Source organism: Tauraco erythrolophus, chromosome W, assembly GCF_009769465.1.
Source record: "Tauraco erythrolophus isolate bTauEry1 chromosome W, bTauEry1.pri, whole genome shotgun sequence".
NCBI lineage: Eukaryota > Metazoa > Chordata > Aves > Musophagiformes > Musophagidae > Tauraco > Tauraco erythrolophus.
In genome coordinates this window covers 14847618-14917652 of record NC_141497.1, presented here as the reverse complement: position 1 = coordinate 14917652, position 70035 = coordinate 14847618, and the positions used below count along the sequence as shown (strand labels likewise).

General features: G+C 42.8%; 1 protein-coding gene and 1 pseudogene across 1 annotated transcript; both read left to right on the top strand.

Annotated features, from left to right (window-relative positions):
* The first annotated feature begins 18563 nt into the window (after positions 1-18563).
* On the top strand, positions 18564-63387 carry LOC147526231 (erbin-like). Its single transcript, XM_086630104.1, has 16 exons — positions 18564-18623; positions 20932-21006; positions 22313-22382; positions 22903-22975; positions 24076-24205; positions 26882-26981; positions 33131-33252; positions 36395-36559; positions 38481-38663; positions 41911-42025; positions 43744-43924; positions 45980-47501; positions 59066-59209; positions 60050-60172; positions 61918-62127; positions 63277-63387. The coding sequence occupies exons 1-16, from the start codon at positions 18564-18566 to the stop codon at positions 63385-63387; spliced, it is 3384 nt and encodes a 1127-aa protein (XP_086486230.1).
* A 6062-nt stretch (positions 63388-69449) lies between these two features.
* Positions 69450-70035, top strand: part of LOC147526230 (uncharacterized) — a 1335-nt pseudogene continuing 749 nt past the window's right edge.

The following is a 70035-nucleotide window of genomic DNA, read 5'->3' as shown; positions in this document are numbered from 1 at the left end:
ACTCGCTCTGACAGAATGCTGATAGCAAGCTGATGTTTGTGGTTGGACGTGAGACTCCAAGGACTTTTCAGTGTGCCGGAGTGCAGAAGCACGGCAGGATAAGGGGGGAGCATAGCTGGGACAAGGGGGCCACCATTCCCCTTGTGATTTGTGGTGGAACTTAAGATTGAGGGCCAAACTGGCCAATTAGTATTCCATATCATGCAGCGTAATGCCCAGTATAAAAGTGAGGGTCAGCCGGAAAGAAGGACTTTTGCGCTTTGGCTCTTTCGCCGCTTTTGCTCTTTTGCGCTTGCTGCGCTTTCGCTCTATTGCCTTTTTTTCCTCTCTCTCCCAGTACTCCCACTCTTGGAGTACTATCTCTCTCTCTGCCCCTCTCTATTTCGGGGCCTTGCGTTCATCCGGGATTTGCAGTTTCGGGACGAGACGGGCTGCAGATAAGAGGGGGTGGTGAGCATCTACACTGTGTATTAAATCATCTGTATTAAATTGTTCTTATCTCAACCCACGGGTTTCCCGTTTCTCCTTTAATTCTCTTCCTCATTCCTGGGGGTGGGGGAGGGTGAGTGACTGGCTGTGTGTGGGGTACGGCCTAACCCACGACAGTCTTAATTGGCGCCCAACGTGGGGCCCGAAGGGGTTGAGATAACGATGTTGCTGGCTGGAATGCTGCTTGTTATGCTTGCATACATGTTACCGGACATTTATAATTTCTTGCCTTCTTTACCCTATATGATGTTAGGCGGAATGTTTATGTGGTTGTTATGGTTTGAAGTGGGGGGGGAGGTCCGGGTGGCAGAAGCTGCCCATCACACCGGACTCCCATCCCCCTCGGGGATTGAGCCAATCGGCGCCTCTGCGAATTGCCCTATTTACGTCGGACAAAGGAACCGGAAAGGTGTGCCTTTGCCCAGAAGCAAGGAGAAGGGAGAGGGGGGCACGGCCCCCGCTCCCGGCCAGGCCGGCAGCCTGGGCCGGGCCGGGCCTGTGCCCGCTCCGTGCCGGTGCCCGCCCCGTCGAGGATGGCGGCGGCGGAGCCGCTTGGGGAACTCGGGGAGAGCCCCGCTGCCGGGGCGCCCACCGGTCCGAGTTCACCCAGAAAGGACTGAAATCTAAGAGAAACGGCCACACAGATAAGAGGTCAGTGAAGATGGAAAGGAACAACGTGTGCCGCGGCTGAGTTCCCCTTGCAAGCGGCCCCTTGTAACCAGTCCTCGGTGGAGCAAGCAGAGACCCACTCGCAGCCCGTGGAGGACCCACGTCGAGAAGAGATGCCAGAGCCTGAGTACGGTACGCATCTAGAGTCCGTGGGATGACCCCCGCCGACAGGAAGGTGCTTTGTTAAAGGAGATGCCTGAGCCTGAGACTATTGTGAATCATGGGCACAGGTCGAGGCGCATTTACGCATTTTGCATTTACGCATCTAAGTCTGTTCGGAGGCGCATTTAAGGTCGATATGACGACCCACGCCGGAGCACATTTAAAGTCTGTATGATGACCCACGCCAGAGCAAGTGGCTACAGCTCCTTAAAAGTCCAGGACTGGTAAAGCCCGCACTTGGGGCAAATCCGATGGGGTAAGGATTTGCCCCCCAGCGGGCAGGATTCACGCTTTCGCCGTGAGTAGGGGATCCGCTGGAGCAAGGGACAATGGTGTAAGGACGCCTTTTCCTTTACGAGAAGCGGCAGTAACAACTTGGAATGAACTGACCTGCACTCCCCCATTCCCTGCCCCCATGCGCCGCTGGGGGGAGGAGGCAGAGCCGGGAAGAAGAGGCAAAGGGGGGGGAGTGGTGTTGTTTTTAAGACCTGGCCTTGTTTTCTTTTTATTCTCTTAAGTAACCGTTTTTGTTTGCTTTTCTCTTTGTAGGTAGCTGTTAATAAATAGTTTTGCATTAAGAAAAAAGCCTCTTTTTTGCCCGGGACCGTGGTTGGTGGGTGCTCCTCTGTTCCTGTCTCGATCCTCAGCTCTTTTATTACGTTTTTCTCCTCTCCATTTTACTGGGGTGGGAGAGCTGCATGGGGTTTAGTTGCTGGATCAGCCTAACCCACGACAGTGCTTTTCTGGCTCTGGGTGTTGGACCGGCATGAAAAGTATGTTATCGGAAATTAAGGGTTTTGATATACTGTACGGTGTAACACTGATAAGATCATCAGTGCTGGGACCAGCTCAGTCTTTGTATTCAGCGGTGCAGAGGGGGATGGTGATGTGGAGCTCGTTTATTAATTTTGAGTGTCACCTGGTGGATATCATCACCAATTATACCGGTGACTTTTCATTTACAAAAGCTTACGTTGATTTTGATAATGCTGAACATCATTGGAATAATTTAACGGGTTTGATTGTCCTGCAAGGCCTCCTGAATATATGTTTAATTATCTATATATTCAAAGTCAATCGGCCATTTAGGGGTGTATATAGAATCATAGAATCATAGAATGGTTAGGGCTGGAAGGGACCTTCAAAGGTCATCTAGTCCAACCCCCCTGCAAGGAACAGGGATATCTCCAACTAGATCAGGTTGCTCAGGGCCTCATCCAACCTGGCCTTGAACGTCTCCAGGGATGGAGCATCCACCACCCCTCTGGGCAACCTGTTCCAGTGTTCTACAACTCTCATGGTAAAAAACTTTTTCCTAATATCCAACCTGAATCTACCTCCCTCTATTTTAAAACCATTACCCCTTGTCCTATCACAACAGGCCCTCCTGAACAGCCTCTCCCCATCTTTCCTGTAGGCCCCCTTGAGGTACTGGAAGACCGCTATAAGGTCACCCCGGAGCCTCCTCTTCTCCAGGCTGAACAGCCCCAACTCTTTCAGCCTGTCCTCATAGGAAAGGTGCTCCAGCCCTCTTATCATCTTCGTGGCCCTCCTCTGGACCCTCTCCAACTGGTCCATGTCCTTCTTATGTTGGGGGCTCCAGAACTGGACGCAGTACTCCAGGTGAGGTCTCACAAGGGCAGAGTAGAGGGGAAGAATCACCTCTCTTGACCTGCTGGCCACACTCCTCTTGATGCAGCCCAGGATGCGGTTGGCCTTCTGGGCCGCAAGAGCACATTGCCGGCTCATATTGAGCTTCTCGTCCACCAGTACTCCCAAGTCCTTCTCCTCAGGGCTGCTCTCGATCCATTCACCACTCAGTCTGTATTTGTGCCTGGGATTGCCACGACCCAGATGTAGGACCTTGCATTTGGCCTGGTTGAACTTCATGAGGTTGACACGGGCCCACCTCTCCAGCCTGTCGAGGTCCCTCTGGATGGCATCCCTCCCTTCCAGCGTGTCGACAGCACCACACAGCTTGGTGTCATCAGCAAACTTGCTGAGGGTGCACTCCATGTCACTGTCCACGTCACCGAGAAAGATGTTGAAGAGGGCCGGGCCCAACACGGACCCCTGAGGGACACCACTCGTGACCGGTCTCCACTTGGACATCGAGCCGTTGACCACTACTCTCTGAGTGCGGCCATTGAGCCAATTCCTTATCCACCGAGTGGTCCATCCATCAAACCCATGCCTCTCTAGTTTAGAGAGAAGAATGTCGTGCGGGACAGTGTCAAAAGCTTTGCACAAGTCCAGATAGATGATATCCATTGGTCGACCCTTGTCCACCGATGCTGTCACCCCATCATAAAAGGCCACCAAGTTGGTCAGGCACGATCTGCCTTTGGTGAAGCCATGTTGGCTGTCACCCACCACCTCCTTGCTCTCCATGTGCCTTAGCATGGTTCCCAGGAGAATCTGCTCCATGACCTTGCCAGGCACAGAGGTGAGGCTGACCGGCCTGTAATTGCCCGGGTCCTCCTTGTTCCCCTTTTTAAAAATGGGGGTTATGTTCCCTCTCTTCCAGTCATCAGGGACCTCGCCAGACCGCCACGACTTCTCAAATACAATGGCCAGTGGCTTGGCAACTTCATCCGCCAGTTCCTTCAGGACCCGCAGATGGATCTCATCAGGTCCCATGGACTTGTGCACCTTCAAGTTCCTCAGATGTTCTCGAACCTGCTCTTCAAGTACAGTGGGCGGTGGTTCATCCTCACAGTTCCTGCTAGTTCTTTCCACAGCTTGGGTGGTAAGACAAGAGGCTTTATCAGTGAAGACTGAGGCAAAAAAGTCATTGAGTAACAGCCTTCTCTATGTCCCGGGTAACCAGAGCACCAGTATCCTTCCGGAGGGGGCCTACGTTCTCCTTGGACTTCCTTTTGTCCCCTACATACCTATAGAAGCTTTTCTTATTGCTTTTTATATCCCTTGCCAAATTTAATTCCTTCAGGGCTTTAGCCTTCCTCACCTGATCCCTGGTCACTCGTACAGCTTCTCTGTATTCCTCCCAGGCTATCTGTCTCCGCTTCCACCCTCTATAGGCTAACCTCTTCATTTTCAGTTGGTCCAGGAGCTCCTTGCTCATCCACGCAGGCTTCCTGGTCTTTTTGCCCGACTTGTTCTTCATCGGGATGCACCTCTGCTGAGCTTGGAGGAGGTGCTCCTTGAATGTGGACCAACTTTCCTGGGCCCCTCGTCCCTCCAGGGCCGCCTCCCACGGCACTTTGCCCATCAGGTCCTTGAAGAGGCCGAAGTCCGCCTTCTTGAAGTCTAGGGCACAGAGTTTGCTGTATAGTTTCCTTGCTGCCCCATGGATCTTGAACTCCACCGTGTCGTGGTCACTGCAGCCAAGGCTGTCCTTAAGTTTCACATCACCCACCAGTCCCTCCCTGTTGGTGAGCACAAGGTCGAGCATGGCACCCGTCCTTGTCGGCTCCTCTATCACCTGCAGGAGGAAGTTGTCATCCATGCATTCCAGGAACCTCCTGGACTGCCTGTGCCCTGCCGTATTGTCTCTCCAACAGATGTCAGGGTGGTTGAAGTCCCCCATGAGGACCAGGCTTGAAATTGATAAATATCAATTTATTTCTCAGGTTATTGTGCTTGCCGTCTCGACTCCCATGACAAGCACTATAGCTACTCAGACTACAACGGTATCAGTTGCCCCCGTAAGGAAAAGAAAATATATACAAAAGTTAGAAGATGAAGAAGAGCAATCAGGGCCATCACAACAACCAAATGAAGAAGAGGAACCAGAGTCATCAGAACAACCAGACAAAGAAGAGCAACCAGGGCCATCACAACGATTGGAGGAAGAGCAACCGAGGAAATGTGTGCAAAAGTCAGAACGCAGAGGAGAGGATGATGATGATGAAGAGCAACCAGGGCCATCACGAGAGATGAAGCGGGAACGTTCTGTTTCGCCCCAGAGAAAATCTCAATGGAGGAGAAGTGACATCATAGATGAGACAATAACCACCCGATCTCTAAAAATGAGCGAGCTGCGAGATATTCGAAAAGATTATGGCCGTCTTAGAGGTGAGCCCATTGTCACTTGGTTGCTCAGATGCTGGGACATGGGAGCCAATAGTCTGGAGTTAGATGGTAATGAAGCCAGGCAGCTAGGAGCCCTTGCTATGGATGGAGGCATTGATAAAGCAATTGGAAGACAGACACAAGTTCGCAGCCTCTGGAGACGGCTCCTGGCAGCTATAAAGGAAAGGTATCCCTACAAGGACGAGGTGCCATGTAATGTAAGCAAGTGGACCAACAATAGAAAAGCTATTCAGTATCTGAGAGAACTGGCTGTGCGAGAGTTGATTTATCTTGACTCAAGAAGCGGACCAAGATTCGAAGATCCAGATGACGTCCGGTGCACACGACCAATGTGGCAGAAGATTCTACGGAGTGCACCATCAGCATATTCCACCTCATTGGCAATAATGGACTTCGGAGAAGATGATACACCACTATCCGTAGGTAATCTGGTCACCTACCTCCGACAATATGATAATACTTCTATACGAACCTGTGTTGCGGCTGTGGAAAAGCTGTCTGAGGAGTTTCGAGAATTAAGAGAAAAAGTAGATTTCCCACCACCTGAACGTTCTAGAATTTCAGCTGTTAGAACCAGGCATTACCCTCCTCGAGAGAGACAAGAGAGACGGTACAGATCACGAGGTGAGCTGTGGTTCTACCTGCGTGATCATGGAGAAGAGATGAGAAGGTGGGAAGGAAAATCCACCTCTGCTTTAGAGGCAAGGGTACGCCAGTTGGGAGGAAGAACCAACAGAAATAGAATTTTCTCCAGTTCCTCCAGGACAGCTGTTGCCCCAGTCTACAGTGAGCAGTCCACTAGTCAAAATGGGAGGGCTGATCCTCCTAGCCACCCTGACTCTAATCCTGCTGATTCCTCTGATGAATATGATAACAGGCACTAGAGGGGCCCTGCCTCCAGCCAGGTGGAGGAAAGGGACAATCGAGTTTACTGGACTGTGTGGATTCGGTGGCCTGGCACATCATACCCCAAAAAGTATAAGGCTCTAGTGGACACTGGTGCCCAATGCACCTTGATACCGTCGAACTTTAGAGGGGCAGAATCCATCTGTATTTCTGGAGTGACAGGGGGGTCTCAACAACTGACTGTGTTAGAGGCTGAAGTGAGCCTAACTGGAGAGCAGTGGCAAAAACACCCTATTGTAACTGGCCCAGAAGCACCGTGCATCCTTGGCATAGATTATCTTAAGAGAGGGCATTTCAAAGACCCAAAAGGGTATCGGTGGGCTTTTGGCATAGCTGCAGTAGAGACAGAAGAAGGCAGACAGCTGTCTACTTTGCCTGGTCTCTCAACGGACCCTTCTGCTGTGGGATTACTGAGGGTCGAAGAACAATCGGTGCCAATTGCTACTACAACAGTGCACTGACGGCAATATCGTACCAACCGAGACTCTCTAATTCCTATCCATAAGTTGATTCATCAACTGGAGAGTCAAGGAGTCATCACAAAGACCCGCTCACCTTTTAACAGCCCCATATGGCCTGTGCATAAGTCCAATGGCAAGTGGAGGCTGACAGTAGACTATCGTGGCTTGAATGAAGTTACACTACCATTGAGTGCTGCCGTGCCAGATATGCTGGAACTTCAGTATGAACTGGAGTCAAAGGCAGCCAAGTGGTACGCTACAATTGATATCGCTAATGCGTTTTTCTCAATTCCTTTGGCACCGGAATGCAGGCCACAGTTTGCTTTCACTTGGAGGGGCATCCAGTATACCTGGAATCGACTGCCCCAGGGGTGGAAACACAGCCCCACTATTTGCCATGGACTGATCCAGACCGCACTGGAACAGGGTGAAGCCCCAGAACATTTGCAATACATTGATGACATCATTGTATGGGGCAACACAGCAGAAGAAGTTTTTGAGAAAGGTGAAAAAGATAATCCAAATCCTTCTGAAAGCAGGCTTTGCCATAAAACAGAGTAAGGTCAAGGGACCTGCCCAGGAGATTCAGTTTTTGGGAATAAAATGGCAAGATGGGCGTCGTCAGATTCCGATGGACGTGATTAATAAAATAACAGCTATGTCCCCACCAACCAACAAAAAGGAAGCACAAGCTTTCTTAGGTATTGTGGGTTTCTGGCGAATGCATATTCCAGATTACAGCCAGATTGTAAAACTCCTCTATCAAGTAACCCGAAAGAAGAAAAATTTTGAATGGGGCCCTGAGCAAAAACAAGCCTTTGAACAAATTAAACAAGAAATAGTCCATGCGGTAGCCCTGGGACCAGTCCGGACAGGACAAGATGTCAAAAACGTGCTCTACACTGCAGCCGGGGAGAATGGTCCTACCTGGAGACTCTGGCAAAAAGCACCAGGGGAGACGCGAGGTCGACCTCTTGGGTTTTGGAGTCGAGGATAGAAAGGATCCGAAGCCTGCTATACTCCAACTGAAAAAGAGATACTGGCAGCATATGAAGGAGCCCGTGCTGCTTCTGAAGTGATTGGTACGGAAGCACAGTTGCTCCTGGCACCCCGATTGCCAGTGCTCGGCTGGATGTTCAAAGGGAGCGTCCCGTCTACACATCACGCAACTGATGCCACATGGAGCAAGTGGATCGCACTGATCACACAAAGAGCTCGGATAGGAAACCCCAATCGCCCAGGAATTTTGGAAGTGTTTATTAACTGGACTGAAGGTAAAGACTTTGGACTGTCACCAGAGGAGGAGGAGGTGACACGTGCTGAGGAGGCTCCACCTTATAATGAACTATCAGACAATGAGAAGAAATACGCTCTGTTTACAGACGGATCCTGTCGCCTTGTAGGAAAACATCGAAAATGGAAAGCTGCTGTATGGAGTCCTACTCGACGGGTCGCAGAAGCTACCGAAGGAGAAGGCGAATCAAGTCAGTTTGCAGAGGTGAAAGCCATCCAACTGGCTTTAGACATCGCTGAACGAGAAAAGTGGCCAATGCTCTATCTCTATACCGACTCTTGGATGGTAGCAAATGCCCTGTGGGGATGGCTATGGCACTGGAAGCAGCGCAACTGGCAACGCAGAAGTAAACCCATCTGGGTTGCCCCATTTGGAAAGACATTGCTGCTCGAGTAGAGAAGCTGATTGTAAAAGTACGTCATGTAGATGCCCATGTACCCAAGAGTCAGGCCACAGAAGAACATGAAAACAATCAACAGGTGGATCAGGCCGCCAAGATTAAAGTGGCTCAGGTAGATCTGGACTGGCAACATAAAGGTGAAAAATTTCTAGCTCGTTGGGCCCATGATGCCTCAGGCCATCAAGGAAGGGATGCCACATACAAATGGGCTCGTGATCAAGGGGTGGACCTAACTATGGACACTATTGCAGAGGTGATCCATGAATGTGAAACGTGCTGAGATCAAGCAAGCCAAGCGGTTAAAACCTCTTTGAATGGAGGATGTTGGTTGAAATATCAGTATGGAGAGGCTTGGCAAATATATCACACTTCCACAAACTCGTAGTGGCAAGCGTTATGTGCTCACAATGGTGGAAGCAACCACTGGATGGCTGGAAACCTATGCTGTGCCCCATGCCACCGCCCGGAACACTATCTTGGGCCTTGAAAAGCAAGTCTTGTGGCGGCATGGCACCCCAGAAAGAATTGAGTCAGACAACGGGACTGTCGTGAGTTAGGTTGAAAACTTCCCCCCCACACACAGCCGGTCACTCCCCCTCCCCCACCCCCAGGAATGAGGGAGAGAATTAAAGGATAAACAGGAAACCTGTGGGTTGAGATAAGAATGATTTAATACAGATGATTTAATACACAGTGTAGGTGCTCACCACCCCCTCGTATGCGAAGCCCGTCTCGTCCCGAAGCTGCAATCCCAGACGAATGCGAGGCCCCGAAATAGAGAGGGGCAGAGAGAGAGAGAGAGAAAAGAAAGAAAAAAACCAGCAGAGCAACAGTGCAGCAAGCGCAAAAGAGCAAAAGTGCAAAAGAGCCAAAGCGCAAAAGCCCTTCTTCCCGGCTGCCCCTCGCTTTTATACTGGGCATGACGCTGCATGATATGGAATACTAATTGGCCAGTTTGGCCCTCAATCTTAAGTTCCACCACAAATCACAAGGGGAATCATGTCCCCCTTGTCCCACCATGTTCCTACACTCCGGCACACTGAAAAGTCCTTGGAGTTTCACTTCCAACCACAAACATCAGCTTGCTATCAACATTCTTCTCAGAGTGAGCCTCTGAGTAAAACCAAAACACGGAGCTCTTCTGGCTGTTAAAAAAACTCTGTCCCAGCTAAAACTAGGACAGAGACTCATTTCCGTAACAATCTTATAGACACCTGGGACAAAGAGCATGGCATCAAGTGGGTATATCACATCCCCTATCATGCACCTGCTTCTGGGAAGATCGAACGATATAACGGACTGCTAAAAGCCACACTGAAAGCAATGGGTGGTGGAGCCTTCAAACATTGGGATACACATTTAGCAAAAGCCACCTGGTTAGTCAACACTAGAGGATCTGCCAATCGAGCTGGTCCTGCCCAATCAGAACTTCTACGTACTATAGAAGGAGATAAAGTCCCTGTAGTGCACATGAGGAATATACTTAGGAAGACAGTCTGTGTTATTCCTGCCTCGGGTAAAGGTAAACCCATTCGTGGGATTGCTTTTGCTCAAGGATCTGGGTGCACTTGGTGGGTGATGCAGAAGGACGGGGAAGTCCGATGTGTACCTCAAGGGGATTTGATGTTGGGTGAAAATAGATAGAATCATAGAATCATAGAATGGTTAGGGCTGGAAGGGACCTTCAAAGGTCATCTAGTCCAACCCCCCTGCAAGGAACAGGGATATCTCCAACTAGATCAGGTTGCTCAGGGCCTCGTCCAACCTGGCCTTGAACATCTCCAGGGATGGAGCATCCACCACCTCTCTGGGCAACCTGTTCCAGTGTTCTACAACTCTCATGGTAAAAAATTTTTTCCTAATATCCAATCTGAATCTACCTCCCTCTATTTTAAAACCATTACCCCTTGTCCTATCACAACAGGCCCTCCTGAATAGCCTCTCCCCATCTTTCCTGTAGGCCCCCTTGAGGTACTGGAAGACCGCTATAAGGTCACCCCGGAGCCTCCTCTTCTCCAGGCTGAACAGCCCCAACTCTTTCAGCCTGTCCTCATAGGAAAGGTGCTCCAGCCCTCTTATCATCTTCGTGGCCCTCCTCTGGACCCTCTCCAACTGGTCCATGTCCTTCTTATGTTGGGGGCTCCAGAACTGGACGCAGTACTCCAGGTGAGGTCTCACGAGGGCAGAGTAGAGGGGAAGAATCACCTCCCTCGACCTGCTGGCCACGCTCCTCTTGATGCAGCCCAGGACGCGGTTGGCCTTCTGGGCCGCAAGAGCACATTGCCGGCTCATATTGAGCTTCTCGTCCACCAGTACAGATGATAAAATTAATTGAATTGTGTGATATTAATTGCTGAATAACCCTTTCCCTGCATACCATCATTGCTATGGTTGTCACATTGTACTAATGCCATTATATTAAGAATCATCCAGGTTAATGAAGAATGAACTTTGGCAGAACCAGAACTGATTCCAAACACCCAGCAACTTCTTCGAGATCAACATCTTCAACCTGCAGACAGCGGCCGGATACACCAACTACAAGCTCCAGATGCCACACACAACAAAGACTACGTCATCTGTTCTACCGACAGCAAATTCCACATCATCTTTCCTGCCCTGAGAGACTACTATAACAGATGAAGACACATTTTGGAGGGATGACCCATGACTAAGGGAATAGTATATATGTAAGGTTTGAGCATGACGTGCATGATATGGAATAAGGGGTGGATACTGTCCTGGTTTTAGCTGGGACAGTGTTAGCTATTTTTTTTAGCAGCTGGAAGAGCTCCGTGTTTTGGTTTTACTCAGAGGCTCACTCTGAGAAGAATGCTGATAGCAAGTTGATGTTTGTGGTTGGACGTGAGACTCCAAGGACTTTCAGTGTGCCGGAGTGCAGAAGCACGGTGGGATAAGGAGGGAGCATAGTCGGGACAAGGGGGACACAATTCCCCTTGTGATTTGTGGTGGAACTTAAGATTGAGGGCCAAACTGGCCAATTAGTATTCCATATCATGCAGCATCATGCCCAGTATAAAAGTGAGGGTCAGCCGGAAAGAAGGGCTTTTGTGCTTTGGCTCTTTCGCCGCTTTTGCTCTTTTGCGCTTGCTGCACTTTCGCTCTATTGCCTTTTTTCCTCTCTCTCCCAGTACTCCCACTCTCGGAGTACTCTCTCTCTCTCTGCCCCTCTCTATTTCGGGGCCTTGCGTTCATCCGGGATTTGCAGTTTCGGGACGAGACGGGCTGCGGATAAGAGGGGGTGGTGAGCATCTACACTGTGTATTAAATCATCTGTATTAAATTGTTCTTATCTCAACCCATGGGTTTCCCGTTTCTCCTTTAATTCTCTCCCTCATTCCTGGGGGTGGGGGAGGGTGAGTGACTGGCTGTGTGTGGGGTGCGGCCTAACCCACGACAGTCTGCTCAAGGATCTTAGGATGCCAGGTAGCTTGAGCATCAGGATTGGAGAAGGTATTAGCTCCCATAAGAGCATCTGCTGGAACTCCATATCTAGGATCAGTTGGAGGCAATTGCATATTTCCAGCCGCAGCTCTTTCAGCCATCCTTTTCCAATTGGCTTCAAAAACTGTATATTGTACAGGTTGAAATAATACCTGACCTAAATGCTTAATATCAAATGGAGAGAGCAGCTCAGTATTCAGCACTCTAATAATCTGCATGACTTCAGGAGAACCCAGCCCATATTGTGCCACTTTGGATTTTAAATCTTGGACCGCTCTCCAAGCGATAACTTCACGTGTGTCAAACTGACCTGAGTTAGTAAGAGCTTTCTGCACAGGAAAGGCTTGGATAATACCCTCTGTGGGTTCACTACCACCTTGATCCACTGTTACATTGCCTTGATCTACCTGCACAGCACTTAGAGGCATTGTAACAACCTGTTCAGGTCCCTTTTCATCTTCAGGCATCCTGACTTCCTCTATTAAATCCCAGTCCCCAGCCTCCAGGGCCCGCCTCCTAACTGCTTCCCAAAACCGTTTTGAATTCTTGGCTCACTGGGGAAGTTCCGCTGGACTGGAGGCTGGCGGATGTTACCCCCATTTACAAAAAAGGGCGGAAGGAGGATCCGGGGAACTACAGGCCTGTCAGTTTGACCTCGGTGACGGGCAAAGTCATGGAACAGGTTATCTTGAGTGCTATTAATGAGCACATACAGGTTAACCGGGTGATCAGGCCCAGTCAACATGGGTTTATGAAAGGCAGGTCTTACCAATCAAACCTGATCACCTTCTATGACAGGGTGACCCGCCTGGTTGACGAGGGAAGGGCTGTGGATGTAGTTTTCTTAGACCTCAGTAAAGCCTTTGATACAGTTTCTCATAGTGTTCTGGTGGAGAAACTGATAACTGCTGGCCTGGATAGGCACACCCTCCTTTGGGTTAAAAACTGGCTGGACGGCCGGGCCCAAAGAGTGGTGGTAAATGGGGCTAAATCCGGCTGGAGGCCGGTCACCAGTGGGGTTCCCCAGGGCTCAGTGCTGGGTCCAGTTCTGTTTAACATCTTTATCAATGACCTGGATGAGGGGATTGAATGTACCCTCAGTAACTTTGCGGACGACACCAAGCTGGGAGGCTGTGTCGATCTGCTCGAGGGTAGGGAGGCCCTTCAGAGGGATTTGAACAGACTGGATCGTTGGGCTGAGGCCAATGGCATGAGCTTTAATAAGGCCAAGTGCAGAGTCCTTCACTTGGGGTATAAAAACCCCAAGCATCGCTATAGGCTCGGGGAAGAGTGGCTGGAGAGCTGCCTGGCGGAGAAGGACCTGGGGGTGTTGGTTGACTACCGGCTTGATATGAGCCAGCAGTGTGCCCAGGTGGCCAAAAAGGCCAATGGGATACTGGCGTGTATCAAGAATAGTGTGACCAGCAGGAGCAGGGAAGTGATCCTGCCCCTGTACTCGGCACTGGTGAGGCCACACCTGGAATATTGTGTCCAGTTTTGGGCCCCTCGCTTTAAGAGAGATATTGAGCTCCTGGAGCGAGTCCAAAGAAGGGCGACTAAACTGGTCAAGGGGCTGGAAAATAAAACTTATGAGGAGCGGCTGAGGGAGTTGGGGCTGTTTAGCCTGGAGAAGAGGAGGCTGAGGGGAGACCTGATTACAGCCTACAAATACTTGAGAAAAGATGGTGGGGAGGTAGGGGAAGGGCTCTTTACATTAGTGTTGGGTGACAGAACAAGAGGAAATGGGTATAAGCTTAGTCAGGGGAGATTCAGGTTGGATGTTAGGAAGTATTTCTTCTCTGAAAGGGTTGTCAGCCACTGGAATAGGCTGCCCAGGGAGGTGGTTGAGTCCCCATCCCTGGATGTGTTTAAGAATAGGGTGGATGATCTACTTGAGGATATGGTTTAATGGGGATTAGGGATGGTTGGACTCGATGATCTCTAAGGTCTTTTCCAACCTAGAAATCTATGAATCTATGAATCTATGAATCTATGAATTTTTTGGATGCACAGTCACCTTACATTCGGGAAGCGTCCAAGGCCAGTTGTGGGCCAGCTGTGTTACTGGTTGCCGATGTCTGACCACCGCCACAGTTTCCCGCAGAGTAGTAAGCGAGTCCGCAGTAACACTGCTTGCATCGTCGGGCCGCACGGATGAGGCAGGCTGGCAGGGCACAGGTGCCGGCCCAGCGGGCGGTGTAGCGGCGGAGGCTGTGGACGGTTGCGGAGCTACGCACGGCAATGCAGCTTGCGGGGCTGCGGCTTGCGGCGGCATCACTGTCCGTGCAGGCGCCGCCGTCGGGGCTGCCAGCGCCGCGTTCGGTGCCGCATCCGGGGCGACCACCGCGCCGGTTGGCGCAGCCAGCCCACGTCGTCCCGGCGCGGGTCCAGCAGCAGTAGCCTGCCGCAACACCTCCGGCAGCGCCGTTAGTTGCTGTGATACCTCCCGCAAAGCTGCCGGAAGCTGGTGTGCCAAGGAATTCGCCATCGGCGGCTGCGTCGTCTGCGCCGGATAGTCGAGCGCTATGGGCGACGGCGCGGGACACGAAGGCGCCGGAAATGGAGCCGCGGAGGAGCAGGGCGCTATGGCCGCGCCCGGGAGCAGTGCGGACGGTCCTTGCGGCGCCGCCAGGGCCGATTGCAGAGCAGCAGGCGGCGGCGCCTGGCCTGGTTGCGGAGCGAACGGCGCCGGGGCCGGCTGCGGGGTGGCAGAGCAGGCAAGTGGCGCCTGGCCCGGCTGTGGAGCGAACGGCGGCTGTAGCACGGAGGAGGAAGGGGGGGCCACGAGGGGTGAGGGACGCTCCACTGGTGAGGGGTAGGACCCCTGCACAGTCCCCACGACTTTCTCAGTCTCTGAGGGCAGCGGAGACGCGGCGGGTATGCTGCCCGTGCTGTCTGGGGTCAGTGTTTCCTCAAATAACTCATTGTCCCCTTCAGAGCCTTCACCCGCAGATTCGTCAGAGTCCGGTAGTTCTTTCCCTTCTCTTCCTGCTGTCCCCTTCGGCATTATGTCATATAGGGACCCCCATGTACATAGCAGGTCGGTTAGGTTCTTATGTCCAAACATGGTCTCATGAATTAACTTATCCCCTAACAGTTCCCAAGCTTCTGGGCTGAGGGCAACGTTAGGATCAGCTACAAACTCATGTTTGGCTGCCCAATTTAGCAATTCACAGAGAGCTTCATCACTTATGTCAGCTCCCGCGACCGTTGTCACATTTTTGAAGGCAGAAAATATCGTGCTTTCTTTCACGGAGCTTTGCCCCATCTTTTCAGTCTAGAGTTTTGTCCCCGGAGCCTCGGGGGAAGCACGTACCTTCTAAATTCAGTTGCAGTTGTATCACGTCGGGGTCACCAAATGTCGCTGTCGTGCCGGGGACGGAGAGAAGAACGACACAGAATTCAGGTCCAGGAGAAAATGCCAAAATGCCAATTCTTTAATTAATTACAAATCCGTATGTATAACATGGTTCACAAGGATGGCCAGGACTATTAGTCACTTGACCATCCACCTCCCAGAGTGATTGGCTAAATGCTATGACACCCACTTCAAAACAACTTTCCCAATGTGCCATAAACAAGACTGCATAACAAGCTACAGGTGCAAGATAAAGTCTTAGTTTACAAAAACCTCAAACTGTTTCTCAGCTAGCCTGCGTGGGAGAAGGAACTTTCCCAGGATGCTGCAGCAGCTGGAAAATTTCTCTGCTTCTAGCTTTTTAGTATCCACAATCCCTTCCCTCCAGCATGTCCACAACACAACACAACTTGGTGTCATCTGCAAACTTGCTGAGGGTGCACTCGATCCCACTGTCCATGTCTCCAACAAAGATGTTAAATAGCACTGGCCCCAGTACTGACCCCTGAGGAACACCACTCGTCACTGGCCTCCACTTGGACATTGAACCGTTGACCACAACTCTTTGAGTGCGACCATCCAGCCAATTCCTTATCCACCGAGTGGTCCATCCGTCAAATCCATGTCTCTCCAATTTAGAGCCAAGGATGTGTTGCTGTATGTCGCTGTTGAGACAGACACGACATACACAGGTTCAAGCAGTATTGATTTATTATATAATTAATTAATTCCATCCTTGCAAGTTCCAGCACGCCTTTATACTAATTCTAGCAGCGCACGCGACATAAGCAATTAGGTGGTTGGTTCACTACAGCTGTTCACACGCCTTAGCCTAATACATGATTGGTGATCACGCGCTCTACATAAGCCAAATTCATTACATCAGACAATTAGTGCAAAAACACAGTCCAGTCTCTTATCATACAGTTCCTCCTTATCTTACGGTTCCCTGGCTCTCCCAGGCACCTGCAAGTTGTTTTCCACTTCTGTTCAGGGAGTTTTCAGATCTGCAGGGGTACACAGCAATTTCTTCAAGGCCAGTTTCTTCATCTTCTGTCCTGGGATCTGCGGACCAGCCGTAGTTCCCACAAGGATGTAATGCGGGACAGTGTCAGATGCTTTGGACAAGTCCAGGTAGACGATGTCAGTTGCTCTTCCCCTATCCACCAATGCTATAACCCCATCACAGAAGGCCACCAAGTTAGTCAGGCAGGATTTGCCCTTAGTGAAGCCATGTTGGCTGTCGCCAATCGCCTCCTTATTTTCCATGTGCCTTAGCATAGTCGCCAGGAGGATCTGCTCCATGATCTTGCCGGGCGCAAACGTGAGACTGACTGGCCTGTAGTTCCCTGGATCTTCTTTTTTTCCCTTTTTAAAGATGGGGGCTATGTTTCCCGTTTTCCAGTCGGTGGGAACTTCACCAGACTTCTCAAATATGATGGATAGTGTCTTAGCAACTTCATCTGCCAGTTCCCTCAGGACCCGTGGATGCACCTCATCAGGTCCCATGGACTTGTGCAGCTTCAGGTTCTTTAGATGGTCTCGAACCTGATCTTCTCCTACAGTGGGCGGTTCTTCATTCTTCCAGTCTCTGCCTTTGCCTTCTGGGACTTGGGCTGTGCATGATACATTACTACATGATCCTTTCAGTGAGTCTTCAGCTGCGCTTCAGGGAGATGTATTGGGGTGAATTTATTCACAGCATATGACACTAAAATTGGTATTGGCACAGTCTCATAAAGCTTTGAGAAATTCAGCTTATGCAGTATTTAAAATTAATTAATTTGTTAGAATTTGGAAAATTAATTTTAGCAATTGGCTTATTGTTCATCCTGTTTATGAGCTTCAAGAAATGAGGGAAAATATTTCCCTGATTCTTCTGGAGGTAGCCTTCTCATGGTTTCTTTTCCTTCTTTTTCGAGACAGTGGGAATGAGTTAAAGGCTTTCCCCTAAGGCCTGTGTATCCTGTGTGTGCAGTGCAATAAAAATGGCTTCTGCTCTTGTCTTGATCACATCTTTACTTATTTATGCTGAATTCCTAGTTTGTCCCTAGCATGATTACTATAACGTAATGAAAATCAAGTTTTTAGACACATGTTGAGTGTAATCCTTTTTGGAGATTATTTCACGAATGATATTACTAATCACTTAAACTTACTTTCAGTAAATAAGGCATTTTTTAGTAGAATATAATTTTTGAACCATGTTTTCAGAATAACTGTAATACTTAGTGTAAGGTCTTTGAAGAACAACTGGAACTTTGAATATCTACATAGAGCATCTTGTGCTCATGCAGATGTTTTTTAAAGATATTACTGTTCATGCTTATATTCTGATAATATAGAAGACTCTCCAGTTAGAAGCTCTTATTTAGTTTTTCCAGAATGTTATGGTATGTACACACTTATGGTTTCATATTTGAAAGTTTTTGATGTATTAATTGTTCTACTGAAAGCTATTATTAAATAAACATAGAACATAATGTCATATGAGGGATTCACATCCCCTGTGAAAATATTTTTAGGTAATACTGCTGTTGACTGATTGGTGTAATAGATAGATAGCAGTGGTAGATATTCTCTATGGGGTCCTCAAAGTAAACTTAAATGGAGGAAAGATTTTGCCAAAACATAGCTTGAAAGAATGGATTTTACTTTATTTCAGTCATTGATTTAATCTTTGCCCTAAGTTGGCTTGAAGAGTATTGATGTATCATGAAATCCAATTTAGTAATCTGATTTGTTGTAGGATTAGAGGAATAATTAGGATTCCAGACCTTATCATATGAAAGCAACTTTGTCAGCAGCCTGGAGAGGGAGAAAGGTGTTGGTGGTTACTGTGATTCAACAGTGGTCTTTTTTGTTTTATCTAATCATTAGGCAGGGGTTTTTCTTTGGGAGGAAAATGTAGTTGACTAGCCTGTGGCTACTGAGAACACATTATGACTGGAGGTGAAAAGCATTCAAAGGACCGTAGGTGAAAGGCACTCAAAAGAAGAGTAACTTCAGAGTTACTCTTTATCATAAGGATGACTCTAGTGGTCTTTAGTTTTTGTAAACTAATCTGTAGATGAGTTGCAGTATACTCTTTGTGTGGCAGTCACAGCCTGCATGATCATTCATGTGTGCCTAGTTGAACAGTGTGTGAAAATTTGATCTTATTTAGATATCAGTCCAGCAACAGAACATCATCACTACTTAATACTGATTAAAATAATATATTTGTATGAGTACAGGAAGATTGGATGTAACTGGTATTTTCTTAAATCTAATTCCTTATTAATCCCCTTCCTGTGCAGAACCATGTCCAGACTGACTCAGCTGGAGAGACTGGACTTAGGAAGTAATGAATTCACAGAAGTGGTGAGTTTTGCCTAAGTAACAGGGCTTTGTATCTTTTATAAATTTCTTTATCCTTTAATCTATTTTTAATCAATATGAAAATGTAAAAATCAGCTTTAAGAGTTTTGCTACTGAGCAAATATTATGTATACCTTATACTACTTTACAGAGCCTGTTATAAAAATTATGTGCATATTCTTGTGAATATGAGTATGTGGTGTTCTTCAATTTGAAAATAAAACACTGGTATAGTGTGTAAAAAGTTAATGGTAATATGTGTTAGAATTATAAACATAATCATTTGACTTATAATAAATTCTAAACACTTATTGGTCATCATGTATTTAATGCTGTAAGTTCTGTGTAAGCTGTGCATAAACTACTTTTATTACTGTGTACAAACTATTTAGTTTCAAAGGAAACTATATTAATAATATGTTCAAATATTATTCAAAATAGTATTTACAGTTGAGGTGCTCAGATTTTTCCTTCAACATGGATCAGCTTGTTTCCTGTTCATGATGTCAGACAAATACATCTTCCATTTACAATCACTTAACATCCCTCTGCTTCTACAAGTACTTTCCTGTATAAGGAAATTGAAATAGAAGTATTGTGGAACATACTGACCTGCTGTATAACAAAGTCAAGCCTCTGTGTGCCACCAATAGGGTACTTCATTAGCCACAGATCATACAGAGCTGAACACTTGCCTAGCTGTATGGTTTGGCAGATAGGGAAGTGTATTTAAGGAATTGTTCTTTAGTATTACACTTCTAGTCGTTACCGTTACTGCCATATTCTCATTACACTGTAGATATTCATGTGGGAGCCTTAAACTAACATGCTCAGGTCTACATTAAGCCATAATGTAGCATAAGCATAACTGCATCCAGTTCTGGAGTCCCCAACATAAGAAGGACATGGACCAGTTGGAGAGGGTCCAGAGGAGGGCCACGAAGATGATAAGAGGGCTGGAGCACCTTTCCTATGAGGACAGGCTGAAAGAGTTGGGGCTGTTCAGCCTGGAGAAGAGGAGGCTCCGGGGTGACCTTATAGCGGTCTTCCAGTACCTCAAGGGGGCCTACAAGAAAGATGGGGAGAGGCTGTTCAGGAGGGCCTGTTGTGATAGGACAAGGGGTAATGGTTTTAAAATAGAGGGAGGTAGATTCAGATTGGATATTAGGAAAAAATTTTTTACCATGAGAGTTGTAGAACACTGGAACAGGTTGCCCGGAGAGGTGGTGGATGCTCCATCCCTGGAGACGTTCAAGGCCAGGTTGGATGAGGCCCTGAGCAACCTGATCTAGTTGGAGATATCCCTGTTCCTTGCAGGGGGGTTGGACTAGATGACCTTTGAAGGTCCCTTCCAGCCCTAACCATTCTATGATTCTATGATTCTATAATGGCCAGGAACTAAGTATAGGCTGTAAAATTACCTGTTTGGGTATATTTTTGGCAGATTGCTTCATCTCTACCAGCCTTTTATCTAGAAGAGTCAACTACTGGTAACTTATTTCATTAAGATCTTTTGGTAAAAGCACAGAAAGGTTTGAAACTGCTTTTTGGGTAAAGATATGTCTGAAAGGTAGTCTTCAGTTAAGATTTTCTCTTGGAAAATTAATTATTTGGAGCCAAGACTGCAATTTATGCAGGAATACTGTATACTTACAATATAACAAAAGTGAGTTCTGCATTTAACTGAACTTGGTTTTAGTTGTTAAGGTGCAGTAGCACCTGTTTTGCATTACTTTCTCAGGAGGGAAGTTTAAATAGAAAAACATATGCAACATGGATGTTTACCAAGATGCGGTCTTTCTCTGATATGTAAGATACTTCTAACATTAAGTTGTAGTGGGAGCATATCCTGCACTTGACTTTATGGATAGAGTGATTTGCTTGTATCAGATAGGTGCACCCTTTGTTTGCTGCTAGAAAATTAAAATTTATATCCCAAAACCCACAAAAAAATAGTGTTTTTTGAAAAAAGCTCTTAGGAGTTGATGGAATTTAAGGGGTTTTAGACCTCCGTGAGAGGGGGAATTATGTACATAAGATTTGTTTATTGTGTGCTCCAGTTGAAAAATAATACTTTATGTATACAGAAAAAAATTAACACTTTCTGTAAAAATTATTTTGTTCTGTAATCAAGTTCTTAAAAGATGTTTATCTAGTATGTATTTACATTTTTAAAAGTGAATTATCTGGGTTTTATTTGATGACTCAATGAAACTGTATATAACAGCTATAAGACATTACTTAAAGTTGTAATAGATGAATCACTGAAGTTGTTTTTGCCTTTCATTGTTTTTGTATGTTTTCTTTACAGCCTGAAGTACTTGAACAACTGAGTGGGTTAAAGGAATTTTGGATGGATGCTAATAGACTAACACGTATTCCAGGGGTAAATCCTTTTACTGTGTTAAACATTTAGTATTTTAATTTACAGTGGTATTTGCTTTTTCAGCTGTCACATATGTTAAAGTTGCTGTATATTTTTAATATTACTTAAAGCCAAAAGGCTAAATGCCGCTTAAATACTTGACTAGTCTACTTGGAAATTGTCATTGATCATGAGAGTTGGGTACACAGTTTTTCTTTCATTGAAAATTATAATCCTCTCATCTAAAAATTATATTCCAATTTAGGAAAGGAGTAAGAATCCTACATCAAATCCTGGATGAAATTTAGGGTTGACTGGTCCTTCCAAAAAGGAATTATTTTGTGTTAGACAGCAAGCAGGAATTTTTACTTCATGGCTGTAAAACAAGGAATGACTATTCAGAATTTTTTGCTATGTATACATGGAGTATAGACAGTTCCTGAGAAAATGTTCTGTTGACTAAAACCAGTTTTTCCTGACATCTCTTAGAATTACATGAGGTCCAGGACGACCTATTATTGCAGCACTTGTGAACCTGTGTTTATGATCGAGTAAACTAGTATTTGAAATTTGGGAAGCACCTGTTCTGTCTTCAGACTTAAAATCACTAGCAATCTTCTGATGTGAGGGTTTCTTGCCTGATCAGTAGTCTTCTCTACTGTCTTTCCTCACTTCCACTAATTCTTTGAAGAAGAGTTGAATGGATTTATTAAACCTTTCTACTCTGCAGTAAAAGTAAAACTGTATTTGCGAAAGTGACTGCATCTTCCCTGTGAAGATTTTAGTAGTGTGCATAAATCTTTACACTTATTCTTGGTTCATATGGAAATGTAATAGAAATTTATATTTTGGCTTGTTTTTTTCAGTTTAGTACAATTAGGGATTAATTGTTGTTGCTTTTGAGGTTAAGTATGATGCAGTTTTACATAAAAGGCAAAATAAACATTAAAAGACTTTACTGGAGCCTTAGTTATTTCCTTATGTTACACTGTGTACATACATCTCTGAAGTCTGTTCTAAAGCTTCAGTCACTTGATTCATGATAACTGATCAAACAGTTGAATTTACAGCAAACTGACTTTAGAGACATCTGCAGAATAACTGTGGTCTGTCTGTGTGTGTGTAAAAACATCAACTGTGTGTATCTGCACAAAATATTTCATTATAAAGTTTGAATATTTTGCATAAAATTGTATTTCAGCACTAGAAATAGGTTTTCTCTTTTCCCGTGACATTACGCTTGAGAGACAGTTTGTTGTCAAATCTACTGGCTTTTTTTGTTTTGAACTTGCACTTCCTAGAATGTGTTATTTTCTCTTGTTTTTAGTTCATAGGAACTTTAAAACAACTAACTTACTTGGATGTTTCTAAAAACAACATTGAAGTAGTTGAAGAAGGTATTTCAGGTTGTGAAAGCCTACAAGACCTACTGTTATCCAGTAATTCACTTCAGCAACTGCCAGAGTCTATTGGTTTGTATTTTCAGTTAATTCCTGTTCTTAAAAGCTTATAGTTTAGACACAGAACACCTGAAAATAGACAAATGGCATTTTAGATCTAAGTTTCAATTGATTTAAAGTTCCTGTTTTGGATAAAGCTGTGTAGCTGAATAATAACATTTATATTTGGTTTGGAGCATTCTTGACTTTATACAGTAGTTTGTAAATGGATGAGAAACTGTTGACTGTAACAGAGTAAAAAGATCCCTCCCATGGCTGGCCAATGGTAAGCTGGCAAACAAGTTCTGTAAGCTTGTCTGCTTATTTCCTTAGGAGATATATAGCACCATAGGCATGCTAGGGAATACAGAAGATATGGTTGCTTGCCCATAGGTTTTTTTTCCCCTTAATTTAAAATTAAAACAAAATTTAATGAACTCAAATGTCCTTTTTGATTTACTTGTTCATTTTACTATAGGTTTCCTGAAGAAGGTAACAACACTTAAAATTGATGAAAACCAATTAATTTATTTGCCAGACTCCATTGGAGGGTAGGTATTTCACCTGAATAAAAGATTGTATTGCCTTTCTGCACACTTTTCTGTAACAGTGGCTCCTCTTTTGAATGTTTTTATGCCGACTTGATTTAATTTTTTCTATAAATTTTTTCTTAAAATTGAAGGCAAGTGCTTTCATATCTTACTTCTAGTTCGCAGCATATATGTTCTTTACATATTATTTCATATCAAAAGACCGATGTTCCTCACTCATTAATGCAGCCACCAATTTATAAAAGAAAAATTGAATGAAAGAAAACAAGATGTTTAAAAAGGCAATCAGCTGTCTGAAAGTGTTTTTTTTGGCAGTAACATAGCTGTGGTAAATATTGCAAATGATCGAGCCAGTATTAAAAAGCTTGTAAAAAGTGAATCTGAATACACACATTTATCATTTATATTATAAGGAGAATTTTCACCTGTGAATCAGCAGGATTTTTTAATGTATAATTTGGTATTCAGCAATTTAATTTAAAACTCGCAAATGACAGAAAAAATAATTGGTTCAGAATTAAGTGCTATACAAATGAATGGTATTTGTTCCAATTCCTATTCTCCTATTATAATTAATGTAGGTTATGTTTTGTTGTCAGAATTTACAAAATACTTCTTCACTGCCAAAGTCTTAGGTTCACTCTCGCTAACTCTTTAAATTCTTTTCTTGTTCAGAAACTGCACTCAACTCCTGTTTGGCTATGATCTGTCCCACTCTGAATGTTTTCAGTGCCTTGCACTAGCATGTTTTCATGTAGTACACAAACATTTGATATTGCTGACCCCCCTGTTTTTACTGAAAGATTTCTTATGAGGACAGTGTAAAGGAGATCTTAAAAAACAAACCCAAAAAGCAACCCACCAACCAACAAACAAAAAAAAACCCAAAACCCAGATGCAATTTAGGCAATTAGTAAAGAATTTATCTTGGATTTGAATTCCCTTGGGTTTGAGTTTTATTTTGAATTTAATTTGAGATTTGTAATTGATAGTGGTATTAACTTCATTTAAGCTTAAAGTATTCAATGAATGTTGGATTAATTAACCTGTCTAGAGGAGTAATTCTTTTTTTCTTTTTTTCCTTTTTTATTTTTCTTCAGGTTACTATCAGTAGAAGAACTGGACTGTAGTTTCAATGAGATTGAAACATTGCCTTCATCTGTTGGGCAACTCTCTAACATAAGGACATTTGCTGCAGATCATAACTTTTTAACACAGCTGCCATCAGAGGTATGTATTTAGTTACAAAACTGTAACATTTTAATGTATCTTAAACTATATGGTCTGTACAACTTTTGCATACGTTAATCATTCTTGAGTAAATTTTCTGTGTGTATTTTTTTAAAGGCAGGTGTATACAAATATACAAACTTTCAAATAATGAAATTCTGAATTTTTTTAAAGCAAGCAGTAGAAATTTATTGGCAGTGTATTGCAGCTAAAAGAAGGTTTAATCTGTAAGAGTAAATAATTGTACTTTGCAAACCAAAATAGCTGTAATACTGATTATTTTAAAACAGTAAAAATTTGTGTATTTAGAGTTGTGAAGATGAATTAATTCTTTGGAGTTTTTTTCAGATTGGAAACTGGAAGCGTTTAACAGTGTTGTTTCTGCATTCTAATAAGCTTGAATTTCTCCCTGAAGAAATGGGTGATATGCAGAAATTAAAAGTCATCAATCTGAGTGACAATAGGTTTGTAAATACATTAATTCAAATAGAAGCTATATAAAATGCAATAGCATTGCATATATTGTATTGTAACTGATGTCTGTCCCCCAAATGTAAGTAGAGATATTGTTATGAAAATATTACGCTATCTTTCCTTATCTCACCTAGAGCTTAGAAGCTGACTGAAATGCATGTATTTACTGTATTATTGTTGTATTATGGATCTTGCAGTTCCATTGTATTAAGCTGTATTTATTTTAATGACTTAAGCACATGCATTGAAGCACAGCTTCAAAACATTGATGATTGTTAGCATGTATTTTTCTAGGGAATTAGTTTGATTTTTTTTATAAAACTTTGATCCTTACTTAAAAATTAATAGCTTCCTGTATTGCATATGGAGGACACAAAACAGTATCACAGTATATTGTAAAACAGTTGAGTGTGCTGAAGAAGGGGGAAAAGGACTTGTGTTTTATTAGAGCTGGTCATTAAAAACTGACAAAACATTCCTCTTTCGGGAATTGCCAATTTGTAGAATTTCAATGTATTAGGAGAGATAAGTCTGAGCTCTCCATCCTGTTCTGCCAATCCAGCTTCTCTGTACTCCATCTATAGCCTGATTTATCTATTAATGCCACAGCTTTCATTTATCAGGGCAACCTTGTTCCCATACATGTTTCTTGGGGAAAAACAGCACTTTTTTACAGATGTTGCACTTTTTTCTTAATTAGAGTATATGATGTCTATTGAAAGATAAAATTGCTGAGGATTCAGATTAAAGTATGAAAATAGCCTTGATTTTAAGTTGGATAGTTGATTTACCCACAATGCCAATGATTGTCTTCAAAATTGTATTCAAGTCACTGAACTGAGTTAAATTCAAGTTACATTTTCTCATTTTTTTAATCTGCTTGCTAAACTGGGTGGAAATGTGTTCTTTTTTTAATTCTGGATATAGCTTTGAATCTAAAATAAAAACTGTTGCCTTTCAACTGTCAATAGTTTATTCATTTAACTATATCTGTAAATGTCTTTTTTTTAAGCATTTTTCAGGCTAATGCGGCATTGTTTCTTAACAATATTTATAAGCGTATGATAAGTGTACTTACATAAACTTCTTGTGATTTACAGACTGAAGAATTTGCCATTTACCTTTACAAAACTGCAACAGCTCACTGCTATGTGGCTATCAGACAATCAGGTTAAGTTTTTAAGAATTAAAAGTAATGATGTTGCCTTTATTTCTAATGGAATTGAAAAGTACAGAGCCATTTGTTAAATAATGAGACACAGTACCATGTATATACATTAATACTTCCTTGAAGTTATTACTGTGTCAGTTTTCCTAAAACAAACAACACTGAGCCTACCTGACTTTGGAGACTTTCATATTTCTGGCAAAGTTCTGTGCCATCAGGAAATAAAATTTAACAGATGTTGGCTTTTTGGTTTTTGTTTTTTCTTAATTCAGGCTTATTTACACAGGAAAGGTAGTGCTTGGTAAGCTAGTACTTGAATGTGTAGCATGCTGTTTCTTCCACAGATATACCATTGGGCAAGCTTAGCATGCCTTTTTTTTGTGCTGGGTTTCTTGTCTCACTTTAGAACTCTGTGATTCTCCAAGTTTCAAGCTATTGAGAAGTAACTCATGAACTTGTGGCTTGTATTTTTCCTGTGTATTGAAGCCCTCTGTACTATGCCGATTTCCTGAATGGCATTAAGGTGTACAGGGCTGTCAGAAATCCACTAGCCTCAGGTGTAGCATAATGAAAGCACTTTTACCAATACAGTAATTTCAAGAATCCCTTGCCCTTTTTGTAAAGGATGGAGGATATTCAATCTGGTGTCAATATAAAAAACTGAGTACAAAATTTTTCTCTATATATGATTGTCCACAGCTTTAAATAGCTAAATATATCTGTGTATTCCAGATCAGCCTTTTTTGGGACAGTAATTAGTCCTAGCAAGAAACTGAGTTACTCTTAGAATATCCAGTTTTTGCTCTTCTCTTAAAGCTGTTACTGAGTTTCAGTTCTCAGTCAAAGCCAGTTGTCAAAGACAGACATGTTAATAACTTTTTTTTGGTGAAAATTATTCAGAGGAGAAATGGTTTAATAAAAGGCAGAGTAATCTTCAAAGTAATGGGACAGGCATGCTCTGTGATACGTAGATCATATTTACTTTTTGCACATATATATTCTCATAACATACCCCTCTTTCATTTGCTTCTTAGTCTAAACCATTTATCCCTCTTCAAAAAGAAGCTGACCCTGACACACAGAAAACAGTGCTTACTAATTACATGTTCCCCCAGCGACCAAGGACCGAGGATGGTAAGAATTTCTGAAATACCCTGTCAGAATGCTCACTTCTGAAAATAATAATGGGAAGACAGTCCAGCTAACATGATTTTCACTACATAATACTTAGATGCAAGTTTGAAGTAAACTTGTAAGTGATGAAGAGTTACATCTGAAGAATGAGAATGGTAACTTAAAAATGTGATCCACATATTAGTAAATTCTAGGTGAAATTGTTCCAGTTGGAAGTGTGCATGTATGGGGAGCGAGGTGAGGAATGGACTGGTGAGATCACGTTGTTTGATGGTTGCCACTTCCCAGTGTGACACCCTGTTTCATTCCAGCAGAGCTTAATGGTTTGGGTTGAAATTCTCCTTGCCAGGTGTCTGCTTCAGACTGACTATTTTAACAAAATGTTAGACAAAACGTTTCATCCATTACTTAGTACGTATTTTTTAAAAGTACATAGCATTATGTATTTTATTTTAAAAGAATAAAAACAAACCCAGTCCAAAAAAACCCACATTTTGCTCACATTTGGTTCACACTGTTTTATAAAAGGTTAGGCCCAGAACATTAAGACCTCGCCAGAAAGTTATTTCTGCACACTTGTGAAATTTTTAGGAAAATGAGTAATATTCCATGAGTAATCCCATAAGGAGTTAGGGAAAGAGAGTAAAGTCTCTATACTTCTCCACTTTCCTTCCCCTGTGAGCAAAAAGAAAAAGCTTGTGCTCCTTTAACAGAAACGAGAAGGCAGGTATCAATGGGAATAATTGAAAATTGACAAGTGACAATGTTTTCTGTTACATGGCACAAGTGTCTAGTACACTGAGTAATCAAAAATATCTGCAAAAACAGCAAATTGTACATCACTTTTAGCACCTTCTAATACAGATAATGCATGTGCAACACCTCTGATAGAATGTGAGAATTATAAAATGATTTGGAGATTGCCAGTGAAGATAGTTCCTGAAAGCGTTCTCTCCATTTGAACTTTATTTTACCCCAGTGTCGAGGTTTCTTTCTGTAGATGTGGAAAGGGCTGCTTGTTTGACTTAAGTTGACAGAATATCTTCCTCTGAGGCAGTCATTCCAAACAGAAGGTTTAAAGTTAACATTTTTAAAATTTAAAATTCCTAAAATTCTTTAGAAAGTTCTTTTTTTGTGCCAGGAGCTGTTTCAGTGATAGTGAAGTCTATGAGAATATTTTTCAGATGTGTTAAAATTGTAAGTTTACCCAATAAATGCATTGTAACAAATATTCCAATGCACTCGATGAGCCCTATAATTAAGCATTTTTCTATTTCAGATGTAGATAATATGAACAGTATTGACATTGCTAGCAAAGTATATAGGTTTGCTGAGGTGGTGGTGACAGATTTATTAGATTGTTTGGCATGCTAAAGTAGAAGCGGCTAATGTAACACAAGACATGGAAACATGCTAGAATAAGAGACAGTGGGTTACCAAAAGATTTATTTTTTTTTCTCTTGTAAAATTATACAAGTAATACTTTGTAAAGCTCCTGTCATTTATATAACTTCTGCAAAATCATGTATTTAACTTAAGTTTTAGGTGCTTTTCTTTTTTCAGGATTAGTAATAATGCAGATTTTTCTCAGTAAGTCATTTTTATTCTTTTTTTTTTTAAATTTTGATTAAGTGAACTCAGATGAATGCTGGTCAGACTATATAAATCTATATAAGTATAATTTACTTGTTCATATATGTCACGATAAGGTACAATGTTGAGTCAACAGAGGACAGAGACAGGGACTACCTCAAGTCCTTTTCAATTTGACCAGCTTGACTATTTCCCAAGACGAGATCCTTTATCCGGCCCACCTGCCACACTCACTTTAAGGAGAATGGAGGGTTTCATAGAACCATAGAATGGTTTGAGTCGAAAGGGACCTTGAAGATCATCTAGTTCCAACCCCCCTGCCATGGGCAGGGACACCCTTCACTACACCAGGTTGCTCAAAGTCTCATCCAACCTGGCCTTGAACACTTCCAGGGATGGGGCATCTACAACTTCTCTGGGCAAACTGGTCCAGTGCTTCACCACCCTCAGAGTGAAGAATTTCTTCCTTAGATCTTATCTAAATCTCCCCTCTTTCAGTTTAAAGCCATTGCCCCTTGTCCTGTCACTACATGCCCTTGTAAAAAGTCCCTCTCCAGCTTTCCTGTAGGCTCCCTTTAAGTACTGGAAGGCTGCAATAGGATCACCCCGGAGCCTTCTCTTGTCCAGGCTGAACAGCCCCAACTCTCTCAGCCTGTCTTCATAGGACAGGTGCTCCAGCCCTTGGATCATCTTTGTGGCCCTCCTCTGGACCCACTCCAGCAGCTCCATGTCCTTCTTGTGCTGGGGACTCCAGAGCTGAACGCATTATTCCAGGTGGGTCTCACAAGAGCAGAGTAGAGGGGCAGAATTCCCTCCCTCGACCTGCTGTCCACGCTGCTTTTGATACAGCCCAGGATACGGTTGGCTTTCTGGGCTGCCAGCGCACATTGCCGGCTCATGTTGAGCTTCTCATCCACCAGCACTCCCAAGTCCTTTTCCTCAGAGCTGCTCTCAATCCATTCTCCGCCCAGCCTGTGCTCGTGCTTGGGATTGCCCCGACCCACGTGCAGGACCTTGCACTTGGCCTTGTTGAACTTCATGAGGTTCTCACAGGCCCATCTCTCCAGCCTGTCAAGGTCCCTCTGGATGGCATCCCTTCCCTCCAGCGTGTCCACAACACCACACAGCTTGGTGTCATCTGCAAACTTGCTGAGGATGCACTTGATCCCACTGTCCATGTCGCCAATAAAGATGTTAAATAGCACTGGCCCCAGTACTGACCCCTGAGTAACACCACTCGTCACTGGTCTCCACGTGGACATTGAACCATTGATCACAACTCTTTGAGTGCGACCATCCAGCCAATTCCTTATCCACTGAGTGGTCCATCCGTCAAATCCATGTCTCTCCAATTTAGAGACAAGGATGTCATGTGGAACAGTGTCAAATGCTTTGCACAAGTCCAGGTAGATGATGTCAGTTGCTCTTCCCTTATCCACCAACGCTGTAACCCCATCATAGAAGGCCACCAAATTAGTCAGGCAGGATTTGCCCTTAGTGAAGCCATGCTGGCTGTCACCAATCACCTCCTTATTTTCTATGTGCCTTAGCAGAGTTGCCAGGACGATACCACGTTTCCCCTATTCCTCCTTTTATCCCTGGCATACCTATTGAAGCTTTTCTTGTTGCCCTTGATGTCCCTGGTCAGATTTAACTCTATCAGGGCTTTAGCTTTCCTAACCTGATCTCTGGTTGCTTGGACAATTTCTCTCAGGCTGCCTATCCTTGCTTCCACCCTCTGTAGTCTTCCTTTTTATGTCCGAGTTGGTCCAGGAGCTCCCTGTTCATCCATGCAGGCTTCCTGTGGTTTTTGCCTGACTTCCTCTTTGTTGGGATGCACTGCTCCTGAGCTTGGAGGAGGTGATCCTTGAATATTATCCAGCTTTCTGAGGCCCCTCTTCCCTCCAGGAGTTCATCCCATCGTACTCTACCAAGCAAATCCCTGAAGCGGCCAAAGTCTGCTCTCCTGAAATCCAGGGTCGTGAGCTTGCTGAGCACCCTCCTTTCCTCCCTAAGAATCTTGAACTCCACCATTTCATGATCACTGCAGCCAAGGCTTCCCCTGAGCTTCACATTCCCCACCAGCCCCTCTTTGTTGGTGAGAACAAGGTCCAGCAAAGCATCTCTACTCATTGGTTCCTCTATCACTTGGATAAGGAAATTATCATCCATGCATTCCAGGAACCTCCTGGATTGCCTGTGCCCTGCTGTGTTGTCCGTCCAACAGACATTGAGGTGGTTGAAGTCCCCCATGAGGACCAGGGCTCGTGAACGTGAGGCTGCTCCTATCTGTCTGTAGAGGGCCTCATCCACTCGGTCCTCCTGGTCAGTTGGGCTGTAGCAGACCCCCACTACTATGTCCCCTGTCCCTGTCCTTCCTTTAATCCTGACCCATAAGCTCTCATTTGGCTCCTCATCCATCCCCAGGTGCAGCTCCATGCACTCCAGCGGTCTTTGACATAGAGGGCAACCCCTCCTCCTCTTCTCCCCTGCCTATCCTTCCTAAAGAGCCTATACCCTTCTATTCTGACACTCCAGTCATAGGATTCGTCCCACCATGTCTCCATGATGCCAATAAGATCATATCCCAACAGGCGCGCACACACTTCTAACTCCTCTTGCTTATTCTCCATGCTGCGTGCATTTGCATAGAGGCATTTAAGTTGGGCCCCAGATGAATCTGACTTCCTGGCTGGAGTGGCTGGAATTTCTTTCTGCTGCTCTTCAGGTGCTCTCAGCTTGTCTTGATCAAGCTTGGTATTATCCCTCTCCCTGTTCCAATCTGGTTTAAAGCCCTGTCAATGAGCCCCGCTGGCTGTTGTGCACAGACTCTCGTTCCCCTTTGAGAAAGGCAAGTCCCATCCGGTGCCAGTAAGCCTGGTGCAGTGTGGCCCATCCCATTGTCAAAAAAGCCAAAATTGTGGTGGTGACACCAGCCACGGAGCCACTATTAATAGACTGGGCACATCTGCTTCTTCCAGTGTCACTGTTTGCAACTGGAAGGATAGAAGAAAAGATTACCTGTGCCCCAGATCCCCTTACCAGCTGTCCCAGGGCCCTGAAATCTCTCTTGATCGTCCTTGGACTCCGTGTTTCAGCCTCATCACCTCCCACATGGAAGAGCAATAACAGGTAGTAGTCTGAGGGCCGTACCAGGCTTGGAAGTTTCCTAGTGAGCTAGGTTTCCTCAAACTCTTTACAATTTGACTGGTCTGTCAGGCTTATGCTGACAGTGTCACTGGGACAAATCCCTCTGGGCAGCCCGTAAGGTCCGAGGGTGTTTGTCTGACCTATTCAGGGACCTTCACAGGCAGCGCACCGGGCCAAATCCCTTATGTCCCCTGGATCAATTGTTGAATTTTCTGGAAACTTATATTTATGGATAAACTAATTTTATAGTGTATGTTCGTGACAGGATACAGGTTTGAGGACAGCTAGTGATAAGATACTGACTGCGAGAACAGATTTGGAACAATATACAAACAGAACAGATCAGTGATAATTCTAACTAGCGAGCAAGATGTTAGTAAGTAAATACACATAACACAGAGCTCTTACCCAATAGGCGTCCCTATGGGGGGGGAAGAGAGGTCCAGCCTGTCAACTGGTCCCAGACGTTCCGATGGAGGTCTTCTCCCTAACAACCCCCTTCTCTTAAGCCATTTTTATACTGTTTTTTTACTTTCAGGTGGATCTTGAGTGACTCTAGTCATACATACCTTTGTTGGGATTGGTGTAAATTTTCCTCACTTTGGTTTAAAGGTATAGGCTAGAAGAAATTCAGGGCACCTGCTCAGTGAGGGGTGGTCGCAGCCCGGAGGCAGGTAGCTTTTGAGATGGAGGTGTGTTTTGGTATTATAATGACATTATAATGAGCAAAGTTCAGCTTCAGGACACGATTTCACCATCATTGCTGAGGCAGCAGTTGCGATCCATCTTCCCTGATGGTAACTATGTGGTTATCTTCACCAGACACTCTTTATCCCTGATAACAGGGACGAGCTGTGGTACCCCTGTACCACTCTGCTCCCCATTGCAAGGATATTGTACATTCCACTCAACCTGAGCAGGCCTTCTCCATTCCAACCGCATTACATTCCTGGGAGCAGCAACTGAATCTCAACTCAAAGCTGCTCTAATATTACAGCTTATGTTAATGTGTAAGCTGAACTTTGGGGGACAGTGTTCTTCCATTTTCTGTTATTTTTCCACAATATATAAAATATATATTTTTATATTTATATATATATAAATAAAAATACTTTGTAGCAGAGTTCTGCTGAAAATTTGCAACTGTGAGTGTTCAGACTAGTGTACAACTGTGTGTATGAATTTTTTTTTTACTTTACAGATAGGGATTTTACTATTATAAAAATACAGCCAAGTTCATAAAGCAATAGCAGCGCAGCTAGTCATCAATTTATGGTGCTTCTAGTCTCTTATCTTTTAAGAATGCATACAAAAAGCCACCAGTCTCACCCAAGAAAGAGAAAAAGAAGATTTTTATTTTGCATAGTGTATCTGATTCTTACGAGAGTCTTTTTCTTATTATTTAGTTATCTTCATATCTGATAATGAAAGTTTCAATCCGTCTTTATGGGAGGAACAGAGGAAACAGCGTACTCAGGTGGCATTTGAGTGCGATGAAGACAAAGATGAGAGAGAGGCACCACCTCAGGTTAGTATTGAATTTATTTTTTAATACTTGGGGCTTTGCTCCCTCTTCTCTTTGCTCCTTCTTCTGGAGAGGTGGGCCCGTGTCAACCTCATGAAGTTCAACCAGGCCAAATGCAAGGTCCTACATCTGGGTCGTGGCAATCCCAGGCACAAATACAGACTGGGTAGTGAATGGATCGAGAGCAGCCCTGAGGAGAAGGACTTGGGAGTACTGGTGGACGAGAAGCTCAATATGAGCCGGCAATGTGCTCTTGCGGCCCAGAAGGCCAACCGCATCCTGGGCTGCATCAAGAGGAGCGTGGCCAGCAGGTCAAGAGAGGTGATTCTCCCCCTCTACTCTGCCCTTGTGAGACCTCACCTGGAGTACTGCGTCCAGTTCTGGAGTCCCCAACATAAGAAGGACATGGACCAGTTGGAGAGGGTCCAGAGGAGGGCCACGAAGATGATAAGAGGGCTGGAGCACCTTTCCTATGAGGACAGGCTGAAAGAGTTGGGGCTGTTCAGCCTGGAGAAGAGGAGGCTCCGGGGTGACCTTATAGCGGTCTTCCAGTACCTCAAGGGGGCCTACAAGAAAGATGGGGAGAGGCTGTTCAGGAGGGCCTGTTGTGATAGGACAAGGGGTAATGGTTTTAAAATAGAGGGAGTGTCGTGGGTTAGGTTGAACCGCCCCCACACACAGCCGGTCACTCCCCCTCCCCCACCCCCAGGAATGAGGGAGAGAATTAAAGGATAAACGGGAAACCCGTGGGTTGAGATAAGAATGATTTAATACAGATGATTTAATACACAGTGTAGGTGCTCACCACCCCCTCGTATGCGAAGCCCGTCTCGTCCCGAAACTGCAATCCCGGACGAACGCGAGGCCCCGAAATAGAGAGGGGCAGAGAGAGAGAGAAAGAGAGAGAAACAGCAGAGCAACAGCGCAGCAAGCGCAAAAGTGCAAAAAAAAAAAAGCCAAAGCGCAAAAGCCCTTCTTCCCGGCTGACCCTCACTTTTATACTGGGCATGACGCTGCATGATATGGAATACTAATTGGCCAGTTTGGCCCTCAATCTGAAGTTCCACCACAAATCACAAGGGGAATCGTGTCCCCCTTGTCCCATCGTGTTCCTGCACTCCGGCACACTGAAAAGTCCTTGGAGTTTCACTTCTAACCACAAACATCAGCTTGCTATCAACATTCTTCTCAGAGTGAGCCTCTGAGTAAAACCAAAACACGGAGCTCTTCTGGCTGTTAAAAAAAAAAACAAACCTCTGTCCCAGCTAAAACTAGGACAGGGAGGTAGATTCAGATTGGATATTAGGAAAAAATTTTTTACCATGAGAGTTGTAGAACACTGGAACAGGTTGCCCAGAGAGGTGGTGGATGCTCCATCCCTGGAGACATTCAAGGCCAGGTTGGATGAGGCCCTGAGCAACCTGATCTAGTTGGAGATATCCCTGTTCCTTGCAGGGGGGTTGGACTAGATGACCTTTGAAGGTCCCTTCCAGCCCTAACCATTCTATGATTCTATGATTCTATGATTCTCCTCTGCCTACCCTTGAATCCCATCCTTTTCCTTACTCTGGCTGTGGATTTCACTCTACTGAAAAAATCAACTGTTCAGTTCTTAGTTTAAGAGTATCCAGCAGGATGAAACACACCTTCCTCCCCCTCCCCCAATAGTTTAAAGTAGAGTACAAGAGGAAAAGTATCAGATGATGTAAGACAATATAGGGCATAACTAGGAGACTCCTGGAGTGATGATACTGTAGGGAAGAATATTGGGGAAACAATGATTAATCTTGATTTTTCTTTAAGTAAATTACAGTTGTAATAATTCTTCCTGCTTGAAATCAATGTACAATTGTTTTTTTTAAAGTGATTTATAAGCTTGCTGGGTTTCATAAACTTAAGTCTGAGTTAATTCAGTGTATTGGGTTTGTGTGGCAAGATTTTGGTAGCAAGAGGGCTACAGGGATGGCTTTTGTGAGAAGCTGCTAGAAGCTGTTCCAATGTTCGATAAAGCCAGTGCCAGCCAGCTCCAAGACAGACCCACCGCTGGTCAAGGTCCAACCAATCAATGGTGGTGGTAGCGCCTCTGTGATAACATATTTAAGGGGGAAAAAACAACAACTGCACAACACCAGCAGTCAGAAGAGAGAAGAGTGAGTATATATGAGAAACAACCCTGCAGACACCAAGGTCAGTGAAGAAGGAGGGGGAGGAGGTGCTCCAGGCGCTGGAGCATAGATTTCCCTGCAGCCCGTGGTGAAGACCATGGTGAGGCAGGCTGTCCCCTTGCAGTTCATGGAGTTCTATGATTGAACAGATATCCACCTGCAGCCCGTGGAGGACCCCACAGCGGAGCAGGTGGATGCTCAAAGGAGGCTGTGACCCCGTAGGAAGCCATGCTGGAGCAGGTTTGCTGGCAGGACTTGTGACCCTGTGGGGGACCCACACTGGAGAAGTCTGTTCCTGAAGGACTGCACCTCGTAGAAAGGACCCACACTGGTGCAGTTTGTGAAGAACTGCAGCTCATGGGAAGGACCCACATTGGAGAAGTTCGTGGAGGACTGTCTCCTGTGGGAGGGACCCCATGCTGGAGCAGGGGAAGAGTGTGAGGAGTCCTCCCCCTGAGGAGGAAGGAGCAGCAGAGACAACATGTGATGAACTGACTGCAACCCCCATCCCCTGTCCCCCTGTGCCACTCGGCGGGAGAAGGTAGAGAAATGGGAGTGAAGTTGAGCCCGGAAAGAAGGGAAGGGTGAGGGGGAAGGTGTTTTAAGATTTGTTTTTATTTCTCATTACACTACTCTGATTTGATTGGTAATAAATTAAATTAATTTCCCCAAGTCGAGTCTGTTTTGCCTGTGACAGTAATTGGTGAGTGATCTCCCTGTCCTTATCTCAACCCACAAGCCTTTCGTCATATTTTCTCTCTCCCTGTCCAGCTGAGGAAGGAGAGTGATGGAGCGGCTTTGGTGGGCACCTGGCAGTCAGCCAGGGCAACCCACCACATCCAGGTAGACTCGAACAGCAAAGTGGAGATCCTGAATTGCTCTACTGAGTGTTTTGTCCTAATTAATTTTCTGTTTTAAAACTGATGTTTTAATTATAACATTTAATTAAATTCAGAACATTATTGGTTTTTGTTACACAGGAAGGCAACCTGAAGAGATATCCAACTCCATATCCTGATGAACTGAAGAATATGGTTAAAACAGTCCAGACAATTGTACATAAGCCAAAGGATGAAGAATCTACTGAAGATATTGCCAAGGAGTCAAAACAAGAAGGCCAGACAGTTTCCATAAAAGATGTGGGGGTAAAGATTAGATATAATATTCTCTTCTGACTTTGCAAGAACTTCCAAAGGTCTAGAGTGTCACTGATTCATTTTAATTATTTTCTTTCTCAGCATTAATGCTTTAACAGGAAAAAACGTCAAACAAAACTTACCTTTTCACTGTCTAAAGAAGTCTGTAATAAATGTCTGTTTTGCAGTAGCAATTTTCCTCTGACACTAAGAACAAGGAAAGTGACTTGATTCTCAGGCAAATACAAACTGTGGATGTGTTAAGCAGCTGGCTTTTTCGTTTTCTCGAAGATGGCATCTTTGTCATCCTCTGATCCTCCTTTATCTGCCAGACTTCACAACGAAAATCAGGATAATCTCTAAGGATCTTGCCACTGCCCTCATGACTGAAGGTTTTGCACGATAAATTGGGAAAGCAATTGTAGCAAGTTGGCACAGGAGTCACTAACAGGTTGATGTAGCGCGATAGGACTACTGTTTGGTGCTGCCATGTCTCATTGTAGATATTTGTCGTGGTTTTTGGACTGAGGGTCGAGACAAGAACCGAGAGGGAGCACCCACCAACCATGGTCCCGGGCAAAACATGACTCAGGCTTTCTTCATAAAACAAAACAATTTATTAACAGTTACTTAACAGGAGACATAAGGGAACGAAACCGGTTACTTGAGAGGAGAAAAGAGAAAACAAGGCCAGATCTTAAAACAACACCTCCCCACCCCGTTTCCTTTCGTTCCTGGCTCAACCTCCCCCCCGGCGGCGCAGGGGGACAGGGAATGGGGAGTGCAGGTCAGTTCATCCATGTTGTTAACTACCGCTCCTTTCTTAAAGGAGGAGGAGTCTTTACACCATTTTTCCCTTGCTTCGGTGGATCCCCTACTCATGAAGAAAAAAAGTCCCCAAACTTTTCCAACGTGAGTCCTGCCCACAGGATTGCAATCCTTCCCCATGGATTGTACCAGTTCGGGCTTTACCAGTCTCGGCCTCTTAGGGAGCTGCTGCCACTCGCGTCGGCGTGGGCCGTCCCACGGACTCCAGATGCCTCCATGACCTTGTCGTGCATTTCCATGCCCCATTATTAACAGTACCTCGTCGTGCATCCCCTGCTCCACGACCTCTCCTGGGCTCAGGCATCTCTTCCCCGACATGGGTTTCTCCACGGGCCACGAGTGGGTCTCTGCTCCGCCGAGTACATCCTGGCTGCAGGGGGGCTGCCTGCCATCTTCACACCGATTGCAAGGGAAACCTCAGCTCCAGCACACCTCCTCCTGCTCCATCTTGACTGACCTGGTCGTTGTGGTTGTTTTCTCTTAGATCTTAATCCTCTCTGGGGGAGCTCGGCCCGGCAGGCACCCCGGGAGCGAGGTGCTTCCCGAGTCCCCCATGCGGCTCCCCCGGTGCCATCTTGAGCACATGGCCCCGGCCCGGGTAGCCGCCCGGCCGGGAGCCGGGAGCGAGGGCAGCGCCCTCCTGCTCTCTCCTCACTCCTGAGCAAAAAGCCCTTTCCCGCCCCTTTGTCCCAACTTAAATAGGGCAATTCGCAGAGGTGCCAATTTGTCTCAACCCCCCCCCGGGGGGGATGGGACTCAGATCTGGTGGCACAAGGAGCAAATCCCCTCCCCTGCCACCAGAACACCCCCCCACACATCAAACTATCACAATATTCTTGACCTTTTTTTATTTAACTGGAAATTTAATGGTACAAATTAACTCCAATAAGGAGGAGAGTCAAATTGATTGGCAAAGGGTAGGAACTGTACCTCAGTAGTCTTCAGAGATTTCTCTCAACCTGGTATGTTTCATACTTTATCATTTCAAAGCTCAGATTTTCCAATCCATAGTTTCCAAAAATATATAATGTTAACTCTAACTATCATATGTTTCTGAAAACCTTTCAGGATGTTTTTTCTACTCATGTTCTTAATCCTATAGACTTCAGAAATTGCTTCAATAAAGATCAAAGCAGATGAGAGAAAGCAGCATTCAGCAGAAAGCTCTGTGCAGAAGCCTACTGAATCAGGAGCTGAGCACAGCACTGCAAATTCACAGATGACTGCACTTGTTAAAACCTTGCAGAACATGAAAACAATTGTCAACCATGAAGACACGCTCAAGGTATGGCATTGCGATGAACATCATAGTGGTCAAAGAATTGTGCTGGTGTTGTATTGAATTTGTTACTCTGAGAGATGAAACTTTATGTTGACAATAGAAAATTGCCATCCATAAGTGCTATAAGTACAGATGGTTTGTAATGCAATATTTTCCTCACTTCAGACTATATTAAATAAAAGTTAAAATAGCTAATAAAAATTGCATAATGAAAGATGTATACATTTAAAGAAAAATAAAAGCAAACTCAATTATCAAATTTTGATGGGATACTTAGGATTTTCCAATTTTTACTTGATTGTCAGTTGTTCAGTAAATAGTTGATTATAATTGTCACTGAAACATCAGTATATCTGATTTCTGGGAGCAGTCAAAAACTTGTATATCTAAGTGACTGTGCACATTCATTTGGAATGAAAAGTAAAAGGTGGGTTTAAAAAAATGTATTCCTCTGTATTTATTAGTGAACTGTCATGAATATGACTGAAACTGTATTTACTCCTTATAAAGACTCAGAGATTTTTAACTTCTGAACTATTTGTACATATCTCTGGCAAACACAACTGTGGTGGGTTGACCCTACCTAGACGCCATGTGCCCACCAAAGCCGCTCAATCACTCCCCCTCCTCAGCTGGACAGGGAGAGAGAAAGTATGACAAAAGGCTTGTGGGTTGAGATAAGGACAGGGAGATCACTCACCAATTACTGTCACAGGCAAAACAGACTTGACTTGGGGAAATTAATTTAATTTATTGCCAATCTAATCAGAGTAGTGTAATGAGAAATAAAAACAAATCTTAAAACACCTTCCCCCTCACCCTTCCCTTCTTTCCGGGCTCAACTTCACTCCCATTTCTCTACCTTCTCCCGCCAAGTGGCACAGGGGGACAGGGGATGGGGGTTGCAGTCAGTTCATCACGTTGTCTCTGCTGCTCCTTCCTCCTCAGGGGGAGGACTCCTCACACTCTTCCCCTGCTCCAGCATGGGGTCCCTCCCACAGGAGACAGTCCTCCACGAACTTCTCCAATGTGGGTCCTTCCCATGAGCTGCAGTTCTTCACAAACTGCACCAGTGTGGGTCCTTTCTACGAGGTGCAGTCCTTCAGGAACAGACTTCTCCAGTGTGGGTCCCCCACAGGGTCACAAGTCCTGCCAGCAAACCTGCTCCAGCATGGGTTCCTCTCTCCACAGGGTCACAGGTCCTGCCAGGAGCCTGCTCCAACATGGGCTTCCTATGGGGTCACAGCCTCCTTTGAGCATCCACCTGCTCTGCTGTGGGGTCCTCCACGGGTTGCAGGTGGATATCTGTTCAATCATAGACCTCCATGGATTGCAAGGGGACAGCCTACCTCACCATGGTCTTCACCACGGGCTGCAGGGGAATCTCTGCTCCAGTGCCTGGAGCACCTCCTCCTCTTCCTTCTTCACTGACCTTGGTGCCTGCATAGTTGTTTCTCTCATATTTTCACTCCTCTCTCCAGCTGCAGTTGTGCAGGTTTTCCCCTCCCCTGCTTCTTAAATATGTTATCAGAGAGGTGCTACCACGATCGCTGATTGGCTCAGCTTTGGTCAGCATCAGTTCCGTCTTGGAGCTGTTTGGCATTGGCTTCATCGGACACCCCTGTCCATCCGTCCCCTCTTGCTACCAAAACCTTGCCACACAAACTCAGTTTAACCATGTATTCGTTTTTTATTTAGAATGTGTTTCAGACTTATGACAAATTTTGGAACTTGTCACTTCATCAGTTGCCAATCACAACCTGTAAAATACTTTTTTAATAATTTCACAAGCAAATTATTTTTGCCTGTGTTATGTAAGCACTGGAACATGTATATATCATTCTTTTGCTGAAGAGTCTTTGTGAGAAGCACTTGTGGCTGTTGCTGGCTCTTTCCCCACTAGCATGTTCCTGCTTGTACATCCTTTTTGAAAATATTGATTTTTGACATTTTTCTTTAGTTTAAATATATAATTTCATAAAATCATATTAGTTGTCTAACAATAGTGGCAGCAATTCTTTGAAGCTGGCTGTATGCTAGTAAGTAAATGAGGCAGCAGTGCCTAGTCAATCAGGGATACCGAATTCCTTACTTCCATGTAATAACCTGCTGGTAACTCTGTTGCAGTTGAATCCAGATATCTAAACTTTGCATGCATATAAGTTTGTGGGTTTTTTTTTCATTTCGGCATTGATTACACTTGTTGTATGTTACATCCAAGAGGAAAGACAATGTTGTAGAGGCAGTGAAGAGATGGTTTGTTCTGATTGCGTATAAACAGGTGGATTTTTTTAATGAAGACTATTGTACATTGTTTGCTACATCTCAGTCAGCTTTGTCCTTCCTTCAGTCCAAGGAACTGGCCAGGTAGTTAGTATTATGGGAAAGATGGTACTCCAGTAGGTTCTACACATTAAACGTTCCAAAATTTGTAAGAAAAAGTGAACATTGACAGACTTTTTGCAATCTGTGACACAGTTTTTTGTGGAATTTGAAAGAAGAAGCATGCTTACTAGAAAGAAGTTTCTACTTTAGGGAAAGAAGTCTTTTTCCCTTCAAAATATTACTGAAAACAATTGTTTTTTGAAGATGATAGGGATATAGGCCTGGCAGTAGGATACTGAATCAGTCGCATGGCTGCTCTTGCAGCAGCTTTGTCAGTTAATCTCTTTCATAAGTGCACTGAGCTCCATCTTATAGCTAGGAACTAGTGATTTCTGGCTGAAATGCGTTCAGCATCGCTTTATTCCTCTGCCATCATTGTTCTTGAAGATAAATTCCTTTTGGAATTTACCCCCAATGTAAACTTAAAGGTATCAACCCAAGCTACACTTGCTCTTTTTTTTGCTAGACTAGGCAAGCCAAACTAAGGTTATTCAGTCTTTTCTCTCTTTTCTCACAGCCTAGTTCTCCATTCCTAAGATTGTATTGGTAATGCTACTCTGTAACTGTTTCAGTTTGATCTCTTCTGCAAAACCAATACCTAGCTAGTCAGTCTGGAGTGTTCACTGGTTCATTGATAACTTTCTGACTTGAGTTCAACTGAACGTTCTCTCCAGTGGTGGAATAGGCTGCATCTGTTTGCTCCAAGTAGGTTCTTGCAGCTGAAGTTAGTACCGGTTTGACTGTTCATCAGTGACAATGCAAGTTTCCCTATGCTGCTTCTTAAAGATAATTCAGTGACAAATATTACTAAATTAAGTACTTCTTTAAAATGCACAGCATAATAAAGCTGATTTTCCTTTAGCAGAAATCAGAAGAACTCTCCTCTGACGAAGAGATGAAAATGGCAGAAATGCGACCACCGCTGATAGAAACCTCCATAAATCAACCAAAAGTGGTAGCTCTTAACAATAACAAAAAAGGTTAGATACCATTAAAAAAACAATAGAAGTGGTGTGCGATTCTGATAATTTCATGACTCAAAATGGCTAGTTTTTCCAGTTGAATTATGTAAAAGTAGATTTTTGGTTTTTAAGATAGATGATCAATTCTCTAGTTAAGTAATGAAAGCAGAAAAGAAAATCTGCATTATCTTATACTTGAGTGTGTGGTAGAGAAAGCTGTGTTCACATCCTAATTTTCCTGATTCTTGTCATTAGTTTAAAAGCAGAGGGGGAAAGGAGATGCCTCTGTTTTGGGGTACCATTAGCTTGAATACATTCTTGATATGTTTAAGAAAAGCATTGCAGAAAGTGGTATTTACCTTGGAAATATTCCATATTCCTACCCTCAATTTTGTGGACTATTGCTACTTTTGGCAGCAATATCACTTGTTTACATTTCTCAGAGAAGCTCTCTTCCTAAGGTTTAAGAATAAACTTCTGTTGTAGGAACTCCCTCTCCAGAGTCACTTTACTCTTATTTTTTAATTCTTTTCTCCCACAGGAAACTTCAGAACATTGTTTTTGTTAACTAAGTTTTATATTCTCTGAAAGATAATTTCAGTCTGGTAACCTTTTCCTTAAGAGTAAGTAATGACCTAGGATTCAGAGAAAAAAAAAAAACAGTTGAAGAGCAAATTGTATTTTGCTTCATATGATATCCTAGTCGAGTACTTTGCAGGCCAAAAGGCTTTTCTGGCCATTACATGTAAAAGGATAAGATGTAGTGAGAATGAAGGAAAACCAAGAGGAGGTAGCAAGAAGAGTGCTGAGGATCACATGCAGGTGAAAAGTCTGATGTTTATCAATGCCATATTTGGGGTTTTAAGCCTGGCTAAAGTACTAAGTTAAAACTTCTTTCTTGTCTCTGGAGACAGATAGAAATTAGTTTCACAAAATTTATGCTTTTGGTACCTGTAACTGTGTCTTGAAGTAAAAATTTAAATGTGTTTGTACACTTATGTTTGCCCATGTCAAAAGCATAGCTGGCTTGAAGTCCCGCAGATAAATGATTTTTAGATGGATGTACGATGTAAGTATGCATGAATTATGCAAGAATCAGTGTGCACAGGTGTAAATGACTCTGAAAATGTTGTCCTAAGTGATCTGCAAAGCATGGGAATGCATTGGTTCCAACTCTGCAGAAGTACATTTTTCTTTCTGGATTTTTACATTTATAAAACTATATAGAGCTTATCCAGTGATCTAGGTCTTTCCAGACTATTTGGTCTAATAAATAGCTATTCAGTAATGATAGAATGTTCAAAAGCAGGAACTGTGTAAACTTTCAATATCCTGCATGTGAAGCAGTGTACTTCATATTCAGAAGGGCTAATAGACTCATGTAATTCAAAACTTTGGAATCATTGCAAAAACAGAAATATGATTTGATATATATTTTTTTGAAATATTACATAATGTAGTGCACTAGCTTATGCCAAGGAAACTTAGAATAAAGCAACAAGTTAAATTTCAGTAACAGGTGAGGGCTGTTTACATTGAGACAAATATTTAAAAAATAGGAACTATTGCCAACAGTCTTTTGCAAGTTTATACAAAGTTTGCAAAGGTGTTAACTTATGTTAGTTTCCAGTAATAAGTATTACAGAAGAACAAGATACAATTTCTAAACACTGTAACATACACATTACAGACATTTTTAATAGCCGTTTAACTAAATTGGCAAATTTTTATTTCAGATGATTCAAAAGATGCTGATTCCTTATCAGATGAAGCTACCCACAATAACAATCAAAATAACAGCAACTGTTCCTCTCCTCGAATGTCAGATTCTGTTTCCTTAAATACTGATAGTAGCCAAGATATTTCTCTCTGTTCTCCAGACAAAGAAGCACATGCTGCTGTTTTATCCAAGATCAGGTTTGTAAAATAGTGTATACCACTGAGAAAATCTAACAGAAAAATGTTACTTAATCTTTCATATTACATGTCCATTTCTTTAATTCATTAATAATTCCTTTATTATTCATGAAATAATTTAGATTTTAATGTCTTAAAATAATGTTAAATAATGGAATAGTTCTTTTTAAAAATAAAAATTAAAACAAAACAAAACAAAACTCACCTCAAAAAAAAAAACACACCAAACTCCACCAATGCCAAAACCAACAGAAAAACAGGTGGACAATAAAATTCAGAGGCCAATTTTCATATATAAGCCATGATTCCCATCTGTTCTATTAATATGGTATAATAATTTCATCCTTAATAATCTATTTTCCCAGCAAAATACTTTCAATATACCTTTTAAAAAACTCTGGTTTTATTTGCATAATGTCAAAGATCAATTTGATTACTAATTTAATTATAAAAAGCATTTAAAAACTTATAAAGAACGGACTTACAGGTTGTTTCTCTTTTTGTTGTTCTAGTTAAAATGTGCCTTTTTTAAAAAAAAAATTCCCAATTGAAGCAAGACATTTGTCCAAAATTGTCATGGAACTTGCAAGTATTTGATTAAAAAAAAATGAGTTATTGTTGCATTGTACTTTTTGACACTTTTAAACTGTCTTTAAAAATTACTGTTGAATTTAATTAAATTCTGAAATCAGAATATAGAATCATAGAATGGTTTGGGTTGGAAGGGACCTCAAAGATCATCTAGTTCCAACCCCCCTGCCATAGGCAGGGACACCCTCCACTACACCAGGTTGCCCAAAGCCTCATCCAACCTGGCCTTGAACACTTACAGGGATGGGGCAGCCACAACTTCTCTGGGCAAACTGATCCAGTGCTTCACCACCCTCTGAGTGAAGAATTTATTCCTTATCTCTAATCTAAATCTGCCCTCTTTCAGTTTAAATCCATTGCCCCTTGTCCTATCACTACATGCCCTTGTAAAAAGTCCCTCTCCAGCTTTCCTGTAGGCCCCCTTTAAGTACTGGAAGGCTACAATAAGATCACCCCGGAGCCTTCTCTTCTCCAGGCTGAACAGCCCCACCTCTCTCAGCCTGTCTTCATAGGAGAGGTGCTCCAGGCCTCGGATCATCTTCGTGGCCCTCCTCTGGACTCACTCCAGCAGCTCCATGTCCTTCTTGTGTTGGGGACTCCAGTGCTGAATGCAATATTCCAAGTGGGGTCTCACGAGAGCAGAGTAGAGGGGCAGAATCCCCTCCCTCGACCTGCTGCCCACGCTGCTTTGGATGCAGCCCAGGATATGGTTGGCTTTCTGGGCTGCCAGTGCACATTGCTGGCTCATGGTGAGCTTCTCATCCACCAGCACTCCCAAGTCCTTTTCCTCAGGACTGCTCTCAATCCATTCTCTGCCCAGCCTGTACTTGTGCTCAGATTTTCCCCGACCCACGTGCAGGACCTTGCACTTGGCCTTGTTGAACTTCATGAGGTTCTCACAGGCCCACCTCTCCAGCCTGTCAAGGTCCCTCTGGATGGCATCCCTTCCCTCCAGCGTGTCCACAACACCACACAACTTGGTGTCATCTGCAAACTTGCTGAGGGTGCACTCAATCCCACTGTCCATGTCGCCAACAAAGATGTTAAACAGCACAGGCCCCAATACTGACCCCTGAGGAACACCACTTGTCACTGGCCTCCACGTGGACATTGAACCGTTGATCACAACTCTTTGAGTGTGACCATCCAGCCAATTCCTTATCCACCGAGTGGTCCATCCATCAAATCCATGTCTTTCCAATTTAGAGCCAGGGATGTCATGCGGGACAATGATCATGTAATTGATGACGCATACAGGAGTTGCCAAAATGAGTCCTCTGTATAATATATTTTTGTAATGGTAAGATAGGAAATTATAAATTTGGTTGTATGTTAGTCTTTGTCCTGTATTGTGTGTATAGTATGCCTGTGTCATATGTTAATGATTAATTTTTCTAAAACAGTTCTTAAAGGACATGTTGGTTCCTTTTGGAATATCTTTTAAGAGCCATCTTTTTTTTCCAGGCAAGAAGATGAAAATTTGAATAAGCTTTTGCAAAATGGAGGTGAATTGAGCATTACAGTGGAAGAAAATATAAACGTCCAAGAGAAGTTTACAAATTTGTCCGAATATGAATTAAGCATTGAAGAAAGATTAGGCCTGATAAGAAAAGGTTTTGATCTAAGCACTCCTATGGATGAGTCTCATAAATTAGACCAAATAAACATGAATATCAATAAATTGGTTAGTGAAGAGACAGTGCTAGATCCTGTAGAAAGGTTACAAACACAGGAAATAGTTTCAGTAAAAGTTTTTTTGAATAACAGTATGAAAGAAGAAATTGAGTACTTGGAAAATGGAAATAAATATCCTATAAATAAAGTAAATGGACATCCTGAGAAAGCAGTACAGTCTCCCAGTAAAGATAAACTAACGAGAAGCACTACAGTTGATGGTGATTCCTCTGCTGAGCTGTCTGTTTCAAGGAGCCCTGAAGATTTGTCCCCACAGAGAAGTGGTCCTGTGATAAAATCTCACAGCATCACTAATATGGACACTGATCTGAAAGTCTACGATATTGTCAATGAGAACGGATCTCAACAGCCCAACTCAGTGGTAAAATCAGCATCTGGTAGTGCAGATGGAAAAAACATAGTCCGAAGTATATCTGCTACTCTTCTATATGATCAGTCTTTGCAGGTTTTTCCTGGGCCGTTGTTGTCATCTGATTTAGTATCTTCTACAAAAACTGTGTTGAAGTTTGACTCAAATCACAGTCCTGAAGGTGCTAATGCAGTGAGAGGATCAGCCACAAGTGGTGCACAGATGTTCTGCGCTCCCCAGTATAATATTCAGTACAGCAGCAGTGCAACAGCGAAAGACACCTTGTGGCCCCAGAAACAAAACACTCAAGTAGAACAAGGCAGCTTACCTCCTTCACGTCTGCTTAGGTCTGATGGCACAGAAGTCCCCAGCTATGTAAAGCATTCTGCCAATATGAATTTATCCAATCATAACAGTGTCCAAGCCAGCACTGTGTATAACAGTCATCAACAGATGACTGAGAGACACATAGATGTGTGGGCTATTCCACCAAATGATAGACTGCTCCTGGGAGCAACCAGACACACTCTTCAAAAGCAGAGCAGCGTATCCTCTACAGCTTCTGTAAATGCTGGGGATAGTGGACCTTCAAGGTGGGCCCGGGTTCCCAAAGGGGACTATTTAATATACAGAGACTTGCATGCAGTGGGAAGAACTCTACCAGTAATGTCTGGGCAACAGAGACCTCTTTCTGCCAGGACATATAGCATTGATGGTCCAAATGTACCCCGACCACAGAGTGCTCGGCCATTGGTGAATGAAATGCCAGAAAGAACTATGTCAGTTAGTGACTTTAATTACTCATGGACTAGCCCTTCAAAGAGATCAAACCCAAGGGTTAACTCTGAGCACTCTTTATTAGACCCTCCAGGAAAAAGTGAAGTCCCTCATGACTGGAGGGAACAGGTGCTGCGACATATTGAGGCTAAAAAGCTAGAAAAGGTAAAAATAATTTTAAAACTTTTTTACCTTTCTGTTATCTGGATATGGAATAAGTTAAATATTCTGTGTTTTGAATGCTTTTTTAATTACCAGTGAAAATGTACTTCTGATACTGCCTTAGAAAGGATAAATATGTTTGTGCTGAATATGTGAGAAACAGTCAAATGGTAGACTGTAAATTAACTTTTCCCTCAGAGAAAAAACATGTACCTGTTGTTTTTACATCATATTTACCAGCTTAGTCAAATTACTTTAGAATAAATTAAATAATGTCATATCGACCTGCTGGACTGCAAGGCCAGCTCTTTTAGGCCAGGTAATTGTAATTGTTGTAGCATTGTATTCGTATTTGTTGTGGTTTTATAAGAAAATGACTGAGGGTTGAGACAAAAACAGAGAGGGAGCACCCACCAACCATGGTCCCGGGCAAAACAGACTCAGTTTTCTTAAAACAAAACATTTTATTAACAGTTGCTTAAAAGGACAAAGGGAAACAAAACTGGTTACTTGAGAGGATAAAGAGAAAACAAGGCCAGATCTTAAAAACAACACCTCACCCCCCTTTCCTTTTGTTCCCGGCTCTACCTCCTCCCCCAGCGGCGCAGGGGGACAGGGAATGGGGGAGTGCAGGTCAGTTCATTCCATGTTGTTACCGCTGCTCCTTTCTTAAAGGAGGAGGAGTCCTTACACCATTTTCCCTTGCTCCAATGGATCCCCTACTCACGAGGAAAACTCCACAAACTTCTCCAGTGTGAGTCCTACCCGCAGGATGCAATCCTTCCCCATCGGATTGCTCCAGTTCGGGCTTTACCACAGTCTCGGATTCTTAGGGAGTTGTGGCCACTTGCTTCGGCATGGATCGTCCCACGGACTCTAGATGCCTCACTACCTCGTCGTGCATCCCAAGCTCCATTATTAACAGTTACTCATCGTGCATCTTGTGCTCCACGACCTCTCTCAGGTTCCAGCATCTCTTCCCTGACGTGGGTTTCTCCACGGGCCGCGAGTGGGTCTCTGCTCCGCCGAGCCCATCTTGGCTGCAGGGGGGCCGCCTGCCATCTCGCCACCAGTTGCAAGGGAAAAACTCAGCTCCAACACACCTCCTCCCGCTCCATCTGCACTGACCTGGTGTCTGTGTGGCCATTTCTCTCAGATCTCAGTCCTCTCTGGGTGAACTCAGCCCAGAGGGCACCCCAGGAACGGGGTGCTCCCTGAGTTCCCCAAGCAGCTCTGTCGCTGCGATCTTGAGCACGTGGCGCCGGCCTGGCGCAGGCAGCTGCCCGGCCGGGGCCAGGGAGCAAGGGCAGCGCCCTCCTCCTTGCTCCTGGGCAAAAGGCACACCTTTCTGGTTCCTTCGTCCCAACTTAAATAGGGCAATTCGCAGAGGCGCCGATGATTGGCTCAACCCCGAGGGGGATGGGAATTCGATCTGGTGGCACAGGGAGCAAATCCCCTCTACTACCACCAGAACTCCCTCCCCCACATCGAATTATCACATTATTATACTAAAATATTCCCTACACTTCTTGATCTTTCTGTTTTGCCTTTTTTCCCTATTTCTTCACTTTAAGAACAAGGAAAAGAAAATCAGTAAAATCTATTTGGAAGTATAGGTCTACAGCTTCAGCTGCTGAAGAATTCAAAAGCCATAATTAACATATATTTGCCTCCAAGCCAGCTGTCTTTTGAAGTTGGATATTTGACAGATTGTTGAATGAATATTTATTGCTGCGAGATGAGAACACTTGAAAATCTTGTTCATTTCAGGAAATCACAGGAGGTTTTGATATAACTAGAGATAGAATCATAGAATCATAGAATCATAGAATGGTTAGGGTTGGAAGGGACCTCAAAGATCATCTAGTTCCAACCCCCCTGCCATGGGCAGGGAAATCCTCCACTACACCAGGTTGCCCAAAGCCTCATCCAACCTGGCCTTGAACACTTCCAGGGATGGGGCATCCACAACTTCTCTGGGCAACCTGTTCCAGTACCTCACCACCCTCAATGTAAAGAATTTCTTTCTTATATCTAACCTAAATCTGCCCTCTTTCAGTTTAAATCCGTTGCCCCTTGTCCTATCACTACACACCCTTGTAAAAAGTCCCTCTCCAGCTTTCCTGTAGGCCCCCTTTAGGTACTGGAAAGCTGCTGTAAGATCACCCCGGAGCCTTCTCTTCTCCAGGCTGAACAGCCCCAACTCTCTCAGCCTATCTTGATAGCAGAGGTGCTCCAGCCCTCTGATCATCTTCGTGGCCCTCCTCTGGACTTGTTCCAGTAGCTCCATGTCCTTCTTGTGTTGGGGACTCCAGAGCTGAACACAGTATTCCAGGTGGGGTCTCACGAGAGCTGAGTAGAGGGGCAGAATCACTTCCCTCGACCTGCTGGCCACGCTCCTTTTGATACAGCCCAGGATACGGTTGGCTTTCTGGGCTGCCAGTGCACATTGCCGGCTCATGTTGAGCTTCTCATCCACCAGCACTCCCAAGTCCTTTTCCTCAGGACTGCTCTCAATCCATTCTCCGCCCAGCCTGTACTTGTGCATGGGATTGCCGCCACCCACGTGCAGGACCTTGCACTTGGCCTTGTTGAACTTCATAGATTTCATAGATTTCATAGATTTCATAGATTTCATAGATTTCTAGGTTGGAAAAGACCTTAGAGATCATCGAGTCCAACTGTCCCTAATCCCCATTAAACCATATCGCTAAGTAGCTCATCCACCCTATTCTTAAACACATCCAGGGATGGGGACTCAACCACCTCCCTGGGCAGCCTATTCCAGTGGCTGACAACCCTTTCAGAGAAGAAATACTTCCTAACATCCAACCTGAATCTCCCCTGACTAAGCTTATACCCATTTCCTCTTGTTCTGTCACCCAACACTAATGTAAAGAGCCCTTCCCCTACCTCCCCACCATTCCTTCTCAAGTATTTGTAGGCTGTAATCAGGTCTCCCCTCAGCCTCCTCTTTTCCAGGCTAAACAGCCCCAACTCCCTCAGCTGCTCCTCATAAGTTTTATTTTCCAGCCCCTTGACCAGTTTAGTCGCCCTTCTCTGGACACGCTCCAGGAGCTCAATATCTCTCTTAAAGCGAGGGGCCCAAAACTGGACACAATATTCCAGGTGCGGCCTCACCAGTGCCGAGTACAGGGGCAGGATCACTTCCCTATTCCTGCTGGTTACACTATTCTTGATACACGCCAGTATCCCATTGGCCTTTTTGTCCACCTGGGCACACTGCTGGCTCATATCAAGCCTTCATGAGGTTCTCACAGGCCCATCTCTCCAGCCTGTCAAGGTCCCTCTGGATGGCATCCCTTCCCTCCAGTGTGTCCACAACACCACGCTGATGATGAAAAGAATTCTTTATGTACTGTAAATGCTATCAAGAATTTGAGCTGATATGTAGAGTTGAATAATTATATATCTTCAAATAATTTCTGACTGGAAGAATGTAATCTATGCTATAATCTATGCTGTCAAGCTAAACCAGTTTAAAATATTGTCACTAAATATTGGGCAGAATGTCATTACCTGATCCGTTTTCCTTGGAGGGGAAGTAAAGCAGCCAAAATACAATTTGATTGTGCCAGCTAGATGGATTTTCTTTTTCTTTTGAAAGAACATAGTTTGGCTTGTGATTATTATGCTAAATAATTTGATATCCTTGATAGCTAAAGAAATTTAATTGGAGATGGTTAAAAAAATAATTTTATTATTTTTCTTTGGAAATCCAAGTATTTGGAGGGATGGGTTTGGTTTGGGTTTTTTTAAGTTGCATAACTTCTTTTGATAGAAAGGGCTGGGTTTTGCAACAGCCACACCTGTTCTTCTGATCTATTTTGAGTCAGATACAACATAAAATATTTTAAGACTTTCATAGTACTGTGCTGTAGTGTTGGGGACCCTTTGTCCCACAAGGCAATTGCAAACCTCTCCATGTTCCATCCATTCTCCTGGATGCACATATCAAATCTTACATGAAACAACAGAGAAGTAAAAATCACAGCAATACTTGAATGGAGAGGGAAACAAAACTTCAGTGTACTGTTAATGCAATTTGTTTATAGCTCCTTCCTATATCATCTACATTTGACATGTTAGGAACGATGTTTAATATGCCAGTGAGATCTGTTCAGGTACCATAGCAGTGTAGTCGCCTTGACTGAAGTGAAATCGATTGCCTGACTTGATTCCTTTTATATCTGTCCATACTTTCTATCACACTTTTTGTGTAAACATTAATTTTTGTTTCCTACTGGAATGATAAGGAATAGCTGTTATTGAGTTCTTAGCCATGCGTCTAATTCAACACATCTTTAGAAGTCTTGTATGTGTGTATTTCTTTTGTTCTGACCTTGAAGAGTTTTAAAGTAGTTTTTACTTAGCAATCTGAGACTTATTTATGGTTTTAAAAGTGAATGTGTGGATAATTATCTACTTTATATTCTCTGGGATATGACTGGCTTTAAAAAAAAAAATCTCAACTGTGAAAAATGTAGATATGTATATGACAGCTGGCAAATATGATAATGTGGAAAATCTAGGGTTTCACTGGACATTTCTTTGTTCTTTTAAAATAATGGTTTCAGATATTTCTGTTTGTAATGAAAAATTAGCTTTTTGAGGGGAGGCTTAATCTATAAACCAGACTTCTGAAATGTTTTAAAATCTGGAAAAAAAAAAATCAGTAATTACAGAACTTATTTAAGGAACAAACATTTATCGGAAATTGCTTCGACAAAGCTTTCATGGATTTAAAATGGCGTTTCTTTTTTTAAAGCATAAGATACAACACTGACAAAAATAGGAATACAAAATTAAGCCTTATGATGAATATTTGATTCATATCTTCTTGCCTGTGGTTATACACAACAGTATAGGTTAATAGTATTACCTTTGCTGTGACTCTTTGGAGTCTGTTATTTAATTTAATCATGTTTATCATTTCAATCCTGTACTTCTTAGGAAAGAGTGTGTAGTGGGTTTTGGGGGGTTGGTTTTGTTGGGGTTTTTTTGTGAAACTCCTGAAGTACTTGTTTGTTGGATTTTTTTTATAAAATTTAGTAACTGGAGGGGAGGGGGTGAACCCACTTAAATAAACAGTGTCTACTTATTGGTCAAAATTGGAGAAGCTAGTTCTTGGGGTTTTTATTAGCCCTTTTTACCTGATACAGATGGGAAAATACCTTTCAAGAGTTTAATTTGCATGAGGAGAGATACAGGATAGTTTTAAGTCCAGCAAAAATTATTAACAAGGGATTCCAGCCAAGTAACCAAGTATTTCCAACCTTTAAAAAGATGTAAGAGGGCATACTCTGATAAACTAAAATTATCCATCTGGTTGAAGGGAGGTGAAAACAGTTCATGAGACTATTTGTAAATAGAAATTTTGCATATATTCAGGAGAAACTATTTGCTTACCTGATACAAAGCATATTTTATTGTGAGATAGAGAAAAGGGCTTTAAATGCCAAGCTGCTCTCTAGTGGTAATATATGTAAGCTGTTGGAAAGTATGCAATCAATTCTGCCCCACCCCCCAACCTTATAAATTTAGTATACAGGTGAGTTTTTAAGAACAGTAATATTTTTCAACATATTGTCTTTTGGAGTGTGACTTGCCAATTTTGCTACCTGATATGTCACAGTAGTGTTCTATAGTAGTCTTGTTGAAAGTTTTCGTTTAGGAATTGAAACTAATACTGCCTGTGTAAAACACCAATCACACACATTTTATTGTGTGGTAGAGGAATTTCTCATCCAGAAACTGCAATAATAAATATCTGCAATGGTTATCTGAAAATATCTATTATATTTCTATGTGCTGAGTAGGCAGAAACCATTGTTGGGCCTGATTCTGTCCTTTCCTTACACATGTATATTTTCTTTTTTTGTTGTTGCGGATCTCTTGGCAGTTCATCGGGTGCATGTTAGCTTTCATTTCTAATTTCATCTGAAATTAAGTGCTCTATTTTTTTATCTACTTTATCTACTATTTATCTAGAATGGCAGAGCTTTCAGAGAAGAGGTCATAACATTAGATTCCTACTTTCCATTTCAGAAATTAAAATAGGTGGTTTTATTCTCAAAGTTGCCAGTGTATGGTGCCTTATTTATGAAAAAAAAGTCCGTGTTTCAGTATTGATATAGAATTGCAGTTTTAATCAAAGCTTGCATTTTTTTTTCCTCTACATATCTAATTTAGAAAAATATTTTAATTGGTATGGCCTCAGATTCTTTCCAAGTTAAACTTGTTTAAATATGTCAAGGGAAATAACTTCAGTGGGTCTGTGCACATATAAAATTAAGTGCTTAAGTGTTTGTAAGATCATAGCCTGAAGAATATCTTGTCACTGATAAATTACAGGAATGCTATTCATTCAGTAGCTGTCAGTTTAAAATTTTTATTTCAGTTTTATTTTGTTTCTCCATTTTTAATGGACTACTGAACCATCAGTGTGTTATAATGATATCTTGTGAAGTTCAGAAATCAATATGTCACACTTCAAAAGGAATAAAATTCTTGTGCATTTTGAATGTAAACAACAAAGGTTCTGACCCTGAAAACATTTTATGACAGTAGAATTTAAATTATATGTAATTCTCCATATGTAACTCTTCAATAGGAATGCTGTCACTTACTAAAGATCCTTTTTTGATTTCTTTTGTTTTTTCCCAGGATCAGAAACCTAATAATTTTTTTTCCCCTCCCTCATGACTGAAGGAGAATAGTTTCATCATGTTTAAGTTTCTCTTCTTTAGGATAAACTGGTATCTTACTAGAATTCTATAAGATTTCAAACAAAGCTTTTTTAGCTTGCATACTTTTATTAAGAAAGGCTTTAAGCATCAATTTTAAGCATTTCAAGTGTTCCAGAATACTTTGAGCAAACTTTTCCAATCAAAATTGACTAAACAATTTTAGATAGTCAAGGTGGGAATGAAAAGTGAAGGGATTTCTAGACATTTAATATAGCCTCAAAGGATTATTTATGTCCACCTTTAGCTGGCAATTGATTCTAAGTACTGTAAAATAAATACATTTTTTAAAAGGCTAATACTTAAGCTTAAAAGTTAAGTTACCACTTAAGGCTATTCTAAGGTAAGTAGAATGTAGAGTCTTGTTCCCTGCAGATATTTGAATTTTATTAGTTCCTTTCTATACCAAAATCTAATGGATTGCCATGAGAGACTCCAGCCAGTCTTAAAATTACAACAGTATTATCCAATCGAAATTATTCTAGGTAAATTCCATTATTGTCTTGCACCTAACGCATTTACTTAAGGTACATCAATTCCTGAAAGACACCCTTTTGAAATCTGAAATTGTTAATTCTCTTGTAAGCTGCAAAATAGAGAATATATTCTGATTCTTAGCATTCAAAAAGAATGTAAATAAGCCCCAAAACTATGATACTAGCTGCCTGTATCTAAACTGTTTCCTTTAGAGGCTGACTTTGACTACAAATCCTGATTTATATGCCAAATACTTTTTTACTTTATACATGGCCATTTTTTTTATATTGTAGCTTTTAATATGCGTTCTTCACGGTTGAATAACTGATTTCTAGTAAACTTAGTTTTCACAAAAATATAATGGAACATGGCATGTATATTGGTTAGTGTATATTAGTTTAGAGTAGCTGAAATGAGATTTCTCAAGCCTCAAATATTTGAATTATTATTTTGCAGGCCATTATGCCCTAAGATACTGTAGCAAATCAGGTAGAGAATGCAGTTGGTACTTGGAATTAACATTTGTATTTAATTTGAAGTTTAAACTGTACATTTATTCCATATTTAATTTATTTTTAATAAATTGGAATTAAAATCGGGGGGGGGGGGTGGCATCTGCATATTCATATTTCTGGAAGCATCTTCTCTGGTGCAGCGATCTTCAGAAACCTTCCTAGGAAATGTACAACCTTCATCGTGCTTGTGCTGAGATGCAAAATTAAGAGGGATACTGTTCACTCTCCAAATGCCTCAGTTTCTCTCTTACCAGCTAAATATAGGTAGAGGAAAAATACTTCCTAGATTTGTCACTGGGAATATCTTCTTGTGTTAAACTAAAGCTTTCTTACAACTCTATGTAATTTAAAATAGTATTTATTCTGTACAGTTTGTACTTGTGGGTTGCTTCTAATTTAGTGTTGAGACACTGTGCCAATGTAGAGAAGGAGAAAAATGGAGTTTGCAGTACTTCTCATGTCTTCCCTACATCAATTGCACAGTTTTTGTACTTTGGAAAAAGTCTCTACCAAGAAAGGAGATTTTATAAACCCTTGAATAAAACTACTCTCAGCCTATGTAATCACCTTGAAGCTCACTAAACTGAGATCTTAATTCTTGATGGACAAGTTGGTGCCTCTACAAATTGTAGGAAAGTTCTACCTCCTATTGCAGATTTACCTTAGATTGTCACTATTTACTGACCATCTCTTTGGGTCCTTCTAAGAAAAGAGTGAATCTAATGGATCTAGGGATCTTTATAGTAAGATGATCTGCTAGAGACACTTTCAGAAGATAACTTTCTAGTCTCACCATGCGTTCCTTCTATTTTTATTTGTCTTTTTGACATTTACAGAAGATGTAGAGATGTAGGAGCCTCTGAGAGGAGCTTCCTGTAAGGAGACTTCAGGGAGTTGCCTGTACAAGTGGGGAAAAGGCCATCTGGCTAATTTTATAGAATATTTTGAGAACAGTTGTAAGAAGATGCTTTGAGATGCTAAGGAGCTCAGGAAAACTGGCTTTTAGCAGTTTCATCTACGTTTTTGGACTGAAACTTAGAGGAACAGTAAGCTCAGATAGAATGTTTAATAAAGAGAGACTTGAATACTGTGTACAATTTTCCCCTCCCAAGAGGGGAAAAGATTCTGGAGACTTGTCTGGAAGCTTGAAAAATATATTGACTAGAGAACAAGATAGGTGTAGAAGAGGAGCATGAAGAAAGCTCACTGTGCCATTGAGTGAGAGATTATCCAAAAGCCTTGACCAAGAAAAGCCAAGTATTGTGAGTAAATACTATTTTCCAAGAGGGTTTCAAATGATCGTGCTACCAGAGCATCTGGGGAGTATGAATATGCAGAGGCATATGACTTTGATTATTAAACTAGTTTTAGTTTCACAAGATAAAGCTAGTATGAAAGAGCAAATGTCTGCCTGAGTACTAGTGACTATTTTCAAAATCAGATTAGTATGTGTAGTCAACAGACAAACGCCAAAATGTATTTATTCATGTAAGAGTTGTTGCAGTATCTCAGTCAAATGATATATATTTTGAACTTGGAAAAATTATTTTACTTGGAAAAATTAGAAACTTTTAAAAAAAACCAAACAACAACCAACTTTGGATTTGCTGGGTTTTGATGCTTTGTGGTATATGTTTTACTATGAGCATATTTTTTCATGGGTCTTTGTCACTGTTTTAAGATAGGTTTGTTTCATTTCTCAGGTGGCACATGGGAGATTTTCCTTTTCTTCTTTTCTGCAGTCTTTTTATTTTGTTTTGTTCTTATAACTACAAAAGTTCATGGTGGCAAGACAGTAATGTCTACTGCTTGCTTTCTATTACCCCTGCCAATATTGCAGAGGTCAGGTTTGCGAGGTAATTGTCATGGTTTGAAGTGGGGGGGGAGGTCCGGGTGGCAGGAGCTGCCCATCAGACCAGACTCCCATCCCCCTCGGGGCTTGAGCCAATTGGCGCCTCTGTGAATTAATTGTCCTATTTACGTCGGGACAAAGGAACCGGAAAGGTGTGCCTTTGCCCAGGAGCGAGGAGAAGGGAGGGGGGTGCTGCCCCCGCTCCCCTGGCGCCCGGCCGGGCCAGCGGCCCGGGCCGAGCTGGTGCCATCCACTGAGGATGGCCGCGGTGGAGCTGCTTGGGGAACTCAGGGAGAGCCCTGCTCCTGGGGTGCCCACCGGGCCAAGTTCACCCAGAAAGGACTGAAATCTGAGAGAAACGGCCACACCAACACCAGGTCAGTGAAGATGGAATGGGACAACGTGTGCCACGGCTGAGTCCCCCTTGCAGACCAGTGGTGAGACGGTGAGTACTCCCCCTCGCAGCTAAAGGCGGTCCTCGGGGGAGCAGAGACCCACTCGCAGCCTGTGGAGGATCCACATCAAGAAGAGATGCCAGAGCCAGAGTACAGTACGCATCTAGAGTCCGTGGGACAACCCCCGCTGATGGGGAGGTGTTTCGTTAAAGGAGATGCCTGAGCCTGAGACTATTGTGAATCATGGGCACAGGTCGAGGCGCATTTACTCATTTTAAGTCTGTATGGAGACACATTTAAGGTCAATATGACGACCCATGACAGAGTGAGTGGCAACAACTCCCTAAGAATCCGACACTGTGGTAAAGCCTGTACCTGGAGCAATCTGATGGGGAAGGATTGCATCCTGCGGGTAGGACTCACGCTGGAGAAGTTTGTGGATTTTCCTTGTGAGTAGAGGATCCACTGGAGCAAGGGACAATGGTGTAAGAACTCCTCCTCCTTTAAGAGAAGCGGCAGTAACAACATGGGATGAACTGACCTGCACTCCCCCATTCCCTGCCCCCCTGCGCCGCTGGAGGGAGGAGGTAGAGCCGGGAAGAAAAGGCAAAGGGGGGGAGTGGTGTTGTTTTTAAGATCTGGCCTTGTTTTCTTGTTATCCTCTCAAGTAACCGTTTTTGTTTGCTTTTGTCTTTTTAGGTAGCTGTTAATAAACTGTTTTGCTTTAAGGAAACTGAGTCTCTTTTGCCTGGGACCGTGGTTGGTGGGTGCTCCCTCTGTTCTTGTCTCGACCCTCAGCTCTTTTATTATATTTTTCTCCTCTCCATTTTACTGGAGTGAGAGATCGACTGCGTGGAGTTTAGTTGCCGGATCGGCCTAAAACCACGGCAGTAATGAAGCTCAAAACCAAACCACTCTCACTTCTGTCCTTGAGCTCACGTTACCTGTTTGATTGCCTACATTGGTACAGGGATGGACTCCAAGGTTTCTTACCAGCCTCTTTTTTCTTTAAACGAGACTCGTTTGCATTTTTGAATGAAGTGCTATTGGAATTCATTGTGGATGTTGACAGCATTGCAATAACAAGAAAACCCAGTCAAACAGTCAAATCTCTGTGTCTGTGTACATATTTATTTATTCTGTACCAGTAATAGGGGGAAAAAATAGACAAAATAATAAATGGTAATTAGATGATTTTCCACAGGTATATATCTTGACTGCCAGCTTCTCTTCCTACAACATATTTTATATATTGCAAATTTAATGAAAACCTAGACATTTTGATAAACTGTGCACCTTTGTTGTTTTTCCAGATACACAAACATTTGAATTACTTTATTTACATGTAATTCTGCATGTAAACTGCTCATAGCATGCTGATTTACAGTAAATAAAGGTAAATAGGAGTCATTGAGTTGCTTTATACATCACGGTGGCACTGTTCTTCCATGTTTTTTATCTTGCATGACAATTGAATATGTTTGTATTAGTCTATGTATAACATGTTTTGTGGTTTATGCATGCTGCACTAATCTGTGTTAAATCTGTCCCCTTTATTCAGAGCATGCCGTCTAGGTCCTTTAATTCCAATTATGCTGCAGTTAGCAGCTTTCACTATGGCAGCTCTAGGGATCTGCATGGCAGCCAGAGTAGTGTTGCCTTGAGTGTTGCAGACAGAAGAGGTTCTGGTGTGCACATTGTTCGAGTGAGTACCTACAGGAGGCTATTGCAATATATAGAAGGGGAAAGAATAAACTCTGAGAGATGTCCTTAAATTGATAGAGCTCTCTTTTTATATATGAACAATGCTTTAAATAAAAAGAATATAATTTATGTGCTGGGTTTTTTTTATAGGCATTAAATCAAAGACTTTGCCTTCATTTCATATGCTTTAACCTTATTGCAAGACTTTTCAATTTAATGTCATGAAGTTGAGTTTTCTAATTGGCTTTTATAGACAGTTGAACATATCTAAAATTGTCTGATTTTGTTATACATATGTGAACAAAAGATTACCTTCTGAATTTAACCTAGACTGATAAAGGTTTTAACAAAATTTTATTATCCTTTTTTCTTCCTCAATCAAATTCTGATGATTTAAACTGTACTGTAAGATATGTTAGGCATTCATGAAAATTTAGTTTACAAGAAAATGTGAGGAAACGACTCCTTAACTCTGAGCATCTTGATTGATGTTATGGTATCCATAGTAAGCAGGATAATGTCAACAGAAGACTTCTTTTAACCATGTGAATCCTTGAATAGGCAGTCTTTAGCATTTGTTGACTTTTCTTATCAATGTATTGGTGATCAAAGACACCTCTGCAGTTGCTAGTTTTTTGTAAATATCCAGCAATATTTTATGGGTGTGATGTCTTGACTAGTAAGATTTTTCTACATAAACAATGTACTAGTTTATCAAAGAAGATAAGGAACGATAAAGCCCTTAAAATGTTTTATTCTGGGCTTCCTATGAGAATTTTTTATTCTGAATAATATGAAGACATTCTTCTTTACTGCTCCATTCTGTTTAAAACATCCCCAGGTTTCTACTCCAGGAGACCAATGCCAGGATGAGGTATTCATTTCAGGACATCAGAATTACTCATCTGCCATGCTTAGTCTCAAAGATATTCCTCCAGACAGCATAAAGAAAATAGCTGTGCAGGTAATTATCTACGTGACACCATGGATAGGGTATATTTATTATTATTTGTAGAAACGTATGCTGGGATAGCAGTTGGAACTGGGGCTTCTTTAAAATGTAAACCAGGATTTGACTTTCACTTCAGCTATTGAAGGTGACGTAACTGAAATAGCATCCTCTATTTGGAAGACAAAATAGTTAACTATATGAAGGGAGATAGTTTTCATTTTTCTTCATCAGGGGCTTTGAAATAAAAAGATTGCAGCGAAAGACATAATTGCAAGTGGAAATTGGAATATGGCAGATGATTTCAGGAAAGCAAATTGAAGCTGATTAAACCTTTTAAAGAACAAACTTGAAATCTGTTGCGATGAAATTCTGATGATAAACTAGAATTTGTAGGAGACGTTCTGTTTTCATCTCTAAGGACCATCTATACAGGCAGGATTTACTACAATGAATCTAAATGGATGCTTGTAAGTTATTACGATGCAGTAATCTATTTTCTTTTTATAACTTCAGTAATTTCAGTTGCATTTCTACAGACATTGGATATTGGGAATTTGCATAGTCGTTGATACATGTTGCCTATGTAAACTCTACCTCTGACAATGCAACAAAAAATAGTTTTCCTGTCATGCTTTAGATTTTCAGAAAAGGCAGTAGAAAATCATGTAAATTTAATACATCTGATCTGTAGATAAGCTAAAAAAAATACGCACACACACATTGCCATTTCTCAGAATCATTTTGGCATACAAACTCAACAGAATAGCTTCTGATATGTGTCCATTCACATAGTATGGTTAAAGGTTGAAATTTGCACACTTCAATTATTTATAATATTGAGAAACAGAGTATGTTAATATCCTAATATCCTATAACTAGTGAGATAATGGTGGTAGGCAGAAAAATCTGTAACTCAAGACTGCAGCATTTTTTGAATGTGGGAATCATACAGATGGATGAGTGACTACTTAAGCTGGGTAAGAGCACAAGGCATACAGGCAAGGAGGGAAAAGGCTGCCTATCTCAACACAAGAGCTACAGAGCTGAACAAGTAACTCTGAGGCTCCGGTAAGAAGCGTTGTCATCTCCAGCATCGTTCTTACTGAAATGATTTGAATGCACTGTGTCTTTACAGTTGTGTACCTTACTGCTGTTTGTCATCATTATACCTATCAAATCACTGACATATGTTTTAACAAAACAACAACAATTATTGGAAATATCATTACAGTTTTCATATTAAAATCTTGAGCTTGTATGTGAATTTGCTCAGGTTTTCTTGTGAAGTAGTCACTGAAAGATGCTCAGAGAGCATATAATTTGTCTGCTAGCTATGTGGGATTCTTATTTTGTGTATGATCTACTGGGAACTGTTACAAAAACACCTGAATTTTATGCAATAAAAGTGCAAACTATAATTGTATCAACCAAGTGTCAATACTGTCAGTTGCACTGCCAGAAAATAATGATTGAGATAACTCAGTGAAGCAAGTGCTAAAAGAAAAGACCTTGTCTAGTCTGGTCTAGTAGATTAGCACTCAAAGTAAGTTTTTGTTTTTCAGAATTTTTTCTCAGGAGGTCAGAGCTGATTAATATAATGAAAATTGAGTGCAATCATACATGATCCAGGAGAGTAGTTTTAGTAATGTTCCTAGAATGAAAAGGAGTCAAGCATGAGAAATATTGAAATAATAAAGGAGGAATTGAGGATTGCTGCTTATAAAATGTATGACATTGAGTATTCATGTTTTATTCAGATACCTTTGACAATTGGACAAATATGCCAGCCTCAAACACCTCAGGCAAACTACAGCCAAGTCCATCATCTCCCTCCTCAGTCATCAGTAGCAAGACATCCATCTAGAGAACAATTAATTGATTATCTGATGTTGAAAGTTGCTCACCAACCTCCCTATGCCCAGACTCAGTGTTCCCCCAGACAAAACCAAGAACTGGCAAAGCAAGAGGTAAGGATAAAATCTAACTTGAATATATAACATCTGTCTGTCAGTGACAGTGAATTGTTATATTGTTTTCATTTATTACTGTTTCTCTGTAAATGGTGACGGAAATCATGTAGGAATTTATTTCCAGCAGAAGACGATATTATCTCAGTGCAGTTCTACTACTGAAATCACACATTCCTTCTACTTTTGAGCTCTTTTTCCTTTTAATGCGAACATTTTGAAAGAGAAATGTGGTAGTTTCTTAACAGAATGTACCAAAACTTATTCTTGCATCTTTATACTGAGATAGAAATTTATTTCTTGACTACATTTATTGATCACCAACTAATTATTGATATAGTAACTCAAAACAATACAAAGTAGCATTACAACTTAGAGTACTTTGCATCTATTCATTGCTATCCAGAATGGTTCAAAAACCTGCAAATGTAGAAGTGTGCAGCCCTAAACAAAAACCAGGATTTAAAAAAGTATAAGCATCTGATGCATGCCTGATAATTATCAGTTTTATATATGATAGACAGATGTGGATAAGAAATTCTTATACAATTTAATGACTCTTTCATTGTGGACCACTTTCTATTCTTGGACACAGGATGTTTCCTCTGTGTTGTTTTGGTTTTTGAGAAAATACTGAGAGCTATATTTTCATTCTGTGCTAGAATGAGAATGTCTACTTTTTGTGTAAAATAAGTTTTCTAGTCAACTCTTCTGGCAAGAAAAAAGAGAGACAGTGTTGGCTATGTAGAACTTAAAGTCAAAGTAGGAACTAGGTTTGATTTTTAAAATTCGGCTAGAAGTAGCAAAGAAATAGGAAGAATGACATGAACATATATATTTTCGTGGGGCATTAAATTCATTTACACAATATCTAAATATCTCCAAATTTAAAGCCTACATGGACTACTATGATTATAATCATAGGAATATTGGAGTAAAACTTGTGTACAATAATACAAGATGCTATTATATTGGAATCTTGTTCTGAATTAATATTATGAGATATAATACTCTTTTGAATTGTGAAAAATTATTTTTTTTCTTTTTAAAAGCTTTTGTTCAGCTGAATTCCTTCATAATAATTTCATTGCAGTAGCTTTGGATGCAAATTTTCAGACAGTTCTTCTAACTTTGGTTGTAACTATTTAGATTCGAGTAAGAATTGGCAAGGATCCAGAACTTGGATTTAGTATATCAGGAGGAGTTGATGGCAGAGGGAATCCATTCAGACCTGAAGATGATGTGAGTATTTTATACTAATGCATCTTAAAATCACTCTGATTATTTTTTTTCTAGTTTTTACCACAGAATCATAGAATAGCTTGGGTTGGAAGGGACCTTAAAGATCATCTAGTTCCAACCCCCCTGCCATGGGCAGGGAAACCCTCCACTACACCAGGTTGCCCAAAGCCTCATCAAACCTGGCCTTGAACACCTCCAGGGATGGGGCAGCCACAACTTCTCTGGGCAACCTGTGGGAGTGCCTCATCACCCTCATTGTAAAATATTTCTTCCTTAGATCTAATCTAAATCTCCCCTCTTTCAGTTTAAAGCCATTGCCCCTTGTCCTATCACTACACGCCCTTGTAAAAAGTCCCTCTCCAGCTTTCCTGTAGGCCCCCTTTAAGTACTGGAAGGCTGCAATAAGATCACCCCGGAGCCTTCTCTTCTCCAGGCTGAACAGCCCCAACTCTCTCAGCCTGTCTTCATAGCAGAGGTGCTTCAGCCCTCGGATCATCTTTGTGGCCTCCTCTGGACTCGCTCCAACAGCTCTATGTCCTTCTTATGTTGGGGACTCCAGAGCTGAACGCAGTATTCCAGGTGGGGTCTCACGAGAGCTGAGTAGAGGGGCAGAATCACCTCCCTCGACCTGCTGCCCACACTGCTTTGGCTGCAGCCCAGGACACGGTTGGCTTTCTGGGCTGCCAGCGCACATTGCCGGCTCATGTTGAGCTTCTCATCCACCAACACTCCCAAGTCCTTTTCCTCAGGGCTGCTCTCAATCCATTCTCCACCCAGCCTGTGCTCGTGCATGGGATTGCCCCAACCCACGTGCAGGACCTTGCACTTGGCCTTGTTGAACTTCATGAGGTTCTCACAGGCCCACTTCTCCAGCCTGTCAAGGTCCCTCTGGATGGCATCCCTTCCCTCCAGCGTGTCCACAACACCACACAACTTGGTGTCATCTGCAAACTTGCTGAGGATGCACTCGATCCCACTGTCCATGTCACCAACAAAGATGTTAAACAGCACAGGCCCCAGTACTGACCCCTGAGGAACACCACTCGTCACTGGCCTCCACTTGGACATTGAGCCGTTGACCATAACTCTTTGAGTGCAACTATCCAGCCAATTCCTTACCCACCGAGTGGTCCAGCCATCAAATCCATGTCTCTCCAATTTAGAGACAAGGATGTCGTGCAGGACAGTGTCAAATGCTTTGGACAAGTCCAGGTAGACGATGTCAGCTGCTCTTCCCTTATCCACCAATGCTGTAACCTCATCACAGAAGGCCACCAAATTAGTTCAGGCAGGATTTGCCCTTAGTGAAGCCATGTTGGCTGTCACCAATCACCTCCTTATTTTCCGTGTTCCTTAGCATAGTCACCAGGAGGATCTGCTCCATGATCTTGCCAGGCACAGAGGTGAGACTGACTGGCCTGTAGTTCCCTGGGTGGCCTGTAGTTCCCCTGTAGTACCAAAATAAAAAATATGTATATCCCCTAAACCAAAGCCACTAAATTCCAGGGATTGATGGGAAAAAACTAAGGACAAATTATTATGGAAAATCAAGGTGGTAGGCAACCACTGTGGTCACATAAAAATACAGAGGATTATTCTGGCTGAGCATTTCTTGCATTGTTCTAGATATCATTCAACAGATTTGAGATAGTAAATTATGGAGTTTACTAATTAGGAAGCCTCTTAAAAGAGAAAATTTGATTTAGCCTACAGCCTTATTTCTGGTGGTGGGTAATTCATCTTAACATGTACATCTGCCAAATTAAACAAAGGCAGATCAGAATTTACCCTTCAATATTCTTTTAAAGGCGATTCTCCTGGATTTAACATCAGAAAAGTAAGACAGTTACAAAAGCCAGTAGTTCTGTAGAATAATATCGCGTTCTCTTCTACTTGGGATGGAAAATTGAGATGTTTTGAATTGCATGTTTCATACTACCACAATATTTATGAAATAGATTGTTAAAAATGTTTTCCACCTCTGTTTTTCAAGGGTATATTTGTAACCAGAGTGCAACCAGAAGGACCAGCGTCTAAGTTGTTGCAGCCTGGAGATAAAATAATTCAGGTACTGTAGTCATCTAATTAAATAACCTGTATAATATACCAGTTCATTTTTAGTTTGCACCTTTTTAAGAGCAGAATATTTAATTTTTATACAGATTGCCAGTATCTTTTCCAGGAGCATTCTTATATTTCAGGATGATGCTTTTAGTTTTCTTCCACCTAACATTAGGATAGGTGATATAGGCTGAAGCATTAATCATTTGGATCATTTGGCAAATTCTGGACATTTTTCACACTTTTAAAGATAAAAAACAGGCCTAATGTTATCATTCAAGATGGAATATGAGCGTTTTCATTACACATTACTATCATTCAGTTATTTAACTTGTGGTTATTCACATGCAGTTTTCTGAATAATGCATTGTCTGAATGGCAGCAGTTGCCTCTCACAACCCCTCTCCCCAACTGCAACTCTTACATCCCCCTCCATCCTGCAGTTCTTGCCAGTCTTTGCTGCCTCTCCCTCAGCTGCCTGGCTGGACATACACAAGCACTGGCAGAAGCTACCTCTTGGCTGTCTGATATCTGTCTGGTCACAGCATGTACCTCCTGGCTGCCCCATCTGCTGCAGGCAAGTCAAGTAGATTGCTTAAGGAGCCATGGCTTCTGAGCTGCAGCTGTGCAGTTCTTTTCTGTAGGAAGTCAGTACCTTTCAGACCTCTATTGTATCAGATTTGTTTGAAATTTGTCTGATGGACTCATAAATTATTTTGAAAGGGGTCAAGGAAATGGACAAAGGGATTATATAAGCCTTACTTTCTTAGGGAAACAGGCTAACAGGACATTTGAATAGTGCTATAGCTACCCTTAAAGTCGCAGAGCTTGTTAAAAATTATTAATTATTCACCACATTACTAGTTTGAGAATGCTTATAGAGTCAACTCTGCTGCATTTCTGTTTTCTAAAAAAAACCCCAAACCACACCCACAAAAAAAAGAAAAAAAAACAGTTATCTCAATTAAACCACAGCCTTGTGTGAACTTTCTAAAACAAAGCTAAACTGAACACATAGCATAATTCTTCCAATGAAAGAAAAAGCCAACAAGCACACAAAAAAAAACCCCACAAAACTAGGATCAAGCTGTTTCAACTAAAAGATAGCTTGTTTTTGAGCGTGCCAAATAGTTCTGTACTTATTCTTCCTCATTGGTGCAAGAGAAAGCTAGCTTTAAGTCCTATTTCTCTTACTGATGTAGACAACTTTAAGGAAGGAGGGGAACCCTCCAACACTCCATACAGGAACAAGCAGCATGTTAAACCTTTGAAAATACTGGCAGCATATTTGTTACGTATTTATAGAGTGAAACGTGTGAAAGGGTGACTTTAGTTTTAAGGGTTTATTCCTGTATTTATGGAATTTCATATGTCTGTGTGACATTTATAATCAAGTTTCCTTTTGTCATGATTTCACTCTGCTTGGGTTTTGCTTTTTGTGTAATAAGGAATTCATAGCTTAAAAAAGAGCTGAATAAGTTGTATTTTCATGCTTAGACAATTACAGGCTGTTTCATTTCTCATAACTATCATAAACAATATTTTTTTTGTGTAACAGCATGTTCTTTGTACTCGTGATAATCCCAGTGACAATGTAACGACAGTCCTACTGTCTTGTTGCTGTTTAGACAACATCTGCAGTTTTTGACTGAATATCATCTCTCCCAAAATGACTTTGCTATGCTTGATTTCACAAGATTCTCTATAAAACATGCATTAGACTGCATAACAGTTACTTGGGAAGACAAACGTCATCACTCCAAATGTACCCCCCTTCCTCCTCCTTCCCCCAACTTTATATACTGAGCATGACGTCATATGGTCTGGAATATCCATTTGGGATCAGCTGTCTCAGCTCTGTCCCCTCCCAACCTCTTGTGCACCCCCAGCCTGCTTCCTGGTGGGGTGCTGTGAGAGGCAGAAGAGAATTGGAGAGGAAAAGGGAAGGAGACTTGTGGGTTGACATAAGAACAATTTAATAACTGAAATAAAATCCTTTGGACAAGTCCAGGTAGATGATATCAGTTCCTCTTCCCTTATCCACAAATGCTGTAACCCCATCATAAAAGGCCACCAAATTAGTCAGGCAGGATTTGCCCTTAGTGAAGCCATGTTGACCTCTTCAGGTCGCATGGACTTGTGCACCTTCAGGTTCCTTAGATGGACTTGAACCTAATCTTCTCCTGCAGTGGGCGGTTCTTCATTCTCCCAGTCCCTGCCTTTGCCTTCTTTGGCTTGGGCTGTGCAGCTGGAGCTCTTGCCAGTGAAGACTGAGGCAAAGAAGTCATTGAGATCCTCAGCCTTCTCCATATCCTGGGTAGCCAGGTCTCCTGTTTCCTTCCAGAGAGGGCCTACATCTTCCCTAGATCTCTTTTTATCACTGACATATCTATAGAAGTTCTTCTTGTTGCCCTTGATGTCCCTGGCCAGATTTAACTCTATCAGGGCTTTAGCTTTCCTAACCTGATCCCTGGCTGCTCAGACAGTTTCTCTATATTCTACCCAGGCTACCTGTCCTTGCTTCCATCCTCTGTAGGCTTCCTTTTTGTGCTTGAGTTTGTCCAGGAGCTCCTTGTTCATCCATGCAGGCCTCCTAGGGTTTTTGCCAGACTTCCTCTGTGTTGGGATGCACCGCTCCTGAGCTCGGAGGAGGTGATCCTTGAATATTAGCCAGTTTTCTTGGGCCCCTGTTCCCTCCAGGGCTTTATTCCATCATACTCTAACAAGGAGATCCCTGAAGAAGCCAAAGTCTGTTCTCCTGAAATCCAGGGTCGTGAGCTTGCTGAGCACCTTCCTTGCCTCCCTAAGGATCTTGAACTCCACCATTTCATGGTCACTGCAGCCAAGGCTGCCCTTGAGCTTCACATTCCCCACCAGCCCCTCTTTGTTGGTGAGAACAAGGTCCAGCAAAGCACCTCTCTTCGTTGGTTCCTCTACCACTTGGAGAAGGAAGTTATCATTGTCTTGGTTTTAGCTGGGACAGAGTTAGCTCTTCTTTTCAGCAGCTAAAAGAGCTCCGTGTTTTGGTTTTACTCAGAGGCTCGCTCTGAGAAGAATGTTGATAGCAAGCTGATGTTTGTAGTTGGCCAAGGACTTTTCAGTGTGCCATGTCCTGGCCAGAGTGCAGAAGCACGGTGGGATAAGGGGGGAGCATAGCCGGGACAAGGGGGACACGATTCCCCTTGTGATTTGTGGTGGAACTTAAGACTGAGGGCCAAACTGGCCAATTAGTATTCCATATCATGCAGCGTCATGCCCAGTATAAAAGTGAGGGTCAGCCGGAAAGAAGGGCTTTTGCGCTTTGGCTCTTTCGCCGCTTTTGCTCTTTTGCGCTTGCTGCGCTTTTGCTCTATTGCCTTTTTTTTTTCCTCTCTCTTCCAGTACTCCCACTCTCGGAGTACTATCTCTCTCTCTCTGCCCCTCTCTATTTCGGGGCCTCGCGTTCATCCAGGATTGCAGCTTCGGGACGAGACGGGCTTCGCATATGAGGGGGTGGTGAGCATCTACACTGTGTATTAAATCATCTGTATTAAATTGTTCTTATCTCAACCCACAGGTTTCCCGTTTATCCTTTAATTCTCTCCCTCATTCCTGGGGCTGGGGGAGGGTGAGTGAACGACTGGGGGGGGATGGGTTTGGTTGCCAGAGCGGCCTAACCCATGACAATCATCAATGCATTCCAGGAACCTCCTGGATTGCCTATGCCCTGCCGTGTTTTCCCTCCAACAGATATCAGAGTGTTTCAAGTCCCCCAGGAGGACCAGAGCTCATGAACGTGAGGCTGCTCCTATCTGTGTACAGAGGGCCTCATCTGCTTGGTCTTCCTGATCAGGTGGTCTGTAACAGACCCCCACTACAATGTCCCCTGTCCCTGCCCTCCCTTTAATCCTGACCCATAAGCTCTCAGTCAGCTCCTCATCCATCACCATGTGCTAAGCTGGTATATGTACGTGGCATTGATGTCATGCCTGTACCTTGGGAGCCAACTCTCGGGATTTTTTAGTAACTGCACCCAATCTATGGGGAAGACAGGGGAGGATGCTTTCCCCTGGTTCCTCACCCCACCCTTCTCATTCCGGCTGATCACAACGGCCTTTGAGGATTTTGAATACTCTGGGAGTGTCCTAGCCAGCATGGTGTTAATGCTGTGTCTCCCGAAGGTGTTTCAGGTCTTGTTTGGGGTTAAACAACTACTTAAAAATATCACAGAGAAATCTGCTCTGAGGCCACATAGTTATGAGTGGCAGGGTGTGTGGGAGAGCAGGGGCAAATGCCTAAGACAGTTGGCACCTCCAGTGTTTTGGAACTTCACCCCTGAACAAGTGCAGAACCCTGAAAAACTAATAGAATGTTTGGGAAAAGTGTGCTGCCACTCTGGCAATCCCTGGAAGACCCAGATCAGTGCAAATGTGCTGGGGCCTGGCCCATGCCTACCGAGCTGCCTTGTGTAACACTACTCAGCACCCTCAAAGGGGAGAGGAGGTTCCTGGATCTTGATGACAAAACAACAGACACTGCAGCTGAACCAGAGAACCTACCTGTTCCAGTATCACTCACCCCTGTACAGAAGAAAAAGTGCATAAAGAAATCAGTTCGCTTAGTGAG

Coding starts and splice junctions, on each gene's coding strand:
- LOC147526231 (XM_086630104.1), top strand. CDS start 18,564: ATGTCCAGACTGACTCAGCTGGAGAGACTGGACTTAGGAAGTAATGAA. Junction 22,383..22,902: donor CATTGAAGTAGTTGAAGAAG/GTATTTCAGGTT, acceptor ATTTTACTATAG/GTTTCCTGAAGAAGGTAACA. Junction 24,206..26,881: donor TAACACAGCTGCCATCAGAG/GTATGTATTTAG, acceptor TTTGCTTCTTAG/TCTAAACCATTTATCCCTCT.